This window comes from Amblyomma mixtum, chromosome 3 (assembly GCF_055824585.1).
Source record: "Amblyomma mixtum isolate Tamu chromosome 3, ASM5582458v1, whole genome shotgun sequence".
NCBI classification, from domain to species: Eukaryota; Metazoa; Arthropoda; class Arachnida; order Ixodida; family Ixodidae; genus Amblyomma; species Amblyomma mixtum.
The window spans coordinates 109,627,870-109,696,707 of record NC_143014.1 but is presented as its reverse complement, the minus strand read 5'-3'; the positions used below and the strand labels follow the sequence as shown (position 1 = coordinate 109,696,707).

Genomic DNA, 68,838 nt, shown 5'->3' with positions numbered 1-68,838 from the left:
AGGTCTTCCAGGACAGGTTTTTAGCGCGCTAGCGCTGAGGCTTCTAACCTCGAAAAAAACCTGTGGGAGTGTCTGAAGCCCGCTAGACTTGCAGAAATAAAATGGTTTTTTTATTTGTTTATGGGGTTTAACGTCCCAAAGCGACTCAGGCTATGAGAGACGCCGTAGCGGAGGGCTCCGGAAATTTCGACCACCCGGGGTTCTTTAACGTGCACTGCCATCGCACAGTACACGGGCCTCTAGAATTTCTCCTCCAAAGAAATTCAACCGCCGCGGCCGGGATCGAACCCGCGTCTTTCGGGTCAGCAGCCAAGCACCATAACCACTGAGCCATCGCGGCGGCAGTAATAAAATGGATATGGCCACGACTGCGTCGCGCCTGGATTTCGAACCCGTGCCGGCGCGAACAGATCGTCTTCGGAGGCCACTGCACGATAGCACTATGTTATCATCATTTTTTTTCAACATTGTATATATTACACTGATGCAATGTTTTATGTACGTGAACTGTGAACAGATATTAGGAAAACAGTGATCAACAACCCGATGCATTACACGACGCACCTAAGAACCAAGCACGAGAAAAGGGGCAATGAAAAGCACATGACTAGTACATCATAATGCGACACACATAATAAACAAAGCACTAGAAATAAGGCAATGAAAAGCACAGCACTAAGAGTGAGTGCCGCCCCTCCGGTTCGAACTCGGTCTGGGAATGCACGTTTTTTAGGTATACAGTGCTTCTGCTGAATTGAAACATGAATTATGGCCCTCACTTGCAGTAGGCTGGTTGGTAGGTTTATGGGGTTTAACGTCGCAAAGCGACTCAGGCTATGAGGGACGCCGTAGTGAAGGGCTACGGAAACAGTAGATTCACAACGTCAGCTCATATTGTGTGTTTTGCAGGTGCCGCCGCAATCGGTCAGCCTTCGTGCTTAACTGCCACTCACTCACGCGCTGTGCATTGGATGTCGTCGTCTTCATCAACTTACATCCATGCGCTATGGATCAACACACCGCTGTCGCAGCACCCTAAGGTGCGTTAAGGGGTCCCAAAATTTTTTATTCGCGACCACTAACGTAACGAATCGCAGATTTCGCCAATCTTTACCTGAAGGCTGACCTTGAAACCCTGCCACGAACCGAAAGCGAAATGAAACGCTACGTGCTTGCGCACATACTTAGCATTTAGCCAAGTAGGCAAAATCGGCTGTAATTTTTTGCAAACACTGGGATTAATTTCAACCACCTGAGGTTATTGGACGTGCACTGTGCGCGCTCAGTTCACGATAAATAACCCCAGGGGGTCGAAATTAACCCAGAGCCCCCGGCTGCGGCTCCTCTCTCTCTCTGCTTTTTCTTCACACCCTTCTTCATCATTAATCTAATGGCGCGGTTCAGGTCTCCATCTGTTCGTTCCCTCCAACAGAGCATCAAGTAAATGGGACACTAAGTACTCTTTGTGATGACAAGAGATTCGTTGGAGTCACTCCTACTAAAGCTTTTCGTGGTGCCAACGTGAATTTTTACGTGTGTCGTCATTGCGCGTCGTCGTTTTGAGTTAGCTTGCCCTTATCCACCTTAGCGCGCTTCGTTTTTCTTGTCCAGACGATATCTTTCTACGCTGACCAAGAACAGACTATTTAGTTTGATTCTTAGATCAAAACGAGCTTATTAATCATCAGTAATGAAGGGAGTCGCACATAAATTATAATTCCGTGTTAGATCCAGTGACACACCCTCACTAAGAACATACCAAGCAAGTTGTCGAACTAGCAAAACAGCTATGATCCTTATCCGCGGGCTTGCCACATACGAAATACATTGAGTTATTTCCTTTATTCACTTTGAAAAGTTGCAGGAGACCACAAACATTTCTCTCCAGATCCACCTCGTTCGTATCCAGAGTGTTCAGCTCACTCAGCTCCTTTTTTTTGTGGTTTTTAATTTATGTTGTCTCTAGGCTGCCTTTACTTGGTTACCACGAAAAAAACATTGAACTTCGTGAGTCCAAAATCCTCGCCCACATGTCATTGTATTCTATAATTGGCGTGCTGCTCTGAACACATTAAGAGAGGTCGCCTCTCTGCATCTCCCTTGCGATATAAGGGATCTACAATGAGATAAAGCCACTTGCTTGTATCATTGAATAATGGAATTGAGTGGGCGAGTTGGTTTTCCATCTTGACAGTGAAAGCGCTCAAAAGGACAAGGACGACAGAAAAGGAAAGACATACAAAGCGCTTACTTTCAACTGATTTTATTTCATGCGAAAAACAACTTTATACTCATAGTAATCACTTGCGCATGCTTACAAGAACATTACCACCGAGTGATAGCTGGCACGTTCTTTCAGATAACCGGCATGCCCGATGTAAGATAGGACATCTCTTTATCCGACAACAAAATTGACGGAGCGCTTACGCAATCATCGCCCGCTCGTGCTATCTCAAGAGCCTCCACAATCTCTCTCGTTATTTGACATCTACTTTTAAAAAGTACCTTAAACCTGTGAAAATCGGGACGGCAACCTTCCTTGCTTTTCTTGCTTTTCCATTTGCACTTCAGACAATGGATACTCAAGTGCCCACCTCTTTTGTTTTCCACGTTGTAACTATGCTCTCCTAACCTCTCGTTTCTGCATCTTCCCGTCTGTCCTATATAACATTTGCCACATGTCAAGGGCACCCTATATACGACGCCTTCTACGCATCTGACGAATGGCTTTTGGTGCCTGATTGTGCAAGCAGCCTTTCCCTGGTTTCCAGAAGTGCTTTTCTTGCATAGGGCGCTCAACAGGGTAAATGTAAACGTTTTGTTTACATTTACCCTGTTGCCAATTTTTCTCAGGTTATGTGATAGCCTATGCTTATATGGAATAACAGCCAATTTTCTTTTTTCAGTTGTCTTATCCTGCTCTTGCTGGGTCGTAGTTTTCCTTTTTTTCTTCCTGACCAGTCCTTCGGCCACTGATACCAGCAAATGAAGCGGATAACCCGCGTCTTGCAATCTTTCTAAACTGTATAAAAAAAGTCATGCCCTCATGTGACTGAGGAGACCCTGTTTCTGCAATCAAAAAGATTGCAAGACGCGGGTTATCCGCTTCATTTGCTGGTATCAGTGGCCGAAGGACTGGTCAGGAAGAAAAAAAGGAAAACTACGACCCAGCAAGAGCAGGATAAGACAACTGAAAAAAGAAAATTGGCTGTTATTCCATATAAGCATAGGCTATCACATAACCTGAGAAAAATTGGCAACAGGGTAAATGTAAACGTTTTGTTTTCAGCCCCGAATAAGTTGAGCGCCCTATGCAAGAAAAGCACTTCTGGAAACCAGGGAAAGGCTGCTTGCACAATCAGGCACCAAAAGCCATTCGTCAGATGCGTAGAAGGCGTCGTATATAGGGTGCCCTTGACATGTGGCAAATGTTATATAGGACAGACGGGAAGATGCATAAACGAGAGGTTAGGAGAGCATAGTTACAACGTGGAAAACAAAAGAGGTGGGCACTTGAGTATCCATTGTCTGAAGTGCAAATGGAAAAGCAAGAAAAGCAAGGAAGGTTGCCGTCCCGATTTTCACAGGTGTAAGGTACTTTTTAAAAGTAGATGTCAAATAACGAGAGAGATTGTGGAGGCTCTTGAGATAGCACGAGCGGGCGATGATTGCGTAAGCGCTCCGTCAATTTTGTTGTCGGATAAAGAGATGTCCTATCTTACATCGGGCATGCCGGTTATCTGAAAGAACGTGCCAGCTATCACTCGGTGGTAATGTTCTTGTAAGCATGCGCAAGTGATTACTATGAGTATAAAGTTGTTTTTCGCATGAAATAAAATCAGTTGAAAGTAAGCGCTTTGTATGTCTTTCCCTTTCTGTCGTCCTTGTCCTTTTGAGCGCTTTCACTGTCAAGTTGCTTGTATCGACTGCGCACAGCCTCTGCCTGCATGGCAGCGTGATTGCGCAAGATACACCAGCTGGGGTACCTCTGTACTTGACATTGTGAGGGATCTTTCGTTGCGCCCTTGTGGGTGAGGCCCAGCTTTTTCATCTATTGCTCAGGCGTTGTCGTGATGAGCGTGAAACATTGCAAAAACGTAGCGCAAAAAAAAAGACAAGGGCTCAGAAAGACGGACACACTAAGCGCTAACATCAAAAATGATTTCATACCATCGTATCACAGTAGCACCATCAGTACTTTGAGCTAGCAAAGCAGATCACCCAGATCCGCATGCTCCTTTGTCAGCAGTGTGACAGAACGGCTACTTACACAGTCATTTCCCAAGAGTGCAATCCATTCAGTCTCAGTTAATTCACGTGTCAGCCGGTTTTGCAGGCGTATGGAGTGACAATCGCGTCATTCAGCTTACATAACAACACCCACGCATGTTCTTCACGTCACGGCCATGCTCCTGAAACCTATCATTTAGACATCTGCCCGTTTTCTCTACATATCGCTTGCCACAGGATAGAGGTATCTGATACTCAGAGTTTTCAATGCAATTAACAAGGTTTTGGCCACGTTTCTTTGCACAGCTGGCCGCCTTTTTGACTTGTCACATTTTGGGGGGCAAAGGTGACTGAGCATATTTGGGGCCGAGAAAAACACTTTAAGCTTTTTAGATTATGGGACAACTTATGAAAGTATGGGATGGCAGCAAATTTTTCTTCCTTACGCGGAGCCTCCTGACTGAACCCCGATTTTTCTTGGCATACATTCTGGGTAGGCTGAGTACCTTTCCCATACTCTTGTGTCTGTTGCGGAAGGCGTTCTGAAGAAAATGTCAGTCAGCCGGCTCCGCGTAAGAAAGAAAAAGTTGCAATCATCCCATACTTTCATGAGCTGACCCATAATTAAAAAAATATAGCGTAGGGAGCGGGCGCTTAAACATTTTTCGGCCACAAATATGCTGAGTCACCTGTGCAATAAAATGTAACAGAAGTCAAAAAGGCTGCCTTCTGTGCAAACAAACATGGCGAAAATTTGGTTAATTGCATTTAAAACGTCGCGCATCAGATACCTCTTTCCTGTGACAAGCAATATGTAGAACAAACGGGCCTGAATGATAGGCTTCGGGAGCATGGCCTTGACGTGAAGATTATGTGAGGGTATGGTAATCTAGCCCACTGCCTCGAATGTCAATGCATATACCCCTTCTCAAAAAATGTGTTGTTTTAAAAGTGCACAAAAACTGGCTAACATGCGAAATAATTGAGGTTGAATGCACTTCACTTTTGCAAAAGGGCCCCGCCGCGGTGGCTCAGTGGTTACGGCGCTCGGCTGCTGACCCGAAAGACGCGGGTTCGATCCCGGCCGCGGCGGCTGAATTTCTTGAAGGCGAAATTCTAGAGGCCCGTGTGCTGTGCGATGTCAGTGCACGTTAAAGAACCCCAGGTGGTCGAAATTTCCGGAGCCCTCTACTACGGCGTCTCTCATAGCCTCAGTCGCTCTGGGACGTTAAACCCCAATAAACCAATAAACCAAACTTTTGCAAAAGGAATTGAAAGAGAGCGAAATGACGTTTGGAATGACGCTTGAAAGAGCGCGAAGGACGTTAAAATAAAAGACGGACACCACAAGCGCTGACCGCCATCTGGTAGTTTATATTAGGAAGGTAGAAAATATAGACTTCGAACGGCATGGAAACAAAACAAAGACAAGGAGAAGTGCTTAAATAGGCATGGCGGTGAGGAAATGGCACGTGCCCAGCCTGGCTGATAAGAGGCGAGAAAAAAAACCCGGCTTGTTTCTTCAGGATTTCCGGGAGACTTCCTGCGTAGTCCAGCTGAAAAACTGCTAAGGGAAGTCCGCGGAAGCTCCAGCAAAAAGCGCTTGGACGTTGATCGAGTACGCACCGCCGTGATTCCGTATGTACGGTTTTCGTCAGAAGTCTTCAGGCCGAATGTTTTTTGTTTGAGCCGCACAATGGACCCATCACGGCACCAATAAAGATCGAAGGGCCTTGAAACACTAGGAGAAGGTTTCTTCCCGTGGTAGAGAAGCTCGCTGCTGGACGTGTGCTTTGAATACTCCGCTACACGGAGCGTTCAAGGCTCATTCATTCCACTACAAATGAGCGCTGTGGCCCGAAGACTGCAGACGGAGGCTGTAGATAGTGTGTCGAACAACACTAAGAAAATAGCCCGGAAGGGTTGACGTGCGACTAGCATTGTCCGCCCTACTCGCTACACTATGGAAGCGGCTTAACGGTGATGATGCATAAGGTATAGTGAGGGACAAGAAACACAAGCAACGATTTACAGGCTGCAAGATAAATGTTGTTTACGAGATACCACTCTCTTGTGGCAATTAGTGCAAACCGCAAGGTGCATTAATGACAGGCCACACGAAGACGCCAATTCTTTGGGAGCGGCAGCAGGTTCTCACCTCGCAGCGAACTGTGCTGTTCGCAAGGTTGTTCTGCCTTCTTTAATCAAACGCGCAACGCAAACAAATATCGCCACTGCCGTGCGCGCGGGATTTGGGAAACCTTCATTGCCCATGAGAAAGAAGAAACCAGTGTGAGTACGCCGTCTGTCCCCTTTTTTTTCCGAAAGGAATGCCATTTCTTAATCACTAGTTTTCTGACGTGCACCATGACGCAAATTGTTAGCTGTTTTCTCTTTTTCGTTGTGGCTTGTATACACGTGTCTTGTTTTCTATATATATTTTGCGCGGTGCTTTTTTATGACTGCACTGGTTTTTGTTTTGTTTTACATATCTTCTGCTCATCTTTTTTCTCATTTCTTAGCAGCAGGGTGGTAACATGCTATTTTTTCATCGTCGTGCCTGGCTGTGCACTTCCCCTGGTCTTTTTTTGGTTCTCATACAGTTCAGACCCTATATTTTCGTGCTTCCTGAACTAAACTGCTACTTCATAACCAGCGCTTGGGGTGTCCGTCTTTTTTCGTCCCGTCCTTCGCAGTATTCCTAGCAAGAGATACATTTTGTTCCATGAAACACAAGCTTAAAAATGGCCTCCAGGATCAATGCAAATGACCAAGAAATTGACGCCATGGTTACCTGCCCCTAACACCATCACAGCCACGTCTCCAAAACTATATCCCGACAGTGAGATAATGCGCATTCATGACAAGAGCTTGCAGCACTCATCGCACGCTCTCAAGACGAACGAGTGTGTTCGGACTGAGGCATATCTGTTTGTCCTGCATGGGAAGAAACTTACGGTTGAAGCTGCTTCATTCACAGCGGTGTTATGACTGTTCATTATCCATTAAAGTGGCCACTAGCCCCCAAAGTCCATCATATCGAGTCTAAGATATGAAGACTACCGTATAGCAAACGATATGACATACAATTAATGTGACCGTAGTACCCGATAAGCTATCAGAACAAAGGTTCACGCAGGGTGCACGGCCACCGTGAGCCCAGTGGGCAGTTCGGAAAATGATCTGCCCAGCGAAACGGAAGGCTGCCGTATAAAGGCAGCTGGCGATGAAACCCTGCCAGGTGGTGTCAGTGTGACAGCCAAGCAACGATGTTTTCAACCTCACGCGCTGTCTCATTTAGACGTAGGTAGGAATAAAGAAGAGCCCCAAGAAAGCAACGGTGTGGCGGAGAAACACGAGTAAAAACCAGTTCAACAGCCTAGAAGATGTAAGAAAACGTTATAAGGGAACTCTTGTCAAAAGGACAGCCTTCATCTGTGACAAAGCTAAGGGAGACTCTCATAACACTTCATAATTACTTTTTTGTCCTCGCTTTTCAGCCTTGCGGTGCTGGTCAGGACGATCTTTATTTCTTTCAGCCAGATGATCTGAAATCACTCGAGCGATGTTATTTTTAACTCGGTTCTTCCTAAATCTTCAGATAGACCCAAGGTCTTCATTCGCCTTCGAATATGTAAACAGAATTTTGTGACGCACCTGCCGGATCTCCGATAGTGGCTGACGCATGGGCCGCTCCGTGCAGCTTGGGCTGAATGCGTCTATCGCAACTCACTTTTGTGATGTCAGCATTTCCGCCACCAGCTGAAGAACAACACTCGCACCGAAACGCGCGCCATTTAGAATGTATCCTAGTATATAGGGTGTTCAAATTTAGACTTCCAGTGTCTTTTTTTAGAAGCTAAGAGCAATGCATGAAAGCCGATTTCGAAGCAACTTTATGGAACCAGGCATGCGCAAAAAGGATACCGGTCATCATGTGTATCATGATTAACTAAAATCAGAAATTAAAGTTTTCAATCGCTACACTTTTAAGACGGCCGTATTTCTGTACTACTCCATTTGGTAGAATTCTCTTAGCCCTCATATGTGCCGAGATATTGACCTCCAAATTTCCAACTAAATCGCATAATTCCCAACTAAATAGAGTAATAGCGTAAACACTACCGATCGCGCGAAACTCCTTTCTGGTTTTACGCAACTGTTGCGTGCGGCGTTTTTTTATTTGTTTATATCGCTACTCGAAAAGAAAAAGAAAACGGCTAGCAGCTCACCTGTTGCTCCACGCTGCTCGCAGACGAAACGCAACACTCAGCAGCCGCGTACGCTGAGGGGACGATTTCGCAATCAAGAACAACTTTAAGTAATGCCTAACCGTTCTCAGTATGTAGTAGTTCACACTGAAATTTCTGCAACTGTGGTTGTTCTGTCGGAAGTTTCCCAATGACGCATCCTTCCTTCAATTATATTTTTCTTATCTGCATTAACGATTAGCGCTCAAACGTCAAAGTTATATCGAGATGTTGTAAACAACCCACTTCATGATGTTGTGTAAGAAATGACAAATGAAACTGAGCATTAAAAAAATGTGTGCTTATATTAAGGGAGCACCATACCTTACCATAAGCTCGCCCTGCCATAAGCTTTCCGTCCAGGTTAACTCAGTTGGTAGAGCAACTTCTCCAATGGGGTGGTTATCCCGGATTAGAACCCCGGACCAGGACGAATTTTTTCATTAACTGAAAAGTTTCTGAGAAAGCTCTACACCTTTCATTTGTAGCCGTATGGCTGCGCTTGGGCAGATTCCAATGAGTAATTACTCGCTTATTACTGCGAAGTGACCTGCAAACGCCACGCAGAAATATTTTTTTAGTATGATCAGTAGAACATTTACCAGGTTCCTCCATAAGTAGTCAGGTCATGCCTTGGAGCTATCTTGTGGATGTACTGAGTTCCGATCGTTATCTTTTTCAAGCTGCGGTTCTTTTATTTCGCTGTAATGGCGCTGCAAGCTTTCTCTTTGCCGTTTGAGAAATTTTCTCCACGATAGCAGCTTCCGAGAGACATGTTTTGAAGACTACTTTGAGATTATTTGATGCGTTCTTTGCACGAAACAGTTATGATGTCTGACCCGAAAGACGCGGGTTCGATCCCGGCCGCGGCGGCTGAATTTCTTTGGAGGAGAAATTCTAGAGGCCCGTGTACTGTGCGATGTCAGTGCACGTTAAAGATCCCCAGGTGGTCTAAATTTCCGGAGCCCACCACTACGGCGTCTCTCACAGCCTTAGTCGCTTCGGGACGTTGAACCCCATAAACTAAACTAAACTAGTTATAATGTGTTATAGAATTCACATGATTTAGCTGGACATTTTTATACACGCGTGGATGACCAAAACACCCGTTGTCTTTCCTGTTCATCCCACAACATTTCTTAAATAAATGCGGTATACATCCTGTGATTTCCCATTACTAATACGGATTGAAGAGAATGAATCGAAATATGTGTGCTGAGTAATCCGTTTGCAAATAAAATAATGAGACACTGATCTTTTATTTGTTGTAGCATATTTTGCAGGTTATTATTATTATCGTGACGCTGTTGAGTGTTAAACAGCAATAAAAAGTTACAATGGCCCAAAGTTTTCACGAGGTTTCGCGATTGCAACCGCTAAACTCGACAATGCATTAGCAGAAAGTCCATACGGAGCAGGATATTCTCGCATAACAGAATACGGCCTTTGAAGATGAGTCAATAATTTTCTCAATAAAGTCACGTTTTGCGCTTTCTGAGAGGTATGGAAACCTTGTGAGATGCCAGGTGTCTCTTTAAAATCCACATCCTATAGGCGTTTGGCATTACGTAAGCTTTCCCCTTCAGCAATCAGTTCGTTATTCTTTGTAAGATGCGAGGAAGTGGCGGTAGATTTAAACCAAGTTTTCAGCTTGGTAGTCGATAATAAAATAGAAAATATTGGCGACGAGTACATACCATCACACCATTCACTGTCACCGTCACCTTCGCGGATTAATTGAGATCACGTGGTGCTCACCACCGATACCGACGCACCTGCTGCGACGGTGCCTGGTGCTTTGCTTTTTCGTATTTCTGCGACCATGCTACGTTCGGTGTCTGCAGTCATGTTTTGTGTTGAAAGGCGGCTTGAGAATCAAGTGATATCTGTGCCGATTCGCACACACCCTGGTACTTGTCACACTTCCCGTGCTATTACAAATGCACTACCCTGAACTAAGTGTTATGTTCGTTGGATTAATAGTGCATGATGTCTTCATACCGGTTTAGTTTGTTTATGTATATTTGCCCACTTCAGTAAGAGCGTTAGTAAGGTTCCCAGTATTGTTAAATAAACTGACTGCGCTGACGCCTTTGATAATGCTCACGAAAATATGCACTACCACACTAGGCAATCCTAAAACTAGATGTAATCGCCAACCAGAAGACCAGGAACAATGGACATTTATTAATTTTCACGGGAGGCGCAACGAATGCGATGATGATTGTGTCAAGCTGAACGGAAGGGCAAGATCGTTTTTCAAACAATATTCCAACCTTCGTCGAGGTGTTCCGAAGAGGCTACATGGCAAAACCCACGTTGCATTATTCACTTCTATCACAGCACAGACCTTGATTGGGTGTAGGGGTGTGCGCGCGGTATTATCGGCATGACGGTGAGATTTCCTTAGGAGAGCGCCACTCTCCATTTTCTCGTCTCGACAACCACCGATCTCAAGGCGCTCTTGTAAGCTGTGTTGATTTGTAGCATCTGCCTTGTATTCTTGCCTTGTGTCTTTCAGCGAGCCGTAGTGAACAGTCTCAATATTTTGCTAAGGCGGCTAGCTATGCAATCTGAAGTTGTATCTCCGTTCTTTCCTCAATGGCACAGGCAGGCTCTCTTATCTTAGTTTCTGGCATTTAAGATGGTGTGGAGCAAAAAAAGAAAAAACACATGTTGAAGCAAAACCTGGAGAGCGCGAGAACTTTCGCATGCAGCATGAATGATGCACCGTGTACGTAAAGCGCTTCGACGCAGAGTTCACCGTTCTTCCCTTTTTTGCACAGACAACGCCGATTTGCATTTATCGCGATGTTCGTTCACTCGGATGCCTGACAACAAAAAAAGTGACTTCTGAAAGAGTGAAATATGTGCGAGCTTTAGTCTTCATTGCAACTATAAAATAAAAAACAACGACAGCTGAGAAACAAGAGGCAATGCTTGTAATACGGTGACATGAAGGACTTCGAATTAAACAACAGGTCTTTTTTCTTTTAGCTTCCACTGTTTTGTAACGGGCGCAAAATAAAGAGGGTGAGCCGTCGCGGTGGCTCAGTGGTTATGGAATTCGTCTGCTGACCTGAAAGACGCAGGTTCAGTACCTGCCGCGGCGGTCGCATTTCGAATGAAGCGAAATGCGAAAGACCCGTGTACTATGTCAGTGCACATTAAAGAACCCCAGGCGGTAGAAATCAGCTGGAATCCTCCACTACGGCGTCCCTCATAGCCTGGGTCCCTTTTGGGCGTTTAACTCCACGAACCAAACCAACCAAAAAGAGGGTAAGCAAGCTTGGCTACGCAGTTGGTGTCAGTTCCCTCCGTAACGTGGCAAACGTTCAAAACACATAGAACAATATGCGTTTCAAACTTGCAGGGGCAATGTTCGTCCTGAAGTTGAAGGAGAACAAAGTGCCCCAATTAGCTTGATTAAGCGGGCGTATCGCAAGAGTGCAATCTCATCGCGCAGAGATGGCTTTTCTCACATTGCGACGCAAATAGCCTAATGCGCGATTAGAACTTCTAGTTATCGTTTCAATGTTGGCCTGCCAAGTTAGTGTCGAGGGTATAATTATGCACGCCTAAGTATCTATATGATGAAATGGAAGCAAGTGTAACGACGATAAGTGAGTGCAAAGATGGACTAGTAGTCTGTCTGCAAATAGTGATTAGTTTAATTTATTATCAGGAAGCATAGGAGCTTCGTTGGAGCGAAAACCCGATGACCGCCGTCGTTAAACCTTCCACCTGCCGAACGTCCCTGTTCCCCCCTCCGCCCTCTCCACTTGTGGAATTGGCATCACCACGACATGACGTCACCAGACCAGGTCCGTCTGTGTGAAGCCTCCACCTGCCAACCACCTGCCAAGTGTTGTTTATTGCCATTGTGAAATAAATGTAGAGCACTGATTATTTAACTTTTGAGGACAAAGTGTTTCACAGTGATATTGCAGCAAACTGAGGGGTAAATATGGCACACTTAGTTTTAACTTTAGGAAAAAGAAAATTATAGCTTCCAGAAAATCGTGCGTCATTCCTATTACTGGCGTCACCAATTGATAATGTTTCAGCCGAAATATTGCGATTCATTAATCAGCGCATGACGAGCGATTGCTTGAAAGCAAAAAGGTAGTCATTTTTGAGAAAGGCATCAACAGCTTCCAAAGCTCTCGCATTGACAACACATAATGGAAATGGGTCTCACTGTGTTTCATTTCCCATTTGGGACGACAGTGAACAATAATATTAAATCAGAATGCGAGGCCACTTTATCTCTGTCGGTGTTACTTCTGCGATAAACTCTACACAATAATCAGCGTACACATGTATAGGAGACGATATACGATTAGGGAAGTCGTTACTAAGGATTACAAAATGCAGTCTGTCTAGACCTCCACCTTCAATTAAGGAATACATGTAGCCGTTAACAGTGACATATGGATAGCGATTACTAAGAAAACATTGAACCCCCTTTGCCTCATTTTTTGCGCCATGCATACGCATTGGAACGCTGCTAGGTGTTCCCGTAACACGACATTCGGAAAATTCATCACGTGGAATGCTGTCGGCCAGGACGTTTTGCCAAAAGAACCAAAGTTGTCGGGCTGAACGCCGTGAGCCAAGTGCAGCCCTCACTTTACTAAGAGTATATGCATCTCAAAACGGCGGGGTCGGCCAACGAGAAGTGGCTTCTGCTGGTGCTTCTGGTGCTGCTGCTGCTAAGAATACGTTCTTTCGTTTGCGGAGTAATTGGCAAAGGACCATCCGAGAGGTTTCTGTGGCTGAGGTTGCCTCATCTGCAGCCGGGTCGTACTTGCAGTAAAGCTCCTAAAGCGCTGCTATTTTCACGTGCTGAATGAAAAGCGCCGGTTTTATTTCATGTACATCATGCAATGTGAACGAGCTTCATTAGATATTCATTGCATAAAAACTTGACGAACCTTCCATGATACCCCAGGTTAAACGGATAAGCGGTTAAATGGATATATGATATTGGCTGGAAAAGCAATGTGGGGTGGGAACAGACCAATAGTGGTTACAGTAGAGAAATTTCGGCTGCCCTTCATCTTCCCCAGAGCAAAGTTTAAACCCTGCTACTCGAGTAGCAGCTCTGAGCACGTATCTTACCAACATGACAGCTGGTGGTGCTATATGTTCGCACTGGCGAGCAGTCGGCGTGGCTGATGTCTCGGTTTCGAGTAACATGGCGCGTGCAGCTTGCACGTTTACTCGCTGCCAGGTTACGCTTTTGGCGCAGCTGTTGCCTTGGACGCGGGCGTTATCGGCTATGACGTGTATGATGTCCTTTCCTACAGGGAAGCAGACCACAAGGCCGAGCTGCCGCCGCGACCGATTCAGGAAGGTGCATCTCAAGTACGCCGCTCGACGCTAAGCGGCACGTGCGCTGAACAGATATCCTGGAAGAGGGACAACTTTTCAGCGCCGGCGGTGTCAAGGAGGCGAGGGCGGTGAGCAGCGGCTTGCGGAAAACTGCAGTGCCCGAAATGGCCATGTGCTTGATGTGCGCTTCCTTGTGCTCGGGGGCGTATTAGCGGCTGGAAGTAATGAAAAGCGTTTATCCTTCGCTCACTCTGGAACACTGGAAACCTGAGGCATATTGCTTCAGTAAGCTTACAGATTCCTAGTATCTGCTCATGAGGACGAACAGGGGAGCGAATAGCCTACGCGTTTGCTCTATCAACAAGGGTGCAAACAAGGATGCCCTTGTTTGCGTGTGCGCAGTCAGTGCCCTTTGTCGATAATAAGTGACTGACTCGCCCAACAACGCGCTCGGTTATGCTCTATATCGCCCTCACCCTACCCTCCTCCTGAGAGCACGCGTTTGAGCCAATGATTGCCTCAGCAGCAGGAGCACGACTCGAGGAGGCGACTAGAAAAGATGACTGACAAGCTACTTTCCTTGTGCAAGCAAAGTCGGTGATCCATTTCCTGGCAAGTGACTTTACGCACTTCCTTTAATAGTTTTCTTCGCTTTTCGATTTGAACTGCTCCTCCAGATGAAGTTATAAGCAAATTATTGAGCTTTCTGAAGAAATTGAGTGAGCGTTTAGGAGTTCGTTATAAATATATTGTGCGGCTTTTGAATCTCTTATAAATGCTAACTGAACGTGCACTTGAGAAAGCACATCTAATTACAGAGAAGAACAGGACACTCCGGGCCGACCGCAGTGATTCTGACGGAGTCAAGGAAGTGCTTTTAAGTCTACATTCTTGGTAGGCGCATTTGTGTTGCTGGTTTTGGGTTTTTTCGCGGCTTTACAGATACCTCAACCAAACATGGGAATGCAGAAATCTGTAAACAACCCGTGACGTAAACCCGTAAATATGTCGCTTTGCATTCTGGGCGCATCTGGTAAGATCCGTTTTCTTTTTTTTTATTTATTTATGAGTCTGGTGCTTTTTTTTTGTCAATGTGCTTCCGTTGACCGCTATGTTGCACGTTCCACACCGTGCCCCGCTCGAAACCGGTTGCTGTATACGATGCACTAAACGGTAAGTATATGCTATTGCTACCGGTTAATGCCACCCGTTGGCGTTTCACTGATTTTTTGTGCTATATCTTTCCGACTTCCTCTATGCTCTCAGAAAGGACAGACGCACTAGGAGCAAGCTTCCTGCCCGGGTTCTACTCAAGACGATGCAGGACGGACGGCCTAGTCAAGGCGCCTTTCACGGGCAGCCCCTGTGTAAACAGTAAATACTTCCGTGAATGACAGCTCATTAGTGCACTAAGAGCGAACCCGAAGTTATGGTTTCCACTTCTGGATAAAACATGCATTAATGATGACGTCAAGAACGCTTCATGTTGTATTCCAGTAAGCGTATCAGCCATCGGAATAGTATCGTTTCACCTCTCATATCTACTTCGAGCTTTAATACTGACAAATAACTAACCAAACTGCTTCTCACTTTTCGTCCCTCGGTAATGGCGCACAGAGGTTTCAGTAAACTTAGTCACAACATATAATAAGGGAGATGTGTTGCCGCATTGTTTGATGAATGCATCCGCTCCTTAAGCAGTATATGGCTCGTCTTCACTACTTATTTTCTTCGGAAATTGCGCCTTCACACCAGCAGCAAGGTGCCAAGACTGCCAGAGGGCTAACTTAATGAACTAGATGGAAGATCCGACCACTGATTATCCAGTTTTTTTTTGCGGCCATTGTATGATAAATTATCATCATGACTACATCTGGAGGCCTCTATGAGCATGTTCAAATAGAAGTGCGAATAAGTTACCGTAAAAACCCACAGAAAAACGAGTCAGTACTCGAAGAAAGAAAGAGTGAAATGAAGAAGGCACATTTTTAGTTTGTTCATTAGGCTCATAATTTTGAACTCAGGTCGCGTGATACATTAAACTGCGTCGAGGTTGATTTGGATTTCTTACTGAACTAGAAGCAGCGGCTGCTTATGAATCGTAGGACTCTGTTAAAGTTAGATAACTTAAATTTTATTACATGAAGGAGATTAGTGGATATGGCGAAAATCTGTTGAACCCAATGTTGCGGGCTCGATCACGATTGCGGCAGCTGCGCCTCGATGAAGGCGAAGTTCAAAAGTGGTACTCATACCTAGATCATAGAGTGCGCGTCGAAGTACCCCGGGTAGTCGAAATCAGTTTGGTACCTTCAACTATGGCGTACCTCGTAGCCCACAATATCGATTTTCCGCGTAAAATTGTTTAATAAATATAATTACTTATATTTTCATCTCAGCGATCAGTTGAAACGGAGTGCTAGCGCGACAAACCTTAACAAAAACTGCTCCCGGGCGTAAACTCTGTAGTTTGTAATCAAACCACGTTAAACACCTGTAACTAACGAGAGGCAACACACTACTCTAGAAGAATGAGGGGAGAAGAAGCACGAGCCTGAAGTTAATAAGGGAGTAATTACTCATTGGCATCCACCCGAGCGCAGCCATACGGCTACAAAGGAAAGCTATACAGCTTTCTCAGAAACTTCGTAGTTAAAGAAAAATTCGTCCTGGTCCGGGGTTCGAACCCAGGACCACCGCTACACCGGAGCAGTCGCTCTACCAATTGAGCTAACCAGGACGGCAAGCTTATGGTAGGACGAGAGCGAATTGATCAATAACTCGAAGTGGGAAAGTTTCTGAGAAAGCTGTATAGCTTTCCTTTGTAGCCGTATGGCTGCGCTCGGGTGGATGCCAATGAGTAATTACTCCCTTATTACAAATCTACTCCACCTTGGGGGATTCCCCTAAACATTTGACCGAGCCTGAAGTTGCACCACCGTCACCGTGATAAGGACGGCGATTATAATTTTCGTTTCTTTATTTGTGAAATCACCATTATGCACGTGGCGGCGTGTTCTGTCTGTATTCTTGCATCCGCATAGAGTTGCTCTCAGACAAACACAGACAGAAAATGTTCCAGACAGCACTAAACGGGTTATCGGGCCTCGGATCTTATCCACCTGCTAGCATAACGCTCGTGCGAGCAGCGACGTTTCACCGCATCTTTTGGTGGCCCGGGAAAGAAAATAAGAGGGCTATTTCTGGAGTCATGGCTGCAGATTTCTCCATTGTATTTCACTTGGAAGAATTTTCGTTTAGTGTAATACAGCTCGCAGTTTCGGCAACCAGAAATATTAACTCGCTGACACATTAAGCGTATCGAGCAGACAATATCTGTTACAGCGACAGCTGTGTGACATCGTACGCCATAAGGAAAATCCCAGCGTTCATCTGGCGCCAAAATCTAATGTTTTTCAATTGGGTCATAGCAGTAAGGGGGCCGAGGACCGGATACAAAATAACAAAAAAAAACTTGAAAAATGCTCAAGCTTCATAGCGTTATTGGGTCCCCTTCACATCGTCTACTCAACACTCACACAACGACGCGATGCCTAATTAGCATACTCATAATTGCTCTCTAAGACAGTTCGCGAAGTCAAAGACCACGCCGCATGCACTAGGTACACCTTTATTCAACATGAAACAACGAGCCTTCGAGGCCTACGGGTAGCGTGCATGTCCTGCAATCCGAAGGTTTTGGTTTCGATTCACGCGGAAATCCACATTAACCTAAGTTTATTTTCAACTAAATTACATTACAGGAACCTTCCTAAGAAAAGTGGCATTGAGTCGAACATTCTTTGACCCGTTTCTTTATTTCACCAATTCTTTGCTTCCAGAGGAATTTTTCGCTCACGGTCAGCGACACGGACGACGACGCCGGCTTTTCTGCGTCATGGGACCCTTAACGGTATCGCGTTAATTCATCGCACTCGGTAACACAATGTGAGCGCTACGGTGTCTCTATCATCTTTGTTTGCCTTCAATTAGCAGTTCACGAAACGAACAGCTTTTTACTTATCTCTACTGCTTCTCAGCTCTGCACCCAGGGCAGCCATTTCTTTGTTTTCCCAGCACATAAAGAGATCTCTCGTCTTTTTATTGTAAAAGACTCATGCGAGCCAGCTTGCTTCTCATAGCCCTGTCAGGGGAATTCACAATCCACAAATCCGTACCGCGCTCGAGGAATAGCGCATGGGAGATAACCGCGCGGCTGCAAAAGGCAATATATTTGGCGACGACGTGGCTGGCGTGTGCCGCGAGCGTGGCACGCGTGACCCGCTAACGAACCACGAGCGCGCTTTAATCTAGCCTCGTCGGAATTCAAGGGCGCGCTACGCGTCACGGCAGGATACGTGCGCTGGCTTCAGTTCTCGAGCCACGTGCGTGTGTTGACATCGGCACATGACGACGCTCCTGGGCGCTCGTCTAATTTTCTATTTCCTCTGCGCGTACGTGCGTGCGAGCCCGTGGTCACGTTCGCATGTGTGCGCACTACGCGATTTCCTTAGCTTATACATCACATTTGCTCACGCTCAGTTCGTCCGCTGTGCCCTCGCAGTTGTTACATGAGCTTAGCCATTGACTTGCACGCCTTCGCAACATTACACAAGACAGACAGAGCGGAACGCATCCTCATACCTTGTCCTGAACAATACTGTCCCCAAAGGCTGCTCACTATTTTCATACATCGTGTCAGAAAGCCGTACACGGCATCCAACGTAAAGAGGCAGACCAAAAGCGGCTGACTGACAGTGTGAACAGTGAAAGAAACCGGTTGCTCCGGACATGAATCACATAATACCAGTGAGGGGACCTCCATAAAACACTCCAATTTCGTTAAGACTTCTCGTAACTAACGACTGCGATTTCATACCGGTTTAGGCGTTCTGCTGCTTTGCTACACGATCGAGGTCTGACTACACGCGCGCCGGCCGTAGCTATATGTTAAACAGAGGCCAAACATCCGTACGCGTGGTTTGAGGAGTGTAGACAAGAATCTCTTGGGTAATTAAAAAGAAATAAATTAGATACAATTTGTAAACTAACGCGTCGCTCACCCTCCGCGTACTGCTTTGCGACATACAAGCATTCTTTTTGCTTTTTACTTGCCCTTCCATTTTCAAAAACCAGACGGGACCATCTACTCACAAAGCGGTAACTCACGCGGTATATACTCACGAAAGGTGACGGGACGTTTGTTTCGCAATTTGTCGTTATCGGTAGATCATGTAGCTCGACCAGGACACTAATCTCCAAAGCTTTTCCAGTGAAGTGACGAGGTCACTATTTCCAAATCTCACAGCGGTCGAATGGTGGCCTATCTGAAGTTCTTTAGGCCTATTTATATGCGATAGATAGGTCTACAGGCCTATGAAGTTGAGATAGTTAGACATGCCTATAACTAAGGATGGGCCCTGCTATCGCGTACCTCGCAGGCTAGCGCAGGTACTTGAAGTACCGGCGCTACCGGTGCTTAAAGTACTGGTACTTAAAGTAAAGTGCGTACCGGTACATGTGCACGCAGTTTAGCACCTGCGACGCCTGCAGTACAGAACGTATACGCGATGCACCCAATCGTTGCCCAATCAGACGTTGCAACGTAGGGTTCCTTTCTTAATCTTTTATTAATTATGGCACAATTGCTAGTAAACGTTTTCTTCTGCTCTCGGGCGAACAGGCCAGCCATTGGTGAAACAGCATTTTTAAAGCAGTGAATGGCATGCTAATGACACGAAGGTTTTCTGTAGGGTTGAAACGCATAAAGTACGTGACAGGGTAGCTTAGGGTTGCTTTAATAGCTAGGGCAGTGAGAAGCGTATATATATGCTGCTACCCTCAGATTTAAAAAATCGCTGCAACAACGGATGCGAAGAAATGAAACGAAATGTAGGGTATCAGGTCCTTTCCACACGCAGTGGTAAAATCTGCATTCCCGAAACAGCCGTACACTACTCTTAGGGACTGTTTACTTGTGCCGGCTCTAAAACAACCTCTTGAGCAACTTTTCGCCTAGCCTGCTCCTGCACAGCGCCTCTCCACAAGCTTACCAGACAGCAAAGGCATCCAGTACATCACAGCGACATTACATGGACGTAAGTTGTGACTCTGATCGCTTATTCGACGTATACGCACCGTATTTAGAGAGAGTTGTTTTCAGGTAAGCATTCTTGTTCCCGCTCACTTTAATTTTTAACAAAGTCGTAAATGATGCAAGATATAGCGCTACGCTTAAACGGAACGTGCAAAAAGCGGAGTGTGCCTGAATGTTCCTGACGAGACTGTGCCACTAGTGACAGCACGAAAATTTCATACATTACCACATGACTGCACAGCACATACAAAAATAAAACATGTCTTAACAATGAAAGTATCTTTTTGTACATTTCTAATCTTAACACAGAAGGAAGTGAAAAACGTTGTTTTTTTTTCCCTTTTCACTTTTGCGCTTTAGCGAGCACCTATAGGCCTCATGGGCAGCTGCTCCAGCCATCCGAGGTTTTCCGAAGCGGGTGCTGCTACAACTACGAAGTGAAAAAAAAAAAAAGCATCGGAAATTCCCCTGCGCGAGCGTGTCTGCCTGCCAGCTTGCTTTTTTTGTGCCCCATTTCCTTCCTTATAAAACCTTCAGTCATGTCCTGTTGTGGGCTGCGCTCGAACAGCTGGGTGTGCCGGCAAAAAGGAAATGTTTCCTTGCGGTGTCCTTCTGTCCCTTGCCTGAACGTACTTGTGCAGCAGCCGGTTAACACCTCCGATCGGTGCTCCATCTGGTGCGCAAATAACTGAGGACGTATTGTTGTATAAAATTCATATTGTTAGTGATTTCTTATTATCTAGAGAATTGTTATATTTTTCCGCACCATACCTTTGCTTCTCTCTCACTTTCCACTATGCAAATAGCAATCATTATAACTCCAGCGCGTTTCATGTGTTAGGTGTTTCCCAAGCTGAAACGAAGCTGTGTATCATTTATCTCCACGCTCTGTATAAAAGCACAGCGCTTCGGCTCCCTGCTAAACTGGTAACCGTCTCAAAATGCTATCGATTTTATGGCCTTGTGATTTTACCTTAAGTTAAGGGCAAATCATTGATAGCTTTGTGAACTTCTTGGTTCCTTAAAAAGCGCTTTTCTCGAATTGCAGGTGAGAAGGTAATAATGTATTTGATAACGCAATTAAGCACCATACTGATTATTTGCATTCTGTAAACAACAGCGCTACACGTACACGGACACAGAGAAGGCACAAGAAGAAGCTCTCGCCAAAGCTAAACTTTTTGATTCAGAATGCTACATAATGAATACACGTACAGCAAGGCAAAGATACCTCCCTATCACCCTATCACCAGCCGAACGTGTTGGCCGCTGAGCCACAGCTGCAATTATTCCACCAACGGTGGGGACCGTACCGTCAACCTCTGCGCGTCGCTTCCGGTAGTGCATGCACTAAGCTGTGACTTTTTTCTATTTTACTGTCATCAACGCCGTGCGTACACTTGTAGAGGTGGTCGAGCTTTGAAGGTGGCCACCATTGTGGCTGATGTGCGATCGTATAGATGCATTCACAAGGAAAGTGGTCGCGTTATGCACGAGACTCGTAACCACATTCCCTTGGGTCTTGATGATTTCCATACCGTCTCCTTGGTTCCGTTGGAATGCTGTACGTTCTTTTTTATTTGACTTCATTTCTTGACCCGCTCTCTGTAACCACGGTTGTTCTGAGCGCGTCACAGTGATGCCGCTTACACGTAGCTGCATCGTGGTTCTAAGCCCGCAGCGCTGCTACAAATTCCCCGGTTTGTTGCGGGCTTCGTCCTTTCCCCTCCTTCCTCGCTGATAGGGCGCTCGCGTCGGTACTGGGGCCTTCCCTTTGGTGCGCGTCCGTGGCGCGTGCAGCCGGTCACTCGTGGCGAGGCTCGCGGGCCAGCACGTGCGTCTTTCCTGTTTTCCTGTTTTTCGCCACAACGACTGCAGCCCGCGGCATTAATTGAGACGGAACCTGCGCCAAGGCACGCGCCCTTGGCGAGCCGTGATGCACGCTGCAGACTAATGTGTATCGTGCGGCAAATTTAAATGGCTCTGGCCAATGGTGTTTTCCCCAAAAAAAAATTATTCAGGAAAGGTGGCCATTTTGTTTTGTTTATTTCGTTTGGTCCAAACGCAGAGGCTGCAGCTGATGCCAACCGACGCGCACTCTCTGCGTACGAAGTATCGATTAACACGTGCACGCGACTCTTGCTTGCTTTTGTCGCGAACGCAGCGAGGGAGTAGCACTCAAAAAGTCAGTTGCGTGACCCTGTAGATCTACTCTCTTTGCATATATAAAAGCCGTGTCTATATTGTTTCCGTGAGCTGCTTGTTCTAACGAAGTAGAAGAAGAAACTGAACGGTGTTAAAGCTTCGTTTATATATGCGAGCTTTAAAACTATAGTCTTCCCGTTCACACGGTGAAGAGCCCGCTGAATAAATCCGGCATACGAAACCACCAATGTGTTACATTTTCAGCAGCGACTTACGGGCACCCGAGTTGCAGCTTTCTGTAGCGCGTTAGTTGCCGCTATCGTGATTTGTGAAGCAACAGTGCAGTACTGGCGGGAAACCTTTCAAAGCCCAATAAGTGGAATTATATGGACACAAAAAAAAAGCTACTGTGAGCCTTGCAACAGCTCATGTGTTTTTGGTGGAAGACTAGAAAAATTTCAATCTTCACGCAGAGAAGAGCTTGTTATAGGTTATCCTCTTTCCCCCGGTTCTTCAAGATTGTATGAATTTTTGAAGCAGCGCATGTAGTGTTCTTTATTGGCGTAGTTTTCGCATTTATGCAATGGACTGATTGGGTTGGTGCTGAAGAGAGAGCGTTAACGGTGTTTTGAAATTTTTACGGTGTGTAAATTCCTTAACATCTTTCGGCTAATATTCCGCATAGTGTTTACTACTGCGCCTATGTTCTTTTCACGTCAACTCTGTATATTGTATGTTGGTGTGTAGGTCGCGTGATTACGTAAATAAAATATGAAGGCATTGTGGTGAAAAAAGGTTCGTACACTAATCACTTTGTACCCTACGGGCTCGACTTTCATTCATGATATTGCAGCTGCTTTGTTATCGGAGTCGCGCGAAATCATGGCCGTATGGCGCATGCTGGTACGGGCGCCAACATTAGATATTTAATAGACAGAGCAATGGAGTCGGACAAACCATCCTGAAGTGACCTGCAAAATGTACAGTAGGCGTGTATTTTTCCCTCCGTAGTTGCCCTCCTTCGATGCAATAAAACTTTACCAGGAAAACAGATGTTTGTTTCGTAAAATTGGCACCTCTGTTAAATGCAAAACGGTTGCCGGCTGACGAAATCCGGGACTGTTTTCCCATTTTGCTTCATTTACTGTGCACGCCCTGCTAAGAACGGCATCGCTAAATCGCAGCAGCGCTTCCTTGTTTTGCTCCCGTCATGCATGCGAGTGGGTTTTTTTTTTTTTTTGCCATGTTGCGTACTCTTCAAGGATTTTTTCCTTGCCGAAAGAATGCAGATTCTCCTATGTTTGCGAGCAGAACCGACCCATCCTATTTGCAAAGGCGGACCTAACTCGGCAATGACGTCAACGCGGGTATCGCCCCCTCGGAGAACTGGTATACATTTCACGCAGGCTGCCACTCCACAAGGCTCGCCCAAATGGCTCCACATCGGCGCGTAAGCTTATCTCGGATCAGAAGATGTGTGACCGGGGTGGTGTTTACCGCTGATCACCTTCGTTTCAGCTAAGGAAGGATAAACCCTAACGGCGCAATTACGAAAGCAACGCTTGCAGGCTACTGCTGGTTTTTTCGGAATATGTGGTACTTGCGCAGCTTTGTCCTCTTGCTTCTGGCACTACGCACTGTTGGATGGCAGGTTTGGGGTCGCTTCTGCTTGACGGAACCGCGGTCAAGTCGACGCTCGCTCCCACCACCAGGATAGGAGGGCCGTGCAGTGAAGGAGGTTGGTGATTGGCGAACGATTACGAGTGGGTTTATTTACATTATTTTACATCGCCAAGTGAACACGGGAGAGTACATCGGCCACATTCAATGCCGAGTTATATAGGGCTCTCATTCCCTGAAGTCCCTAGGTTGAGGATGGCCCCGCCCAGGAGGGAGTGGCGTGAACGTTCACGTTCGCGCCCAATCTCACACTTTCTCTCACTTGCGGACACGCCCCCGTCACATGTTTGAGCTTGAGAGTGAGGAGAGTCCGACGAGGTCGCGTAGGCTGCGGGAAGTCAGTACGTGTTGTTCCATGGCCAACGCGAGGTCGATACGTGTTGCTGAAACCTGTGCTTTCTAACACCCGACCCATAATGCAGGCACGCAGGAGGGGAAAGACCGGGAGCAAGACCTTTGTCTCCAGACATGATCGCGGCAACTGTGGAAGACAATGCTCGCCTGCTCGCTGTGGTGACTCGGCACGTGAGGCGACACCGGAAATTGGGCGTTTTTGTGTCCAAACTTCAACCTGTCGTTCTTTTGCGTCCCGCACTCCGACAGGGCAAAGCTGGGTAATTGGTACCAAACAACAATGAATTGAAATTGAATGTTTATTTCTCCACATCTGCGTCCTTTCCGTGTGGTCCATACGGCAGGTTGGCTGCTTCCAGACGGGTCTTGCTGACACCGACCTCAACAGCACCCTAGTTTGAAAAGAAGATCAAACAGGTACTGGGTGTGCCGCCGAGTCGAAAACACAGCACAGGTACGCAACCAGGGTTTTCTTCGGGGGGGGGGTAGGCGCAGTTAAAGACAATTTGTAGCATAAGGACGGATGAGAGGGGGTGCTGGGAGGCGTGTGCTTATATTGAGCACTTACTTTATTTATTTATTTATTCATTTATTTTTGTTGCGAGAGGGGAAGGGGGAGGGAGGGGATTGCATAAGTCCTCTCGCCTGGCTATGTTCACAGGTCGATTCACAGGACAGAGGAGACCGAGGACGAAAAAGTCAAGTGACGAGTGGCGCGCCGGTCTTCCGGCAGCTGCTCGCATGCAAACGGCGTACCGCGAAAGCATTCGACGCAGCAATGGAAGGACAACCCTCGAAACCACCGCCCTCCGACATCGTCGTGAGGAAGGTGGTTCGAGAGCGGTCAACATGGAGGTCGTGAAGAAACAACACAAGCGACGACTCTCTGCCATGACTCTTGCGCTGGCTTGCGATGAAGACGACGACATGTTGCCGGGATCAGAGTGATACCGTCAGCAGCAATGATCGCGTAGGAGGAACCAGGCCTTCGCGTAAATGACGCTGTTGTTACAAAGAAGGGGGTAGTGTTCGACTAGTGCAAGGAAATGATTAACAGCGTCGACGGGTGGCCTGGTTGTAGAGAAACGTAGTGTACAACAGAGGCACTGCACAGCAAACACGGCACCAGCAGCACAAAAATTGGGAGGACGCTCAAGCTTCTTAAGTGTAGACGCGATAGCGCAATTTCTTTCTTTCCTAATTTTTAAAATAACTATAACATCAGTACACATCCCTAACACACTTTACTGTCATACACACAACGCGTTCACTTGGTGCCTCTCTAACACGCTTGAGCCAATGACCATGGTCTCTCGATTTCTGGCAGGCTGATCGTATGTAATCTGTTACTCGCCACTAAAATTTATTATGCACTCCAAATTATTCATTGCACAAGAATCTATATATATTATATATATATATATATATATATTCTATAATCTATATATCTATATAGCGTTTTCACAGTTTTCGCCACTTTTGAGTGGGATTCGTCTTTTGAATCTATGAGGCGTGATAACCTTCTTCGGTCTTTAAGCGCTGGTGGCCTTGGTTTAGTCCATCTGTATGTCCGGCAGATAGTTTCACGTTTAATGCTTTTCAGCGACACTACACACCCACTAGTGCGTGCATTCTTGCAAGTCAATTTAGTTCACATTTTCCCAACCTCACTGTGTCTTCTAATGTTTGTGATCGCCCGTGTGGGGCTTCATGCATGAGGTTTATTTGGCTGTTCATTTCCTACTTCTTCGTTTCTCCCCTGAGTTCCTATTTTCAGTGCCAAGGAAATGGTTGTACAGGGATTTAATTTTATGCTCCTCACTCCGCCCATGGACCCCACTGTGTATTTGGTTTTACCGAGACATGACGTACTCAAAAGAGTATGCAAAATCACCCTCTCGCCGTTTACCAAGACATTTTTCTTAAAACTTCATAGAGCGACATTGCCCGTTAAAACACGGTTAGAAAAGAAAGGGCATTTTTGTGTCCACTGTAAATTGCCATCTTTGTGATGTTCCAGAAATGATTGAGCATGTTTTGTCGATTGCAAAGCTGCAATACTGTTGTGGGATATCTTGCAACGGCCATTGAAAAAAAAATGCTTCCTTTGACACCACATTCTGCACGATATCTCACTGCACTGCCATTTGTTCATGAACCCTTAGACATATTCTTTATGACTGGGCTACAGGGCCGCTGGGAAATGTGCATGATGGACCGACATTGCGAATCTGTTGATTCTTCAAAAGTCCACTTCAGCAGAATGATTGTTCGTCTGAAGGATTTGTATGTCCAGATCGAGTTTGAACCTGAGTGGTTCAAGTGCTGTGCTCTTCATTGCCTTTTTCCAGTGCATAGTTGCTTAGGTGGGACGTATTACGTAGTAGTGACGTGCCCTGTGTTCCGTGTTTTCTCGTGCTGGTGTAGGTGTATCCTGTTATGCATTTTGTTGATTTGCGATTGTTTTCTTCATGTTTCGTACATAGTTCATGTACTTAGAATATTACTTGCCTGTAATAAATACCCTGTTTAATAAAAAATATACCTTTGTAGTATATGCGTTGCTTGTCCGCTTGGCACGCCGAGGGCGTGGGTTCGAACCCTAATGCCGGCGACTTTCCTTTTTTATTTGAAACTTCCGGGAATATTTCGGTCACGTTTCTGAGGCCTTCCTGTCACTCCTAGGTCACGGCGACGGCTCTTCGACCGAACGAGCTGCAAACTCTATAGCGTAAAACAGCTCCAAAGGCGCAATGAGTCTTGCAAGCGAATGCCCTCCCCCCTTTCTCTAGAAAAAAAAAACGATACTATTAGTGCTTTACCCGAGAGTTTTGCCCTCTTTAAATGCCTAGCAGGCAGCCGCCAGAATTGAAGAGCGAAAAGGCGCCTGTCCTTTCCCGCTCTCACCGTCGGTGGTCAAGGCGCGATGAGCACATAACGATAACGCTGAGTCACATGGTGCACCACTCGCTCCTGGAATCTGCAACTTTTTTCGTCATGTGGACAGGTCGAACGAAATCGGAGCGGATGAAACGTACCGCCGCGGGGTTATTCCGAAGCAATAAGCGGAAAGCGCGGAAGGACTAATTTCTGCTGGTGGGAAAAAAACGGTTTCTCTCCGCTAGCCAATAGGAACACAAGGAGGAAGTAGCGCTCGTCCTCTCGCCCGCGCGGATGGATCAAGTGTGAGCGGAGCATAGTTTCAGCGGCTGCGAATTTCGCTGGCTGTTGTCTTTTTGCCAGGGATTTCTTCGGAAGGAGGTCGGGTGGAGGGGAATGCTTATATATCAGCACCGTGTTTATGAACACAGAGGGCGCTCACGGACGCCGATGGCGGCTGGGGATAAGAGCGGGGGTTACGGCCCCCAAGAATACATGTAAACTAAGGTTTTGAAAAGCAGTTTTCTAATTCAACAGTGCACCTATGATCGTATCCCATCGTGAAGGAAAGCCGAGTGAATCCTAGAATTGGACATACAAGGAAGTATAAGGAGTCATTTCAAAGGCGATGTAATTTTGAAACACCACGATACGCGCGCTTAGGAGGGCTGGGGAAACGCGGCGGAAGCGCGCCCTATAGAAACACATGCAAACAAAACTTTCCGAAACATCACGGGGCTGCATAAGGGTCCCGTTCTGCAGAAAAGTCGCCATCGGCGTTTCTGCCGTCATTGTTGTCACCGCAAAATCTGGATTGGTCTAAAAGGTGCCAGAAGTCGAGCGGCGGATTTGAAAAGTGAATAAATGATCAGAAAACTGGTGATTAGATGCTCGCTACATGGCTCAAATGTCATAATGACATGGAAATATATAAAGTAAACAAATTGCGACGAAAAGAAAATGGCGGCAGTCGGAAACCGAATCCCTGACCTTTGGGTTGTCAGTCAGGCACTCTACCGCACGCCACGCAGGCACGTTGGTCCGGCATCGTTACAGCGATGGTTTATATGTATGGCGTGTGATCTTTCACATAGTGTTCGCGATTGTGAGAGAGGAAATAGTGTCCCTGTCTGCGTGGGCAAGAGGAACCGCTGTCGCGTCATACTCTTAGAAGTAAGCCGAAACGCTTCTTTGAGAATTAGACGATATTCAAGGATTCGGATGTATGAAGCTTGTAGATTAAGCATACCAATTTGTTTTATTCTAGCATTCGAAGTGATGGCGTAACCGCCGATTAAAATCACGGCTATCATCAGCCTTCTTCTCACAGCATCGAAGGAGTGCGTAGAAACTAGACAATGTCGTTATTACGGCGGTTCAGATTTCCATTTCCTTGGCCCACATCTTGCTGTGCGTTGTCAAATGCCACCAAACAACATATCGCGGCCTTTTAACTTCGGTGGCGCTGGTTTTCTTCCTTCGAACAAACGTTTCTGAGAGGGAAATGTGACGCCGCTGTAGATGACACCATCGTTGGTGTCCCTACCTGCCGCCGTGCGCTGCAGAGATGCCTGAACGTTGGTGTTAGTGGCCATTTATTCATGCCAAATAAAATAAAAATGGAAGCAAACGATGTTCCTAGCCGTTCCATCGAAACCTAAAGCACCTGAGCTGAAGCTAGCAGGAATAAGAGGAGAAGGAAAGGACAGAAAGAGGGAAAGAAAGGAAGGAGCGATAGTAAGAAATGATAAGGGTAGGGCGGCAATATACACTATGTGCAAATACAAGATATTTAAATAAGCTGACCGCCACTGCAGCTATATTCAGCGATTACGTCATTCTTTTAAAAGCTAGCTCAAAAGAGACCTCGCATGCTTTACGTGCAGCTTTCAAATATCCGACCCCTTTAACACCGTAGAATTGTAAAACCTCTCCAGTTGCCCTTTAAGTCTCCCTGCAGTATTTTTTTTTTCGTTTAAAATGAGTAGCCATGGAGGCAGCTGTTCGTTTACAGTTGGCAAGTACTTTAAAGAACAGTGTGACAAAGTATGCTACTTCACCTCGACGCTATTATTTTAAAACGCCGCAATAAATTTGTTTTGTGAAACCGGGCATACCCCCACAGGGCGCACTACCCGCTGGGTGTTTCTCCGAATAGCGCAAGCTTCTTCTGTAGCCCGACATGAAGCTCCGTGCGCTGCATTTGCTCTATAATACAGTCGTTCAAACTAGACTCCCTAGAGAGCTCTACACAAAAAGCAGTTCACAAACGGCGTGATAAGCGAATGAAAGCGAGCACCGTAGCAGACGGTGTCACCGCCGTCTGCTACTGTGCACGGTTTGTTTACCGTGCAGTTCAATTCATGACTATCTTCAATGTAAACCTATCTAGGGAATATAGTTTGAACTGTAGTATTTTCGAAGAAATGCAGCGCACGCGGCAGCATTGAGCACTACACGAGAACCTTGTCGGACTCGGAGAAACTGCGCAGTGTGAAGCTATGCATTGACGGCGCTGTCCATCCGGACCAATTTTCTATGCCCGGAACCGCATGGGATGCCCACCGCACTGACGCAGGAGCACTCCCACCTACAAACATGGCAAATATTATAGTCTATTTGATTTTTCTCCAAGCCGTTTCACTGCACCATCCAGGCGTACAAATACCTCGATGCGTACAACGAATTTGAGTCCGGTGAGTGCCGCTATACGCGTGGTCTCTATACGAAAGTGCATTAGCTTAATTGCAGGTCTTGTTCAGGGCTTCTAAATCTGAACGTTAGCAAGTAGCAACGTGCTCATCGCATGCACGAAAATTAGTCCTTCGCAAAAGCCGACTGGCACTCCTCACTGTGCATAGGTTGGGTTGTGCAGTCTGACGGGCCAAGTGCGAACGGTCCACTGCAGATGCAAAGCTGGGTACCTGCATTTACTGTACGTCACTGCACAGTTGAAATATTGACGCCTGAAGAATAAGAGAGAAGATCGTTTGTTTCCAGCACCATTATTGGACCGCGCTCCTGCACGGTACACCTACCCGGTGGAACGAGGCTGACATCAGCACGCACTTATCGTTACATATTAAAAGCACATCAGCTTTTAAATGACGCTTCATACTTTCACATTCTGATATAGGATGAACTCGGCTTTTGTTCACGAATGGACGACCTCGTAGGTTCACTGTAAAATAAAAAAACTACATTGAAAACCTTTTTATTACTATAGGGCGCAACCCTAGAGTATTTATTCCCAGTCGTCCCAGGCGGTGACAGGAGCACCACAGCATCTTGCTTACTTCCCATATCGGTGCTGGTCCATACCAGCAAGTATGGGAAACCTCAACCTTAATTAAACATTTAAACAACATAAATGCAACTTTTTCTAAAGTAGTAAAGTAACCTTTCAAGAAAACGCAGGCCAGCTATTCGTGGAGGTACCCAACATATTCAACGCTTAGCAAGGACGAACAACGAGGGTCACATTTTAGGTCCGCAATACATCAAAACCAATACATGCAACCCGCTCACCTCCGTGATACCATGGAGGATACCGTGGAGACTCGCCCCATGAGTGGTAGTGATGAACGGGTAATAAGCAAAGTTTTTTAACAAAATAAGGGGGCTCTGCATGCGATCTGTAGCAGGCACAATCTAGAAGGTGTGATTGCAAAGTGCTGTTAGTTAAAGAGCAGCTTTACTGCAAGAACTGTGGGTAAATCTCTGGGACACAATACCTCAAAGATGTGTGTAATGTCGTCTTACAGTTATAATTTAGACATTATAAAAAAAATTAAAACAATATTAGAACAAGGTTAACTTTCAATTTCAAACTAATGTGTACGATACAACATATAATATTATTTGTTAATTTTTGACATTATAACAATACATTTAGGACACAATATTAGCACACTGTTCACTTTGAATGCAAACTAATGTTTCCGATAAACATATAGCGTAATTTGTTCATATTTATTATTAAAACAAGGTTTCAGTGTTACATAAAACATTACAGCAACTTACACAACAATTTTTAGCATTGTTTAATGTTCGCTGCTAGACTAACTAATTCCAACGACAGCGAGTGCATGCGGCAATAACGAATTGCGAGCAGAATCACAATGAAACAGGACTCGATTGAAATTGTGCCACCCCACCCATCTGTCCATGGATAACAAAGCATCACTTCACCACACACACGCCGTAATAAGGTCGACAATTACAGAAACACTCACGCAAAAAACTTTTCGCGCTTGAAGTGTGCCCCTTCATTATGTGTGCTCAGCAATGTGTGTGTTGACAAATACAAGTCTAGCTTTCTTGAGCATCACTTTTGATTGTGAGGCAACTGTGCAATATTGTAAGATCCTGTTATGAACATATTGATGGGAATTGTCTAACCTTCCAATGCGTCGCAAAATCTTGCTTTTGATGTTTGTCCTGCGCTCGCACCGCGTAGTTAGGACTGACGGGGTAAACCATATGGGTGCGTTTTTGACAATACATAAAAAGAAAACTACAAACGTCCCGAGGAGGGATCTGCGGATATATCGTTATGTTGCAATATTACGATATTGGAAAAAAACGTTTTCTAAAAGAACTTCTTGTTGAAAAAATGCGCTTCGCCAGAATTTCTGTGCATGAGCGCCCGGATATCAGGACATCACAGTCCAGTAAAATAATCTTATTGGAAATATAGGCTTAGTGCATGATAATAACTGCACTGTCATAGCCCTGTAAGCGCTCCACTGCAGCAGGAAAGCCTCCTTTTCCCATGATGTCTAAGTATTGCTGACATCAGAAAAATCTGCCAGTGACACTCAGTGGCTCTTCCATTTCGTATGCGTGAAAATGTCCGTGTAAAAACGCTCTTAGGGTATATTTTTAAAAGAAAACTATACGCCCAAAACTATACGCTCTGTTGCGAAGCGCTCGCAACAGAGTTAACGACGTGGTTCTGCTCGTGCCGATCCTTCTTGCGATACAGTTGCGCGGCCACAGCAGCATGTCATCGATTTGGTGCAAAACACCAATAGGCTAGCTTTACAGCTAGTACTTGGCCTCACTTCAGGGACACATTCCGTTTCGCATACAGTATACTACTCAATATCTGGAGGAGCGGCCAACTATGTTGGTGCATTTTTCAAAGAACATGGTCAACGCAGGAATTCTGTTGTGTCGTTCAGGCTCTACCATTAATGTCCCGATATGTTGTAGCACCAAAATACAGGCGGAACGTGTGTATGTAAACAAACTTCCTAGAATTTCTGCCTGCACTGGACCGAAAAAGTGCGCCAGTGTCTGCAAAGCATTCCGCTCCTCTACTAGAGTATACTAGTACACTCTACCTCTACCAAGCTGCCTCCTGGAAGCATATTTGGGTCCCGTAAGTACTGCACACGCTATGATGATGATGATGTCGCCGACGTACCCTTTGCAGCGGGGGCACCTGATAAAACAGGGCACGTCCTTGACAGCGTCCTCCTCCGTCTGACCTGCTCAATTTTCTAGTTGGTGAACCCACCCGCGGGAAGGTTTGCAATTACGACATTCGACGCCATATGACATGTGCAAAAACCACCGTATACCAATCGCTGCAAAACTAGCTGACTTGTGGCGTATTTGGTATATCGTTCAGCAGTTTACTTTTGCACTTTCACATGCTCGCACAAAATATTTCTACGCAAGGGGATTTCTTAGCTGCCACAGCTTTATTTTCCTTCATTTAACTCTGTAATGCTTAGCCTTCTGTGCATGGGCGTCCGTTGTATGTAATATGCGGGGCAGCCGTAAGCAAACGCCTGGAATCTAAACATGTACGCAAGCGATTGCATTCTTGCGCAAACGCTTGAAAAAGCCCCAACCTATAAAAATTATAGGGCGCGTCACGGCCGCAAGCGGCCGACCGCAGATGTTCGTCTCTTTATGGTCTCTTTGTTAAGGCTGAAGGCCGTTGGGCTGCCCTGGTCGCATAACGACGTGGTGCTGCCATCTATTGCCTACATTCAGGCTCACATGCTTCCTGGCGTTTTCTGTAGTCGCCGCGAAGAGGTGCTGGTGGCCAAAAGGTGTTTTACGCGGTCTGGAGACAGCCGTACGAAAATATCATAGCGCTAAATTTTTGCCTGGCGTAGCCAGTGGTGGTGGCATTTCTTGGTACAATGGACTGCGCGCGCAAATGCGGGATTTTTTTTAGGAATGGGTGGCAACTTGGGCCTTGCAAATTGATAGTACTGCGGGTGCACTGCACGACTAAATGAGTTTCTAACATGGAGAAAGGAAAAGATAGGAGAGGACCCAGCTATCCAGGCTGGCTTTACCAAAATTCTTGCGGAAGTCGCATGCCTTCTTCGCAAATGAGCACATTCCCAGTGCTCAATCAAGCACGCACGTAGGCACCGAGCTCGACATACTGTGCAGTCCGTTGGATACAGCTTAAGTCTGCAGTGACCGCTAAACTGAATTCCTCGGTGGCAAAAATTAGTCTGCAGCTAAAGCTTTTCTTGCTACCTAAACAAGAAGCCAACCACCAGACGAAATTATAAGCTCTAGAATTCTGATGACTTATTTGATATAGTCAAACGTCAAAAACTGATTTTGTTTACTGTTCTGATTGGTCAGCGGATTAAAACAGGATGCCGCGAAACATGACCCATTGTTAACAACTGCTGTTTTTTTTTTTTTTTTTCAATTGTATCCTATTATAGCAGCACGCGCAGGGACGTTTCGACGCAGGCGGGCACTTTGTTGACCTAAAATGCGTTGAGGCGGAGGCCTTTAGCACGGTGTTGCTGCTTGTGTCACTGATGTGTGGTTAAGATGTTAATTAGGTACCCAATTGTTTTTGAATCTTAAATGCTGGAGACACTGGAGGGCATTTGTGAGGCATCCGTCTGATTCGACGCCTTTCTGCAAACACTCTCCAGCGTCCTAGACAAGGAGAACTATACTATATGCGTTAGCATTGACTGGTTTCTAGCCATCCAGAGAGCTGCTGCGGAGCCTCCGGAGTGGCTCTCGAGACTAGAGCCGCTGTGCAATTTGCGTGAATTTTAATCTGACGAAGCCAGATTCATGCTGGCTGACCACGACAGTGCCGTTTGTATGTACATAGCGTTTAGTGTGCTTTGTTGATTGTCTGTTTTTTTTTTAATGTTATGTGTCAAAGTCAGGCAATAAAGAAAAAAAAAGCAGGAAGTAGTGCAGCCATTAGTACGCTCGGCTGCGGAACGGAAGGAGGGTGGTTCGAATCCCATCGTGCACGAAGATTATTTTTTCTGGTCTGACTAGAAAAGCGTGACACCTCTGCTGACAACCTCCTGTCGAGAACGATGAGGCATTAAAGGTTTTCGCCTTAACAATGTGGGACTGCTTGGTTCAGCCGCTGCTCACGCAGCGCGAGCGCGATAAGCTGCCCGTAACGGTAGGAGTGCGCCTTAAAGGAGCGTCAAAGAAAGCTGCCCCACCGGAATGGCGGAACTCACATTTGAAGATTCCAAAAAGTGCTGGACCTCTCCTGAATGTTTCATTCCTCCATGGTTTTTAAAAAGAATTGGTGAGAAATGGAGTACGTGAATCGAAAACTGTTTGGAAGTACACTTTGCGAACTCCAAAGAACTTTCTCATTGAAAGCATGAGCAGTGTATAGTACAGCGACAATATGCGACCGTGCCATCTAGGCAGCATATGAAAGTCCCGCATGCCTAAAAGCTGGCCCAAGTGCTAGGGTAAGTGTGTTCAGGCCAATGTGTTAGCTCCTTGAAATCGCTGGTTGAGCATAAACGAGACATCATAGCCCATAACCCACTCTCTAGCAACCTCGCTTTTTCTTGGAGGGGGGGAGGGGGGGAGGGGGGAGGGGGGAGGGGGGAGGGGGGGAGGGGGGGGGGGTGCTGTTACATCAATCAATACCCTGTGCTGTTCGGAGAACTCACACTAACGAACACCTGCAAACTCCTGTGGTGGTCTTAAAAGTAAGTTCCCAGGAAAGCGTAAAATTTTCTTTTATGTATCAACTCAATCAGCCGTTTTACCAGTAAAACTATGCCTTACAGCAGCCGGAATGGCCACCGTACTCGGTAAACACGTGTGTAAATCTGAAAGTACGAACTCTTTTGCTTTACAAAGTTTCAGAGAAAGAAGTTTCGCCTTTGTTCAAGTAAAATGAAAAAAAAAACGTAGCTTTCTGCTCACAAGCTTGCCGATTCTATTACTACGCGTTTCCCTTTCATTTTCTTGTAGGCATTTAACTGCACTACACATATCATGCTAACTCTAGATGAATCTCCATTTCTTCGGGAAAAATGTTTCATTTTTGTTTCTCGCCGAATGTTGAAAGCGTTCATTCTGTTTCTCATAACTCCTATCACCACATTTCGCGAGCACATGCACCCGAAGCTTCCTTTCAGAACGCACAAAAATTTAAGGTAGACGTCTTTTGCTTTTACATAATCGAAACTGATCAAGAAACACCACATTTGAAGGCCTGATGGGGTAGTGCAAAAGATCCGTACAGGTACGGACATAAGTAAACGAAGCACGCTGTTTACCTCCTAGCATTTTTCACGAGATCTATAATGGAAACTGGGAGCTCTGGCATGTCAAGGCTGGTAGCGGACGCGAGTGCGCTTGCTCATGGACAAATATTTCTTCACGTCCGACATGGAAGGCGTGATCGCAATTAGTACGGAATAGCGTGCTCCATTTACTTATATCCGCATCTGTACAAAGGGGAAGGCGTAAGATCAGCAACGCTTCGAAAAGAACGGTGCACGACGTGCGATAACGGAAACCAAAGAGAAGCACAAGTCTCGTACTGGCCATAGGACGACCTTGTTCTTATTCTTGGCGTTCATATTCTTGTTATTGGCTGTTCTATGCAGCTGCTGGATACAAATTGCTCGATTCATGTTTCTGGGAAAAGGGGGTCTACTTAGTCCATATTCATAAGCCAGTTATGCAGGAAATCTTGCAGCACAGTAGAAAAGTATGCAATTTGTGTGTTCCCGTTTCATTCTAGCCAGACTGTGTCCGCTCCGATCAGATATATACTTTCACAGCAGGAATACAGGGAAACAGCCTTACAATACCTTAACTTCCCGGCTACATATTTCCTTTCGCTTTCTTGAAAGGCCGTATACTAACATAGTTCTCTAGCTGCACCTGTTCGCAACAGCTTTATGAATATGTAAGGACTTTTTTTTGCGTTCATAAGTGGCTAACTTCCTTCGTTTAGTGTGGCTTACTTGGTACAATGGCCTTGCTCAAGGCAATGATTACTCCTGGAGAGGGACATTCGGGAGAATAAATACTAGGCAGTATTTGGGACAGCAGTGAAAGGCAACGAAGTTCCACAAACATTTTTATTCAACAACGGTAGTGAGCAGTATAACATAAACATAACAACAAGAAGTGGAAAATAATACACTTTCCCGCCGTAACACAGCCGGAAGTTCGAACTAACAGTGATGAACTCTACATGGCCACAGAGTAAATATGGCAACTGCGGTCACAACTATGTACAAACTAAATACACTAGCGCCTTCACACTGGCAGGTATTATTCTTGAGCATTAAGTAAATTGTCCGCCTTTTATACTTCCATCTTCCTCGCCTACAAAGTGGTGCGCAAGGGACTGTCGACGAGCCAGAAAAAATGAATAGCAATGAGTTTGTTTCGGAAGTTTTGCTTGAACAGAAGCTTGCGAAGTGCAATCGGAATTTTTACTATAATATTAAGCACACAATTACATGACAGGTGGGTAGATATCCGGCTGCGCTAACTAGAGGATTCTAAGGAGGAAAAAGTATGGAAATTAGGGGCTGGTTATGATATACATATCAAGGAAGCCAACAGTCTCCAAAACCATCCAGCATAAGAGAATGTCACGATGTCGTTGTTTTTTTTTTTTCGTTTAACATCGTTATAGGAAAGCCATGCGGCCACAGGGGCAAATTATACAGCCATTTCAAATATTATTAGTTGAAGAAGACTTTTCCCTGGCCCAGGGTATTTAGCGGTGCACCGGCGAGTACATCAGGAAACGAGCATTTTCAGTAGCTTAGAAGGATCCAAAATACCCCCAAGCTCTTTCATATTTGTAAAACGCTCTTAAAAGGGCAGCAAAACTTTTTCAACCTCAATTTCTCAGTAAAATGCGTATATCGCTTTTGTAGCGTCAGTCGATTCAGTTAAAAATGCTAGCTGCTTTTGCGATCGACATTTGCGATCGACGTGAAGAAAAATAAAATTTCCGGCGAGTGACTCTCTACCCTTGTCCCCCTGGGCCTTGGCCTTGACAACCATGACGCCGCTGTCGACGTTGCTTCTGCTGTTCAGAAGAGTTGATGTTCATGTGATCTGGCGATACAACAATGTGGAACTCAGCTCCTTTCCGGTCACTGCCACAACTTTCATCAAGTGGCGGCACTTGGCCTGATTGAGCCACAGCTTTAAAGCATGCGTTCTTCTGTGTATCTATTGGGCTGCACGATGCTTTGTGATGTGCTCGCAGATGGGCTCTAAAACTGCTGTTTTTTTTTTCACTTCGGTTTGAATAGCCGCCACAGATTTTGTAGCAACGTATACACGCCTATCCAACCTGAGCCACAAGCCCTGCAACATGAGTGCTCCAAGTAGAAATCAGGAGACGTCAATGCCCTAGTTTACGGGGAGATCTGCTAGGAACAGTAATACTCGAAAGGCAGGGAAAGTCGATTTCTCATATGCAACTTTGTTCATTTACAAATAAGCAGGTTGCAGGTCTGACCACATAAAGTGCAGCTTGCTTTAGCTATAACCATGCAGAACAGTATTTCATGTGTCAGCACAGGAATGGGAGTCATTTCCATTTTTTGCTGCACAAACACGTATCGGGCATGTATCATCTGGCAGAAAACGCTGCCAGGTGATAAGAAGCCCATACTATGCGTATCTGATATTCTTTTGCAAATTTTTTTTGCGCTGAATTTGGAAAACTGTGTCCCAGTGTTGTACAACGTTCCGCGAAGGCCAAAGTAAACGCTGCAGCCAGGAAATCTAGGGAGAGGCAATCTGATGATAACACTGAAAAAGAGTGACCAGAGGCTACACACATGGGGAAGGCGACACCGGCACCGCTTCAACGCGCATTTCGACTAAAAAAGCGACCTCTAAATCACAACGAACCGCTATTGACGCTAGTCTGCACAAAGACAAACAATGACACACCTGGCGAGCAATGCTTTCGCAAAGTTCCTTCAGAACACAGCCAGCACCTACCGTCAGCTTATTTCCCGTCCCTAGTGAGTTTTTTACACGCGCGGCCAAGCCCTCAGACACCCAACACAACTAGCGTACGAACGCCACACGCGCACACCTAGCCACGAATGCAGGTCTCAGGCCGGCGAATGGTAAATACAATGAGGCAGCGTCGGAGCGCAGCTCCATAGCTCAGAGGTAGCTGGACTGTCCTGGCGCGATGTTGCCGTTAGAGCCCATGTCAGCCTTGGGCTTGTAGAGCATCTCCGGGTGCAGCTTGTCGCTCTTGTCCTCCATGTAGGGGACGGTGCTCTTACTGTCGTGCAGTTGCGGCCGTCGTTTGGGCATGAGCACCAGCTTCTCGATTCGCCCCGTGGGTGCCTCGCAGGCCACGAACAGGATGTAGCTGAGCAGGTAGCTGCCCACCAGCGCACCGAAGTACTGGGTCACCTGCCATGCGTACAAGCACAGAATGCGAAAACGTCACTCAGTGAAGGTACATGCAGGCGACAAAGACGCGGAGCCCTGCTAAAGGGAACCGGACTACTTCATTTTCACCTGGGCGTTTTCATCCCAGGAAGGAAGTATTTTTTTCCCTTCTGGTTGTATGTGACAAAAAGAATGCTGGATAGGAGGATTTGAGTTGATTTGACGAGTAAATCAATTTGTCGCGCCTGGTGGACTTAGTGCCGAGAGGGCCTTAAGTTGCCGACGGGGCACTATGGTTGTCCATGGTAATTTAAGCCCCGGCGACGAATGTCCGCTGTCTGAAAACTTGTGAAATTACGTAGTGGTCACTATTTATGTCATATATAAGGGATCAAGCAGAATACAAGGCAATCAAAGACGTAACGTGCACGCTGAGCTCGCTCCTACAAACTGAGTCCGTGGAACCAAACGCACGAACACAATCTCATTCCCCTTCCCCAGCACTTGAGGCGAGCAACAAGTAGCGCACGTTTTCGGGAATTAAAGTATGTCCAAGTGAAAGGCTCTTTTTCCAGAGCCGTACAATGGCCTAACTACATTTTTGTCAACCCACCGCCAGCATGTTTTAGTTTTAGAGGTGACTGAGGCTGATTTACTTCGCTTATCATAAGCAGCTGAAATTGCTCTAGGTCACTAGGGAAGGAACACGACGCGGACACTGCGTCGGATTGCACCAAGCGGTTAAGTGCGCGCGTTTCCACCACTCACCATTGTGTAGTGCGAGAAGAATATCCTCTCTCTAGTGATGTTCAGCCGGATGTAGTAGTACGGCACGTGCAGCAGGTACACGCCGAACGAGAGCCGACTGAAAGGCACCCAAGCGCTCCACGACAGCCACGTGTTGATGTAGCCTGCAAGGCAAAGGTAGGCAGGCCATCTGTTATTGCTCTCGGGTTCTCATGCCCGGCGACAAAAACACGCGGACCGCTGACCGGAAGAGCGACTCCACAGTGCTTGTTTATGCCCCAACTGGGGCTTTTTGAAGGTGCGCCGAGAGCTCCGTGATTCTCGTTTCCTTCGGCTTTTCAACTCTCGAAGTGTGACAAGAGAGCTGGTTAGCAATCAGAAACCTATAAGCCTGAGTCCTACAATCTACCACAAGTGAACGAACCTTGATTCACCTGCCTGTATACGTCGTAGTTTTTTTTATTCAAGTATGTACCTTCACAAAGGCTGTCAATGAAAACACCGCTGTAGTTTCGTTCTGTCTTTCTGATTTTCTTGTGTTTAAATACATACATGCGCACTCTGAAGTTGCACAGTGGTTCGTTCTTTGGGGGCTACAGGTTTCTCTCAGTAAGGAAGCGGCGGAAAGGACAACTATCTGCTTCACACGCATGTTCGCGCTGCGCGACAGAGTGTACTTGGTCCGGACGATTGCAATTATTCTGTTGACGCTGCGTCTGAGGTTACTCCGCCCTGCCGACAGAAGTGTGACTGGACTTTCCATTGGTCAATATTTTACCGAACCTGAGAATTTCTTACATCCCTCAAAACTAATCGAGGACCGCAGTCGAACAGTATAGGTTTCGTACCGATCCAATAAGACTGGGCGACAGACGAATGATTTCAATATCGCAATAGCTGTGATCCGCGAACGACGATAACACGCTCTACCACCGGCGCAGCAAGGGATGATCTATACTGCGGGGAAAACAGACCGCATGAAGCGCACTCCAAGAATGGCGGCGAGCTGTGTTTGAAGTGCTCACCTATCGCAGCATTAAAAGTCGAAGACATTCTGGTTTGCCAATCTGTTTCGTTTACGGCACGCCGGTCGCAGTTTCGTTCGGCGCAGTGAAGAATACACACTGCAACATTTTTTACGCCAGCCAACCAGCTTGAAGAGGTGGGAAAGCTATCTCATGCCCACTGTTGCCGAAGAAGATGAGCGAGTGCGCCCTTCGAGAGCACTCACCGCCTCGGCCGGTGGAGCAGGCGAAGGTGAGCCAGGCGAGCCACACGGACCACAGGAGCCGCTCGGAGAAGGCGAACGACAGCTTGGCCCACTCAGCGGGGTGCTCGCCCCGGTTCCAGTCGTACATGATGAGGATCGAGGTGAGGCCGCACGCGGCGCTCATGAGCCACAGGCCCGCCTGGAGCATCTGCAAGCGAAGAACCCACCGAAGCTGATCAGACGCAGGTATCAACGCGGCCATCCGGTCCGTGGGTCCTTCCTCCCCGTCGCCCCACCCATTTCTGTCTCGTTCTTTTGTTCTCTTCCCCTCAGCGTATAAAGCGCAAATCAGAATAAAAAGCAGTCTGCTTCCTTTGAACAAAGTTTTGCTCCACAGCATGCGTAGTCACTCCTGAGCGCGTTCCGGTATGTTTCCGAAAGTGGCGGTCAGTGAACGGGAGTGAGGCCGACAACAGACAAAAATGAGTGTTCTCTGCATTGTGAGGGCTAAACAAAAGAATAACAGAGACAATGATTTTTTTCTTTAAGTAGCACCTGATCTGAGAGGCAAGAGAGCAGGCATTGGCCACTCACCTTACTAAGCTTCACCGTTGGATATTTGTACAGGAACAGCTGCGTGATCGCTCCGAAGAAGAAGGCAACGCCATGGTAGGACGGGTGGGTGTAAAATTTGTTCAGCGTTCCGGTCATTATCCTATAATGAGGAAACAAAGAAAACAGGCTTAGTCAGCTTCACGTAGATTCGCACACAGTCTTCTTTTTAATATGCGCTCTTTTGTGCAATACCCAACATAGACGTTTTGCCAGTGCCCAAATAAAAGCTCATCCAATTGAGATTGAGCAGTAAACCTATTCCTTGGGGTCTATTTGAGTGATTATGGCACGCACGAAACGCCGGGCAAGCGCGTTCTTGTTGGGACGTCCCTCTACTCTGACAGTAAACAAAATTGCGCGTTTGCAAGTGCACTTAAACCTCTGTCCTATATACCTCTCGAAAACAATAATGACAGCGAAAGCTTTTCCGGTCTCACTTCTACATGTTCCTTCCATTATCTAAGGGAGTGATTTGTTCTAAGTCAGAAACACCAAAAATTACGAATGTGGTCATATGTAACGGAGCCGAGCAGAAAAAGCAGGTGAAAAATCGCCATGAAAGGATGTCGAAAACAAGAGGGTAAGGCTATATAACTTCTCCAGGGTAGCGCTTTCCTCCTTTTTCGGTTTTAATGTCACTGAACGTAACGGTGCAGAGTAGCCTATCAGCACTGACGATAGTGGAGGTTCGGTGTATTATGAACAGAAAGCGATCTCACGTGAAGTTGTCCGCCATCGGGAGAACGAAGGGAGTGTAGATGGTGTTGGCCACTTGCCAAGCGGAGATAGAGCACGCTATGAGAGACAGCACTCCAAATATGATGATGCTGGTCCATATTTTTCTGTAAGGAAAGAAGATTTCATGTCAGGAATTATCTGAGGAAGACAAGCTCTGTAAAAAGGCATCTTTGTCGGCTCTTCTCTGGTATATTTGAGCTATATTTAACCAGAAACTGACACGACTGGCATATTGCTTAATTTGCTGTAAGTTGCTGCTTTTTCGCACAGGAACAATCTTTCCTGCTCAAGCGAGGCAACTGGAAGGCGAGAAAACCGCATTTGCACTCACAAAAATAAAACATGCGCTAAACAATGAAACTACTCCCTCAAAAGCGACATAACCAAAAATAACGGCGAAGAAGCCAGGTCCGGTCATTTGTTCTTTTATGTAACAATTAATGTAGCTAATGAATGCACTTATTTTTAGCTTAACGATAACCTTCACCATTTCGCTAATCGCAAGTGTTCTGTGGTATATTAACCCAAGATCTTGCCCTCCCCTGCCTTATTCATGGATTCACATGATTGTCATCAACGTAGCCTTGCCAAGCTAATAATTATTTGTGTGTGTGTGTGTGTTTCAAAGCAACAAACACAGATGATAAAAATGGTCATTTCTGATATTTAAGGAAAAGGGACATTCATCACCGATGCCGCTGCTTAAATACTCACTTTTGAACAGGAAATAAATTACAAAGCTGATCACGATAGCTAGTGGGGTTTACGAAAGGATATGAAAAAGGATTGTTACACCGCATGACTTTTTTCTCTAGAGTGTTAGATGTACCCCTTAGCGACTATCTGTATTTTTTAAACCGCTCATACATCGCCTATGTCTTGTGAACAACCGATCTAAGTCCACGTACTGCACGGTTTGAAAAGTTCTGTTGGAAATACACCATCGCGTAGTACTTACTTCTTGAAAAACTGGATGATAACAACGGAGATCACGAACAGCTGGAAGTCCGTCGACATGTACCACAGGTGGCCGAACATTCCCTGAGAGAAATGATTTGAATAAAAATATTAGCTCTAGTGACAGAAACATGCCTCATCTTCTAAGCAAACCGAAGAGACCGAGAAATCGACGCTCCATCGGCACCAGTGAAATTGAGGCGAAAACATGATATGGAAGGAGACGGAAGAGAGGCAGTTATGCATCGATCATCTCTATGAGTAGAATCAAAACATGCGCGTCTTTATTTTCTCTGGTTTAAATCCGGTTATTCCCTCTGAAATTCATGAAATTGACTTTTCTCATTGTTGTTACGGACGCTACAAATTCCACTCTGGATTCCTTTGTTTCATGCACTGTTGTCTTAGTTTATATATGCATTTCAGTGAGCCACTCTTCTCTCCCAGTTCTTTTGCTGATTACATGCACTGTGCACAAATAAATACACATACACACATGCACGCACAGATGTGCACATAACCTGTATGCATCCGTTCTGTCGGGCTGGGATGCGACGCGAGCAACTTTTGAGCAGTTCGAATCTGTGGTGTGTTTCTGATCAGTAACTACCCACACGAAATAAGCCAACAGCCACTGGAACCAAGAAATTCATAGGAGAATAGGAATTTTTCTAGGGTGGTGTTCATCAGGGGGAAGTTGGTTCCGTCATCGTTAGCGTAGAAAATAATTAAATACGAGGCAAAAGAAAAGACAGCGAAGCCGCCAGTGGCATCCGAACTCAGGACCTTCGCAAAGCCGCATGCAGTTGCTTGTAATGCAGTGTTCTACCAACTAGTTGCTCAGCGTGGATGTCGCACAGGCCTTCAAGCCGGAACATTATCCAAGGCAGTCGCTCACGATGGTCAACCTTGAAAGGCGCAAGAGTGCGAGTCCTGGTTCTCAACCTTTGTTTGTGTTGCATTCTGTTGACGTTAGCATTAAAAACGCACACACCTACAGTTGCACTCATACACTCTCCTAGCACTAAATGGAATACGGCTTGAAGGTACCAGCTTATGCGTTTGTACAAATTCTGTACTACACTTACGATGTGCAGGTTTCCAGTGAAGTTCCTGATTTGAAGCAGCAGGGCCCAAAATTGGGTGCGAACCTCTCTGTAGAATAACTCGTAGAGCGTAGGCGTTGTAGGGCCGCGGAACACTAGCGGCGCGAGGAACATGCACATAATGCAGAAGGCGATGGGAATGGTTCCCCTGAAAATGAAAACGTGAAAATGAAATTCAAGAGCCATGTTCTTGCGTTTGCTACTCGCCAGTTAAAAAAAAAAAAAGCACCCAGGACTCAACCTACCAAGGCAACTATTAAAAGATGGACACTTTTTACTGGCGTCGCTTTTTTTGATAAATCTACAAGCTGTCCAGTACTCGCACGTTAACGATTCCGCAGCTCTATATGTGTCTGATTTTGCCTGCCGTCAGTTCCAGTTGCTAAGACAACGAGCGAGTCTGAGAAAGGGAACAATTATTATTGAGTTCTGAACCATATCAAATGCACACGATAGTTCGAGGCAGGTCCTTGTATTATGCACTCCCAGATTCTATTGTGTTTTGGCTTGTGACGCCGATTAATGTATACCAAGGTGCCTCCTTTTTTTTAGGCGTTCTCAGTGTGACAACTCATTTCATCGTGATTTCATCGTGGTTTAGCTCGTTTTAGATATCACGACTGCGTCTAAATAGCTTTTCTGTGAAATAGTGGCACTTCCCATGGCGCTGTAGTATATTGTTTACCCATAAAGCAGGCGGCGGATATCCCGAGCGTTTTGCCAAGCATCGCTTTCCTCTAGGTCAGGAGACGATGATCGAGCCACTGCGCTCACCAAAGAGCAATTTTAACTTTTCGGCACCCTGTTATTGACGATCGCAAGGAGGCATTACTTCAAGCATGCGTTCGAAACGAAGCACGACATGAGCATTCTTACCGAATGTATCTCCTGATGATGGCTACAATGGTACCCCAAAGAGCATTTGAGCGCTCCCGCAGCAAGTTGTACGTCAGGAGGTAGCCGCTGTTCGCGAAGGGCCAAAAAGGGAAAAATAAATTAAATCACACCATAAGTGAAGAATGAGATAGCTCTTCGACAGATTTTTACATATATTTTAAGTAGAACAAACCTATTAGAGAGTCATGAGTTATAGTACCTAAATATAATTATGCAAAAATGTCTTGGATATGCTGACCTGCAGTCACGTTATATTTCTCAGACGTACGAAAACGTCTGTACGGAAAGTAACCCAGCACATCTAGTATTACTGGTACTCGTACTTCTGCTTGAAACCATCTTATTTTGCCATCCGCTAGAGAGGCAGCAAACTGTGCTTGCGTGTTCGATCAATCTGGATTTCTTCACTCCTTCGGTAGTAAGACACGATGAAATGAGGTGAGGAGCAACTAACGAGTCGCATTGAAAATTTCGAAGTGGCTTGATTAGCGCATTTCCATCAACTACTTTTTGCAGCCTGTAAATTCGTCCTCAAAAACTGTTCAAGTCACTCACAAAGCTATTGGGAACGACTCCCTAAATTATACGCGGGTGCAATTTTATTACTGCGCTAATGATGAAACAGACCTCACTATCTACGACTACGATTCAGAAATAAAAACGAGCTCTGTCCAGAGAAAGTTGCCGTCAGAAGAAGCCGCGGCAAAGTTGGAGCAACAAAACGTCATGCTGGTACTTTTCTTTGATCGTTAGTTTATGTTGCGTCTTCTCCTTTACCGAAGATATCACAGACAACTAAATAAATGACAGGCAAGGAGACAAGAAAGCTGGTGGGCTTCACAAAAGAGCACTTTGCAGTATGCTTCGAGAAGTGGGAGGGACATTCGGCTAAATGCGTAAGCTTCCAATGTAAATAGTTTGAAGTGGAGTGAGGAATCAGTGCCTTCGGCTGCCAACTTTTTTAAAGAAAAAAAAAGCCGGATACTTTAGATACCATAACTTGCGCACATTATAATAGCACGTACTTACTCCAACGGCAATAAAAAATGAAAACTGGGTCACATATATATTACAGCCCACAACATTTTCACTACATAAAAAAAAACCAAGAGCATACTGGACGAAAACATAATGTAGTGAGGCCATGGCACTTTTGTTCCTTTCGTCATTTGCGCAAAGTGCCGAACAGAACGCTCTTTCTTCTCGAGTGCTGTCGCGTTGTATGTTGTGACGTTCACTGTGGAAGCTGAATGAAATTCCGAATTACACAACCAAGAAGAAGAGAAAAATTCGCTTCACTTTGAAAGAAAATTAAGGTAGCCTTACGCGAGGAACAAGAAGGTATCAACGCTGAGATAACCAGCCATGACGAAGCAGAATGTGATGTCATCTCCATAGTGCAGAGCGTTGACAAGGCGAGCTGCAATAGAAGAGCAGATAATTTTCAATCACAATAAAAACGGATGCTAGTAACACCGTTGCCAAGTAACCAGCGCTATTCTTGCAATTTCTAGTGCACCCTTTTCAAATCTTCCTTCTTTCAGACTGTACTACAAGTCTGCTCCGGAGCAATGTCGCTTGCTTTCTTTTTTTTCTTTTTTTTTTTTTGGGGGGGGGGGGGGGGTCATGTCATGTATAACGCTAGAGCACATGAAATCTAGTGCAGGGTAAGACGCTGGATGAACGTGCTACACTTTCACACCTCGGTTTTCTTTTTGGTAAAGCCCCGAACGTCTAATACCTGAACCTTTATGTTTTCTGCCTTGTACGGGGTGTTTCATCTAAGAAATTAAAATTTTTAAAATTAAGCTTTTTGAGTTAGATGTGCTTTTTTTTCGGCATAGCATTGTCAGCGGTGTAGTACATCAGAATACCGCTAAGACGTGCTAACTAGCAGGTTGGTTGACTAATACTGAAAAGTTAGCTTTTTAACTAGGACCGTTAAGCTCCTCTGTTATTGAGAGGCTTGTAGCCCACCATAATTATTATCCATATCAGTTTTTAGAAGTTTGAAAACATGGTTCCCGTCGGCTCTACGTCCTAACACATTTTCGCTGTTTCAAGGAGTTACGTGCACTGGAGAGGTTGCTGCCTGCAAGAATCTCGAAAGCACCTGCATTTTGGCGCGATGTATCAAATTTTGTTGAGCCACAGCGCCGATGGTAATCGCGTTTTCGAAATTCCAAAAACTGATATGGATATTACTTACGGGGGGCTACACGGCTCTAAATAATTGAGGAGCCGAACGGTAATAGTTAAAAAGTTAACGATTCAATATTAGTTAACCAGCCTACTAGTTTGCATGTTTCAGCTGTATTCTGATGTGCTACACCGCTGACAATGCTAAGCCGAAAACAGCGCTCTTCTAACTCAAAACCCTATTTTTAAAAATTGTGGAAAGTCTGAGCTGAAACACCTTGTGTACGAGCGTTCAGTTTTCACCCCTGCTTGGATTAGATTACCTAATTTTTTTTAGCGCCTCGCCAATCGCGTTCCGTGCCACTTTTGCGCGCTTCTTTTTCTGTGATTTGCCAACCCGTGCCAACCAAGGGCGTCGCATTCATACCGACAGTGCTCACCCATGTTGGCGAAGTTGAAAGTGCTGTACGAGTGGCCGAGGACCACCCAGCCGATACTGAAGAAGCGCATGCCGTGCAGGAACCGCAGCTTGTACGCGTCGGACTGCTTGTCGTCGGTCACCTTCACCAGCATCTTGGAGTTCGCCACGATGGAGAAGCTCGACAGGAGGGTCAGGGCCGTTCCTGAAATGAACGAACGGGTCAGGGCGCCGTCTATGCTTCTTGCGATGACGGACGCCACGAACACGGAAGCTTATTATATGGCTGCTCCAGCAGTTTTCATTTTGCGCGCCTGACAATGTAACAAAAGACGAGCATCACTCAACTGGCTCGTTATGCCGCAACTTCCCTTGTTGTGGAGAGTCGAACTAATTTTTTTAAAATGATCCCTCTTTTTAGGAGGAATGCATTCGGACAAACTAAAGCGAGTGTAGCTCACAGTGTATTACAAACACGCGATGTGAGCCTGGGAATGTTTAGGAGAAGTCTTCATAAAGCCATAATTAGGCTTTATGAAGGCTACAAAAATTATATTCATCTAGAAATTATTATGGGGACTGATTCATCACTTCGGCGTCAGAAGTAGAAAACAAAGAGTGGTAGTAATTTCCTGTCAACATTAAGGCGCATTGAATTTCAAACTTCGCAGTTTTGGCCATCACAGTCTTGCCCTTTCTATTCACTCGTCTGCAGTATTCAAATGCCCCAAAGCGTCCACTTGCAGAGAAGTGGACTCGTGCAAATCGGTACTCGTGCAAATACCTCTTGGCTCGTCCCGACGTCGCTTGTTTAAGTAGAGGTCGATTGCTGTGCTTGCCGCTATGATGAAAGCGAGCACGCCCAGGAAACCACTGTAAGGAAGCAAAGCGATGAGCATGAAGGCACAAAAAAATATAGCTGCTACAGATTTTATTGGTAACAGCAATGGGATGGCCTTCATTTGATTGGCATGCATTATTTCTTGCAAAAAACATAGAAATAACCACTGCTGAATTTCACAGCAATTCTACTTAGTTCAGTTTTTATTGGATCCTCATTAAAATTGCAGTATCATAGATAAATAACGAAAAGCTTGACAATCTGAGCGCCTCTCTATAGATTCTTCGTGCTCTTATTTTGCGCAAGAAAATCAAGCGCAAATAAACGTTCACAGGGAGTGAAGGGGAGACATGTCGTTTTACCGTTAGGAGAGCTGCTTAAAAGTTGGTTGAAAGAGAATATAATGAATAGTAAGAAAAGTAAACTGGCATATATTGAAAGTTCTTGAGGTGCTATTTGCAAAATAAGGTAAATGTGCAGCTACCGCCAGCTGGTTTCAAGAGTTTCCCTACGCGTGAAGCCTGTTTTTGCTTCCCATCATGGCGCGTTCGAACGACTTCTGAACGAACCCCTACTCTGCCATAGCGCTCACCACTCTTCGCCTGGCAGCATTTGTTGTCAGTAAACACTAGTTTAAAAAACTACCCGATATGTTTACGACTCAAAGCGACCATAGGCTAATGGGTGCAGCGCAGTAAAACGCTGAAGATCACTTCCACCAAGTTGGGGCTGCTTTTCGTTGCCTGTCTTTTTGATTTTTGGTGAATTTTGAGGCGCTGCTTGATGTGGGTCGAGATCTTAATATAATACACGTGCATTTTCTACTGCACTTGCTTCAAAATGCGGCTGCTGTAAGCAGGTACTGAACCCGTGACCTTGTGCTCAGGGGAAGAACGCGTTGCCGTTGGAACACCGCGGCATGTCACCGCACTTTTGGCTTTCCCTTCTCCGTGTCCATCACGTGTTTCTCCGCCTTTGTCACCTTTGTATAAAGTTTCAGAGAAGCACTAGCGTTAGCGTATACGATTAAGGGGGAAAACACAGAATCACGGCTTTTTATTCACCTGCAGCCTATTTTATTCTCCCCATAACGAAAGAACGAGTGCTCGCATAAAGCAGCTAAAGCCGTCGCGGGTGCGACCTGACGCCGCAAAGTGCATGCAGACGTCAGGGCAACGCGTCTCGGCTGCGACTGACTGCCGGACCGCGTGAGAACTTCCTTCTTCGGCGATAAACTGACGGCAAGCACGCGCGCGAGCACACGCGCCCTTGCCGATCAGCAGCACCCCCACCAGTCCGTGGAATATTCGTCTCAAGAAACGATAAATAGTGAAGAACGCCGCAGCCTTGGCCAAACAGAAGAAAGCTGCACACAAGCCTTATTGTGCAGTTCCTCATGTCTAACCGACGTCGATCTTTCTTTGGTTGTCTATGTGAACTTTTTTTCTCTTTTCTCTTTCGGTTGCTGTACCCTCGCATGAATTACACCTGGCGTGAGAATCAGTTCCGTTGCCAAATGCGCGCCGCTGAAAAGAAAACCGCCGACTGTGACGGAGCAGCGGGCGCAACACTCGGCCGCGCAATCTGAATGGGCGGGGGGACGAAGGGGGCATTTCCAGACGCCCAGCGGCGCCTCGAGCAGGCCCCCCTCTTTTTCTCACGTAACCAGCCCCGCCCGTCATCGCGGCCGACCGCATGCGTTGTCGCTATTCGTCCACACTGACGTCAAAATTTGGCTAGATGCCCACAGCAGAACGCTCTGACGTCATCAATATCGGAATTCGCTTGTTTTGACATTCTCAGTGCCGCTTTTCTAGCTTCGCTCACGGAATGAATATACATGTTCCCCGTTTCACAGTAGCTGCGCGCGCTGGGGTGAAAACTGCCCCCTCATGACCGGTCGCAGCATCGAGAAGTCCGCCCCTATTGCAACATTTCTGCCGCGCGTCGATTCATTGCCGACTAGTTCCCTAATCATGCTTGGGAACGGTTCTCTCGATGTCGAAAGTGTCACGCAAGTAAACAGCTATGCTCGTGTCCTAGGCCTAACTACACAAAAAATAAACAATCTTGTCTATCGTTCAAAGCCCGTATCCCCCTCACTCAGGCACTATAAGCTTTAAACCAGAAGTTAGCCTTTAAGGACCGAGGCCCATCTTATGCCACCGAATGCTCATTTGTCAAAAGATGCGACCGTTTCAAACAGGTTCTTATTTATCCCGGCGAACCGTGCGACAGCGGCAACAACGAGCGGCCGAGGTCAACAGCGACATGCGGTGAGGGAGTCATGGGGTCGCCTGCACATTGCGTCGCATGCGCAAGAAGGTCGTTATACAAAAATCGTCGCCGAAGCCGCACCCTCGTCATTTTCACGCAACTGCGTCATCGCGGACTGTCCAGCGCATTAGCTGCGAGGGAGCGGCGCCTGACAGTGATATGCCTAGCAAACGTGGGACCGAGGACGGTAGCAAGGCGCGGATCGTGTCAGCCGGTCAAGGGCGCGCTGCTCAAAAGCAAAAATAGGAGGAAGTTGTTGCGTCATGCCGTGCATGACAGGCAGCTTGATACCGAGGTACCAGTTCTCAAGCGCACGGCATTCCCCAGCAGCCCGGCGCGTGTTTTCGGTTTATTTTGTGAGACACGTCATACTCGTCTTGAACGCGGCGCAAGTTGCCAGTGGCCAGTCCCGAAGGACCTGCGTACACCGTGATCCTTTACAAGTTGTCACAAGGAATTCTTGGGAAGAGAAGACTTCTTTCTCTTCTTTCATTTCAGGGAGCACATTACAGTGTTCGTTATGATGCAGCGAAGTTTGACGTCATAAAGACAAGAAACTGAGTTGTAGACAAATGTACAGGTAGAAGCAACATGAGAGGGAACACGGGAGTGCGTGAGCTCCCCGCTTCGCGAAGCGCTGTCGATCGCCGACAGCCGACGAGAACGGGCGGCAGCAGGGACATGCTTACTGGGGTATGCGCCTTTGTCGCCAATTCTCGCCCCCTTTCGGCGAAAGCGGTCCGCGAAGTGCAGCGGCCACGCGCTCCCGTGTTCCCTCTCATACTGCTTCTACCTGCACGACCTCATCCTTCTATACAACCTCCCAATGTATTTGCATGATATTCATCGCATCTTCGCTGCATTTAGCCTGCATGCCAAGCCGCACCATAAAGGGAGTGTACATTCCTTCGCTGTAAATGAAATTGAAAATACTTATTCAGATAATATTGTGGTAGCTTTAAACCCTTCTTGAAGTGACAAATGGCACGTTGTTGCTTTTTTTTTTTCTTTTTTCGGCCTGAGCTCGACCTATGGTCCAGTAATTTCCATTGCGAGGCTAGTTGGTCCATTCTCAGAGTTCTCTTTAGCGCACACAAAGGCGCCACAGTAAAGGACGAGAAGGACAGGACAGGGCTGTACTTGCAGCTTTAGTATTTGAAAAAAAAAATCAGGTTACTTATATACTCAAAAAGGGGATATATATATAAACGGGGTGTATAATTCAACAGCTTTTTTTCCGAATAAAACAGTTGCAAGTAGCGCCCTGTCCTGTCCTCCTCGTCCTTTACTGTGTCGTCTTTGTGTGCGCTAAAAAGAACTAGACCTATGTTACTCTGTGTTGAACCTTCCAGGACAAGGAGACTGAATAGCTGAATGGCTACCAAGACCAACGCTGAAGCTGTTTGCTTACGTGTATGAACTGCGTGCCGAGAACCAGTGACATGATTTGTGCTTTAATTGAGGCACAGAGTCCTCACAACGCAGTGTGTGAGGAAGGGTGTGCGCCTAATTTCCCAGAAGATAAGAGGGCATATACATAAATCACAATGTTCTTTCATTGATTTTTCCTGCAACGAAGGCAGCTCCAGGTATCTGGGCTCCAGAGAGCACCTTATTTACACAGGGACTCCCAGCAACGCGCTAAGTCATTTCTACATTCTTGATTTTCTGTGCAACCGAAGTTTCTCACAAGTCAGTAATAACGAGCGCCCAAATAATTAGTGAATAATATCACTGCATATATTACGTATTTTGAACTAGAGGCCCGATCAGTGTCTAAAACACGTGCGAGGTAATCACTCTTGCGCCTACAACAGGCAATGGCAGTTGCGCTGTTCACACTTGACCAGCACGCCGACGGGAAATACATTAGGACTTTACCTCTCTACGCTTACAGTTGCTATCGAGCCAAGTGAAATGAAAAGAATAAGAAGCAGTTCCTTTCGAGCAAGACCTCTTGTCTAACAAAATGCTCTCGCCGAGGCAAGTTGCCCGCGGAGCGTGCACGCGGCCAGTTCACACGACCAGCTCGTCGGGGCACGTGTAATGTTTCCCGTGGTTTTCCGAGCCATGCTGGGAAGCCCACGAATGCCGCTAATCCTTCGTGAGACCTTCGCAGACTTACATGATCACTGCTTGCGTGGTGTCGATCTCGGGGGGCAGGTTGGTTACGCAGTCCGTCACTTTGACCTTGGTATTCCCGGCAGTAATCACTGCAAAAGAGCAATCCTCACGTGCTGAAGGAACATTCTCGCTTGCGCCTCTCTTGCCCCTCTCTTGCGCGCTTTTGGCAGGAAGCGGCCCCGCTTCGGAGGCGAACTTTACAAGCGTGAGAACGGCCACTATTGCCAGCTATACACGAAGGCGGCGCTTTGAGCAATGTGGGAGCATTTGCAATCGCAACAAATGATAGATGGTTGCATGTCTTCAGCAGAGTTTATTAGGCCTACCGGTTTATACTGCTTTTAGCTCTGTATCCTTTTTTGTTACTTTTTATAAGCGCTCTCTACGAACACGTTCGGTGACAAAGTAAATTTATATTCATTGCAACCACAGCCCTGGGCACGCAAGCCTGTGAAAGGCCCGATAAAATGCGGTGGCGCGCAAAGATAAACTAGATAGAAGACAACAGGCGGAAAAATTGTCGCTTACAAACACCGGCGATGGCTTCAATGTCCTCTGGTTTGCACTCCTGTACTATGCAAAGCCCAATTTTGACACCATGAACGATTTCGCTGTTCTGGAACCTAGAAAAGGTCGGCGTCTGAAAGAAAAATGAAAAAAGAAAGAAGCATGTCAAGTGCTAGTTCTTAGGCATCATCTCATGGTTGGATAGCAAAGGCGCTCTAGGTGAATTCTGTTCCATTTAGATAGTTCTCACTCCTAGTCGAAAGGTCTATAGGTCCACAGCTCCACCGCCATTTATAGGATCGGATTATAGCGACGGAAAAGAGTTTATTGGCAAAGATCATTGCAGTACGCCGGCTTCGCACTTTGAAGGGTTGTGACAAACCTCATGTGGAGTGGACGTGGAAAACCGTTCGGGTATTGCGATCGCAATTAATAGTTAGGCTTCTAATAAGCGAAAATGTCGTGTTGTTCAAAGTAAAAACAAAAAAAAGCCCACTGAGGGCCGATATTTTAAAGCGACCACTGCTACAATTCTACTCCAATCATTTCCTTATGAAGTGCTTCATAGACGCGAAAACTGCCGAACCTGCGCTGTAGCAAGGAATTCGTCGCTCGGTGCGACGGATGGTAACTACAGACGGAATAAGATGGAATGAAACAAACCGTTATAGTGTATAGGCCCTAAAATGAATTTTCTGTAGTAATAAGGTATAAAGGAGCAGCTTTAGTCTTTTTTTTTTTTTTTCACGCGTACTACTCTTTTGCAGCGTCAAGAAAAGATTGCAGGCTTGTTCGTCGCTGTAGCGCAGAGCTTCCTTCGAAAAACCATCCCGGATCTGGCCACAGCCCCCTCCCCCCCTCCTCAGTTTCTCTCAGGAGCTCCTTTTTATCTCTTATATAGCATCTCGCAACACGGGGACTCTTCGAGAAAGACACCGAGAAAATAACCGCAAGGGCGCGTCCACAGATGGGCGTCGTGCAAACAATCGAGGCTCCTCTCGAGAAGCCCGTTTCAGTCTATGCGCGCAATTTGTCCTTTGCGCCGGGATTTCAAGGAACCGTTTTTGAATGAACGAACGAGTACCGGGAAGCGGCGCGGTAGTTCGTCCGCGGTAAAACACATTTCGAACGCATACTTTCGCACCGGGTATTTCTCGCCACTATTTGGCATTTTGCTCCGTTCCTTTCCTCTCTGATACGGCGCCAAGGTCGGAAACCGATACCGACCTCCTCCTCACTCGAGCAGACGAACTCGGCCACGTCAGCGGTGGAGGTCGGTCGGTTACGGTCCGCTAGCGCAGGGCCGCTTTCACGGAGCGGGGAGCATAAAGTAATAAATATAATACTCATAAACTGAGTTGGCGACGTGTACCGTAGGAAGGGCGTAATGGGCTTCCGCCGGTGCTGAGATTAAGCGGGGAAAGTAGGCGGCTAGCCTCTGTCAGATGCGGAGTTAAGTGAAAGATCAATGCAGTGTTCTCGCGTCATGACGGCTGAGTAAGCGGCGTAGTAATCCCGCATGGACATACATCGACTAACGTTCGCCATAAGCAGCTTAAAAGTGACACACTTGTGACTAGATGCCAGCTAAGCTCCAGCAAAATTAAAAACTAAACATCTCTTTGTGACAAAAGCTGTAGAGCAGTAAGCGGTCGCTGCATCACAGATTGCCCATTTCAGCCAGCCGCATGTGTTCTAACTATAGAAAGTCACATCAGAGAACATAAAACATATATATATATATATTCCTGAAAAACATGCCGTGAAAAGGACAACTCGGGACGTGGGTGTCGCTTAGCAATTTTTAAAGCAGTGGTTGGGCAGCTCCTGCTTGGCGAAATGATTAACGGAGTCAGAAGTGCAGCGGATCGGATGCCAGTCCTAGCTATCCTACCGATAGATCACCTTTGTTTTATTCCCCTGGGCCTATACTTTGGACGACGAAGTAGGCAGCAAGTATAGGCTACAACGCGACTCTAAGCCCACCATCTTTAAGTTCCTACAATGTATTTGCAGTTCTGAGCTCCCCTGAAATAATCATATATTGCAATAAGAAAGTACTTACTCACTGGCATCTACCCAAGCGTACTCATACGGCTACAAAGGAAAGCTACATAGCTTCCGCATAAACTTTATAACGGCTTCCACGTGGAAGCTGTATAGATTTCATTTGTAGCCGCATGACTGCGCTTGGGTGGATGCCAATGAGTAATTACTGCCTTATTACAAATCTACTCTACCTTGGGGGATTCCCCTAAACATCTGAGCAATCACATATTCTGTAAAATAAGTATGCGTTCTGACCTCCGCATCAATTGAGCATGCGCTCACCGGAAGCGGAGTTTTCTGATTCACTTCACTTATTATGCGCTCATTTTCGTCGTGTCTTTTCATTCTGTTTGTCCCTTCTTGCCGTGCGCCGTGTTCTATGAAGACATGTCAACAAGATCTGCGTTCTACTCTTCTAAATTAGTTAACCTGCATGCGCGTAAGGTGACGGTTCGCGGCCAGCCAGCGCCTGTGCACTAGCGAGTCACGAATTCCGACGAAGCGATAGCTAAGCGCCGGTGACCGATCACAAATCATTCTCGCGCGCGAAGGCATGCGTAATGCCTTGGGAATCAGGTCCTTGGTTTTGTCACTGAATTAATCATCAAGTGGGAGTAGTCTGCGCCCCCTCACACAGTCCGGTAACAGCGCCGGGTGCCAAGCTTCGTACCTACCACCATGAGGGCGTATATCACATTGGCTATCTGTCACAGCAATAATCACGGCGTCCAGCGCCTACTATGTTTCATTGCTTCTCTTATGCGAGTCGCGGTTCGTGGATCTACGCACGCTCTCACCTTTCCGTTCTATAGCAAGCGAGGAGCCTGTACCTGGAAGGAAGAGGTCAGCGTTTCCTTTCCAAGCGAGGCTGCCCGCTTTCGGCTGGCTTTTCTTCGCGGAAGCAAATTTTGACACCTTTTTCACTCGCAGCACAAAATCGTTTCACCGCCATCGAAAGAATCCAGCTGAAGGCTTCTCGCAGTTATGAAAGAAGGAACAGAATTGATTACCTACAGTCACGAGCCCACTTGTCGAGAGAGCGTGAACGATCTGCCCCTGAGTACCCAGTTGAAGTTAGAAGTTGCGTAGATAGGGCTCGAAACGAGGCCTTACTGGCCATGCGCTGTAGCGCAGACAGTGCTATGCTTTTCGTGCTCACGGAATAGCATGCGCTCAGGAATAGTATGCTGCTGAATATTTCGCGCTCAGGAATAGTATGCTGCGGGTCACACCTAATGTTGTACAAAGATTACATGATTACATGACCAGGCCTACTCTCACTTTCCCGTTCGAAGTGCACTCAGGCTGTAGGTGGAACCTCCTCCCCGAAGACTTGAGCTTCGCAAAGACTGCTCGGTTTTACCGCCCGGGACCAGAGTGAAACAACCAGCTACGTACCCTGCGGTGCGAGAGACGCAGGGCGTCGTCCACGTGTTCGAAGAAGGACATGTCCCCATCCACCTTGATGTGCACGTTGCAATACTGGGCGCGCACCTTCTCTCCGCCGTACTCGTCGCGCACCACCGTCTCGATGCACTGGTCGTAGGCGCCCAGGTCGGACAGAGACCCCTGGAACAGGCCAGTGGGGTACTTGCCCGAGGCATCGATCACTGCAAGAGGAAGGCGCCGGGTTACGACCGCTGCATTTTCTAACCGAGGTAGTTTGTACTTCCAGCATAAGTTAGACTGAACGGAAATACAAGACCGTGAGACTTGCTCCGGCAAGTGCTCGCAGAGAGCGGCAACCGACCGGCGTTCGTAGTTTGTACTTCCAGCATAAGTTAGACTGAACGGAAATACAAGACCGTGAGACTTGCTCCGGCAAGTGCTCGCAGAGAGCGGCAACCGACCGGCGTTCGGACAAGGGTGCATACAACAAGACTACAAGAAGCACTCCGGCGGAATCGGATTCGTGGTGAAAATAGCGCAAAGAACGAGGACCTCTAACGAGGGCAACAGAACGAAATATGGCACAACACGAGCACTCGCATCGTGTCGTACTTGTTCGTATTGTCGTTGTCCTTCGTGCTACATTCATCATGATCACGCTCCTTCTTTCGCCGCGATCTGCGCTAGAACTGAGGGTGAAACTTGCAGCCTCTTCTAAAACTTAGCCGTTTAATGGCTGAACAAAATTAGGCTATCAATTTGAAGAATAATTGAATGACCGCATATGAGCACGGGCGTGCTTCAAAAGAATAGCCTAGTAGAGAATGTTAAATTATCTTGATAAGTTGACGGACCTGCAGAACGTCCATAGCTACCATTGCTGTCAAAAGAAAAAAAAAAGCCTTGCCCGGAACTGAGACATATATCCTGTCCCATTCGGCAAGGCAGTTGTCATCACGAAGAAGAAAGATGACACAGTCGGAGATGGGCCCGTATTTTTACCGCACACACACAGTCGTCAATTTATGGAACGCACCTTTGGCCGAGAAACTTTTTTTTTTTTTTCGAAGGGGGGAGGGGGGGGTGATGTCCACCTGCAAAAAAACCGTGCTTCCGCACAATATTTCGTACTTAGCGATGCGGAACTGCCTGCCATTTTTTTTTTTTCAGCAGGGGTATGAGTTGGTAGAAAGTAAACCATTCGGTTCTTGAAACTGGCTGTGCGGCGGCGGCATTGGAAACTCCGCCGGCAGCTCATAAACTGGTTCCGCCAAACCCTGCCTACCAAACAAGGCCACCGATATCAAAAGCCCCAGATTACCGCGGGGAGGCATGACGGCGTTTCTTTTCTTGCTTTCAGACCGGTCGTCTGTCTGTGCGGTCGTCCTCCAGCCACCTTCTGTCTTGTTTGTTTTCACAGAGTACTGCATAACCTCGCGACACGCGTTGCAACGGCGTTGTCCTGAAATGGCAAAGCCGGCCTAATAGCTATCGGGGGAGGTGAACAGACGGCAAGTCGTTTGCGTCAGGCACACACCCTGAAGGCGGCTGGTTTTTTCAAAGGGGTGAATGAAACGACAGCGGTAAGCCTGTCGGCGGACTCCGAGAGCGCCCTGCGTGTAAGCAGAGTAGGCACGAATTCGTGTCTTAATTCTCTATGCTTTATCAAACGCAAACAGGGATACAGTTATGAGTGCCTGCATTACATATTCAGCCAGCGTCTCTATCGCAATGTGAAGCGAACTACCCTTCATCACGAAGGTGCACTGACTTGGACATCCCGCGAGCAAGTTATCCCTAACTCGTCCGTGAAGGGAATAAAAGTCAACATTGCGCACTTTGCTGCACGCCTCGAAAACAATCGTGGAACTGTGAAGTGGCGTGGCTTGCGAGACGCGTCACGAAAAAAAAAAAAAATAAAGATCCCAGCTAATCAATGCGCCCTGTTCGAATTATCTGGGCCTTCGGCACGTGGCACGTTCGCTAACAGAGACACGTCGCGAGGACCCCCCGCCGTCGCCAGCGCTACGGAAGCCCTTTTCTGAAGGGCAAATAAATTTTCCCTTTCTTTGGGACCTCATACAAGAAGAGCAAAGATCGAACTTGTCAAGGTCGTGCGAACTCCGTTAGCTAAGCGTTCACAGCAATTTCCGGTGAGCGTGGTCTGCGCACTTATCTTGAGGGACCTGCTTCCCAGCGCCACGACGCCTTTCTTGCACGCGCAACGGTAACGCGAAAGAAGCAAAGCCACCTCTTCCACGCCTCCTCCTTCGCGGGCTCTCGCGGAGCCATTTGTGCCACCACCAGAAGGCAGCTGTTTTCCGCGCGCGTTGACTGCAGCGCGTGGCATCTTCGTCTATCGCCGTGTCTCGGGGGTTGTCGGCCATGCAGTCAGTTATCCGAAGCGAGAAAAACATGCCAGAACAAAGCGGAGTTCTTGTTTGCGCCCCTCCCTCTCATCGCTGCTGCTATTCGGGCGAGAGGGGAGCGAGCGTCATGGCGGGAGGCCGTTGCGCAATGCTTTGTCTCCCCTGCTGCGCCGGCGTGACTGCTTGGCTCGTAAATATTTCACGGAAAGGTAAGTTTAACGAACGCCTCCACCCTATTGTTCTCCACTCACCAAGAGCCCATAAATGTTTCATTCCGCGCTTCTCGGGTCAGACGCTATTCGAGTCGTGTGTTCCTTTCACGTTTACTTGGCTTCCGATAAACAACTACAACGCAACCCGGGGACAGGACCGGCGCCATGACCGAGAGCGTAACCTGACCGCTAATGTCCGCTCGTAATTCTTCGCGCAGTTTGTTGCCCCGTGGAATAAATATTTAACTGACGCTCGCTGTATGTGTGTGCTTATGTATATACACAGACATCTTCCAAGAGTTGGCGTCAAGAGGAGCGAAAGTGTCGAGAATAAAGAAGCTGCTTTTCTTTCCAGCGCTTCTTTTGTCTTACGGGTTTATTTTCGCACCCAAAGCGTGCCCTCGAAGAACACTGAACCGCGGCAATTATGCGAGGCACTTGGCGAACATACGTCACTGGCTTTTCTAATCAGGCAAGGATCATTACAACGTCTCCAGCTGCGTCACCGCCCTCAGACTGGCAGTATCTTTGAAACCTTCAGATGGAGGAAAAGGCTTTTTTTTTTTCTTTTTTTTCCCAGTGGAGGCAACGTGGCATCATTAAAATGCTGCATTATGCCGACGTTTCTGACAGCCTAATGACGAGAGATTGCGGGTGCTACTTGACGTGACTAATCGGTGCTCGTGGACGAAGGCATGGCGCCAACGGGATTAAACGCCTCAGAGCGCTGTGAATGCTGAGCCACATGGCAGTAGTGCACTGATGGATGATAGAACCATGGTCTGTAGTCTCATGGGAGCCGTATTCGGGCTTTGTTTTCAATTCTTAAACAAAAATTCGCAGCGTCTGCACACTTGGCTCAGGTCAGTGCCGCAGTAGGATGTTTCTACAACAGTCACCCACTTTACCAATAAAATGCCAAGAGAAATGTTTCACACTTCTCCTACGTTGTCATTGTTAAACGGTAAGGAAAGTGTTTGCCCATTTATTCGTTGTTTTAACCAACAGAATAGCTGAACGCATTATTTGCCTACGCTGTGAAAGAAAATAGGACACAAAGACCGAAGCTGATGTCCCGGTGTATAAATAATTAGTACGGGTAAGCGTATATCCGAAATTTTCGAATAGCGAATCGAGCATCTGTTATTAGATGCGCTGAACGAATTAAGTAGTGAATGTTCAAAATTTTTCGCAACGAATCGAATCCGTTCTTTTTGGAATAGTTTTTGAATAGTTCGCACAAAGTTGGAATAGAGCATGCTATAGTTGTTGTTGTTTTTTCGAAAAGCAGTGCTCACACCGATGCCGTACAGCATGCTGTCACGACCTGTGTATGCGGGAACGAGGTTCAGTGCCGTCACGCGGTCCATTTGGGTGTCGGCATTCATAATTATCTGGCGTATGGCCTGCAATATTGGGCAACGCGACACGGTTCAGCTGCAGGTAGAGCAAACCCTGCGTTCGTGCGCGATATCGGACTCTCGTCCCTCTCACCTGCTGATATTTGGTGCATTAGTATACTGACTTTATGCTGCGTGTCCCTCTGGTGAAAATTCATGTTTGAACCTTTCGACAGCTACAGCTTTAATTTCATCACTTAGAGCGCCTTCCCTAGGGCTTCACTGTTTCGCATGAATAATCATTTTGTACGAATATTCGATTCGTATTCCATTCAATTCTTTCCGTATTCGATTCGCATTCGACTCACTTTTTCGCTACTCTATTCATACTCAATTCGGTAGCAAAGCTAGCCTATCGTCTTCGATTCGGCTTCGAAAAAGTACTATTCGCGCACCACTAAATAAATCATTTACCCATATCCGCATATACGTATAGAGGAATCTTAGAAGTCCAGTGAAGTGCAGTGCCATAACGAGTCGGAACCAAAGTGAGCTGTGCGCTTAACTGCTGGATACGCGAATACACCTACGCTTAAACTGAGCGCCCCCAAGTGTCACCTCTGCATGTTCCTCCCGTCTTGTGGCACGAACTTTCACGCTGGTAAAAACATTCATCGCGCTGCCAGCTCGAGCACCACATGCACGGATCCATTGGTTGGCTGCGCAGGGCACAAGCTAACGCTTGAACGAGCTTTCCTCAGCGGTAAGCAGCAAGCTGTTCCATTTTTGTGAGTTGTAGAGACGTACTGAGGTCATCCGGATTAATTTGGACCACTTGAGAGTTGCTTAAAAGGCACTGAAAACTCAGCACATGCTCGCTGCCCAGTTTCGCGCTCAGTCAGCGCAGCGAAACCCAACTGGTGGCCCCGGTTTAAGCATCAGATCACCGCAGTCGTTGCGCCGCCGCGGAAGGTATGCCCTTCGCTCCTATGCCGCACGAAGTTGCTCTGTGCAAGCTAGCGCCGCATCCGGCTTCCGATCCAGTGTTGTTTCTTTCCCTTCCTGTCCGCCCAAGCTGTCGGGCAAAACTTGCAACCGTAACCTGTGCACCTTCGCGAGTAGTTGAACACTGAAAAACGCTCTTCCGCCCTTGCGGAGTCAACCGCATACTCCAGTGTAGCGCGAACGCTTTACGTTGCACGCTACTGACGTCGGTTCCTTTCTTTTTTAATCAGCCTACTCCCAATTTAGCCCAGCCAGCACAGCAGGAGTGCCACGCCGCTGCCGTCTCCAGCGCACGCCGTATCCGCGTTGCGTCACGTGCGTACACGATTCGCATCGTGTAGCAAGTGCTGACAGAGGGGGAGACTTCAAGGCCGTTAATTAAAGCGACCTTCGACGGCACATTTGCTTTTGGAACGAGCGAACCCATTTTCATCTCAATACGGGCCCGATGCGTGTCAGCCGCCGCTTCCTCACAATGCGTCTCCCCTTCTGGAAGCACATCCCGCGTGGCCACTCCATTTGCATTCTGCATTTCTTCTTCAACATAGCCCCCCCTTCTTCTTTCATGCACCCCTGGACCTTTCCTCTGTGGCAGCGCGTCCGCGGCCATTGTTTCTGGGGCGCCCCGAGGAGCTCGGCAGCTTCCGCTCGCTCGAGGACAAGCTTCCGTGTTTTCAACGCCCGGCAACCTTCACCGCTGCCCTCGTTCGAGAAATGGGCTTTCGCCTCTGAGCGATCATCGGGTCCGATGCGTCGGCCGCGTTTCTCAGGCGGCACGCGACCGGCCCGCGTTCAAGGCTGCAGTGTGTGGCGCCGGCGCGCCGAGTTATGCCTCCGGCGGCCCGCAAGGCTGCCCGGCGGGCGCGTTTAGAGGCATCGTCGATAACAGGTTAGACGCTTCCACCGGGCGACGCTCCGCGGCCGCGCTCTGCAACCTCGCGAGCAGCGAGTCCCTCTCCAAAACCCCGGTCTCCTCGCGCACAGAGCTGCAGCTCGAACTAGACCAACTCGTTTCCATCCGTGCGCCAGAGTGGCGCAAACTTTACCCATTTATGGAGGAGGCAAGGGTACGGCACGTCTGAAAGCACGACACCTTCCAGGCACGGCTAGAGGATGCTACGCGAGCAGCATAAAGTCGTGCACCATCCTTGAAGAAAAAGATAAGCGCATCTCCTTAAATAAGTGCGGCAGCATGCGTAGAGCAAAAGAGCTTCGCAAAGTAGCTGCTCGTCAGTGAGCATTTTTTAGCAGTGCCGAGGGGAATTTCTCTGGGCTTACATGCCGAGTCAACGGAACGCTAGCAAACATTAGCAGCGAACCAGCGGCCTTAGCCGACCAAAATGTAAGACACCGATGTCTCGAAAGCCGTCTTTACTGCTGTCCTTGGACTACCTGTTCGCGGAGCGTGAACGACGTGAGACAAACAGACCATTTTGGCCGTCTCATAGTGAATGAATGTGGCTGTACATTGCCCTGCTTCTTGGACGGTTATTACGGAGACCACTTTGTGCGGAGCAGCGTCATGGCTCAGCGGAGATAAGCACGCTTGCTACTGCTGCGGTTCATGCTTTCGGCAGGAGACGCTATTAATGTCGCCTATATATCGGCTAACCAAGACAAAACAAAGAAAAAGTAATGATCATGGTTGCCCACTAATATGAAGATGATTTATGAGTAACGAAACAGTAGCGCAAATTTTAGCTACATATGTGTTCCACCACATATTGCAGATACCGCGGTCTGTCCTCAAACCGGCAGTCATTAGCCTCGAGAGATCGATGAGACGACTCTCAAAGTGTTAAGGCTGGCATCATTAAGGCCTGTTCAGTTCCAGTACTGACTGTTTACTTGTGAAACTACAGCTACTTGGCGGCTCAATTTTTCTCTGCCTATGAACTACCCTTCACGCACTTCCAGGCATCCATGGCAATTCAGTGCGGCGTCTGCCTACAGTGTAACCCACATACATTTGGAAATTATTCACCGCAGATCTCGCCTGCTTGAAATCCCCCGGACTTGTAATCAGCGCGTCACAGAGCACATCTGCCCTACGCTTTTCTGGGAACCATTTGTAGCAGGCCTCCATCTACTGTAGAAGTACAGCTGCGCCGTTCGGGGCTATAGTTGGTTCGGTCGATTTCATGCGGCACGGCCAAATGTGTGTCCTGTCATTCTCTCTACGCCGTCCGTGTCTAATCGTTCGAGCTGGCCCTCCCAAATAGACCTCATCTCTTCTGCACTGTCAACCAACGGCGTCACGGGCCAGCTTTGCTAAAAAAAGCACATTTCAGCGTACCTTTTGAATAACAACCGCTTTCTTAGAAACATTTGGCGGCACGGCAAAACCTTTGGAGCATTCCAACGGTGGCTCACGTCCCCGCATCGTCGGCTCTCGTTCCTACCACGTAGCTATCAACTGTGCGTAGCTATTATGCACAATTCGGAGATGAAAATAAGCTGACGCGCTTGAGTGAGGCACATTAGACTTCAGCGCCCTTGGTATACGGCTAGCAACTGAGTCGAGAATTTCGGACAGAACGACCGTATTCGGTCACTAAATCTATGTGTGTCCCCGCTCCAAGCCTTGAAGCCTGAAGCTTACTCTCTCTCTCCTTCTCATGGCTGCAAAATCAAGTCGCAAGTCGGCTCTGCTGGTTTTAAAAACTTGGTCAAGAATATCACATCTTCTTCCGCTCCTGAATTTCATTTTGGAGCTATTACGACACGAGATGTTTTTATTCACGCGCTTTACATCAAGAGCGGCACTCGTACACGCTAAGAAATACCGTCTCGAACTGTGGAAGGTGTTCGTTTCCTTTTCTTTTTTCTCTTTGCGCCACACACGCAAAAAAAGAGAAGAAACACACCAGACTCAGATATTGGCATCAGCCGAGCCAAGGGTTCAGAGCGTATCATTAACTTGCTTCCGCTTTTGTTAACCAGGCTACTGCCCGATATTCCGATATTCTGTAAGAGAAACTTTCACCAAACTGGAACAAATGATAAGACCTCTCAGCGGCGGAATCGATGAACAAAATCAGATGTCCTTCATTTGGTGACTTCACTGCCTTCCGCCTCCGGACCTCGATATTTCAGCGGTTGAGAGATTGCGCTTCTCGCAGCGGTATTGCTCAGGCACCCATAACACCGATGCAAATCAGCACGAAGGGCACATCCGGCTCGCTTCCGCTCGTAAGAGAAAAGGTGCGGCTTGAACCAGCCAGCGACCTTGCACTGCGTCCATCTGCGTGCGTTTAGTAGGTTCCAGTGCGCAATGTGGCCCCGAGAACCGTAGATAGCAAAGGCTTCGAAACGAATTTTCCAACCTTATCAACATTACACTAGTGGCTTTCTACCTGGGCTGTTTCTACCCGCCTTGCGGAGTGGCTGGCGCTATAATTTGTTAGTTATGAAGCCGGGATTTGTTCTCGCTGCGTTTGTGAGATTTAACGCACCCCTGCGCGCTTGGGTTGTGAGGGACGCCGTACTGGAGGGTTCGAGATAAATTTCGACCACTGGCGCATCTTTTTAACGTGGGCTGACATCGAACAGCGCACATGCGTTTTTATGTATTTCGCCTCCGTCGACAGGCTTGTGTTTGCTTCGCAAGAAGGGAATGTTGTGAAGCGAAGGTTAAGAGCTTCTCACGCGCACCCGAAAAGGATTGTTGAACTTAATGGCGTTACCCGTTCCAAAGTGTCATTTTTATGCCGGCAAGATGCTGCCCATTTACGAACTTCTCTGTATACGTTGAAAATTGTAAGCGAGGCTTATTTTATTATCTTCTTTCATTACAGGCAACCGACTTGTTTGCTCTGTGGTTACAAGAATGTGAAAAATTAGCCTCTCACTTCTTTATCGTGGTTGCGACAGAGGACGTAGCAATTCTCAATCCCAGAAAGAATCACATGGGAGACAGGTTTGCAATGCAGCGCGCCGAAGAAGCGTGCAGTACTGAGGGTTTTTTAATTCCTCAGTCGCCATTCAATGCGCAGTTTTTTCATTAAGATGCGAAGGTATGGCGCAGAATAAATTAACGTTGTGTCGATATAACGGCCAACAGCGCTTTGCTGTTTTGTATTCGAGTATACCATCTCACCACAACCAGTAAAAGATGAGCTACGAGTAGAAGTCCGACTGACATTTTCCAAGGCGGGTCTGCTTACATTTTCCTGATCACTATGCGCCTGCTGCTTCTGTGCGTCCCTTGCCGTGCGTCTCTTACCTTCCTTCTGCTTCGTGTAAGTGGACAGTTGATGTGCAGCAAACGCCTTATTTACTATTTAACGCGTACAAGCCACGCGAAGGATCTCTCCTTTTGTCTCCCACGTTGTGAACAATACTTCACACGTGCAGCATTTGGTGCGCCGTTTACGAGAGCGTGAGGCTTCCGTGCGAGCAATATTTAAGAAAGAGACATTGAAACATCCTGTAAAAGTGGTGCGGTACAATTACGCGCGCGTATAGCTCGCTTCTGTTGCACTGCACCGCTTCAAGGGTGTCGTTCTTGCCGTACTGCGAAACGGGGTCAGGGGCAGCGGCGATTGCGTCGCAAGTGGAGAAAGGGAAGAACGAACATATAAGAGGAGTGTGAAGTGACAAACGATACACGATAGCCTGTGTGCAAAAACGGCGCCTTCTTCGTCCCGTTCACGCGGAGAGAAAGACGTTCGCTCTCGCGCCATCCAGAGATCGCCGCGTCGAAGCTCGTCTGTGTCGTTGTTATCCGGTCTGAGCGGCAAGATCAAGACGCAGTGAACCTGGCAAGGAAGCTGCGGCCTCCGTCGGGAGACGCAGCCGCTCCGAACAACGGCCGAAAACTCACCCGTGATACCTCGGCCGCGCCAGCCGCAGAAGTTTGTGATCAACTGCCCCTCCTACATCTTTGCTTGGCCCAGACCGCGGCGCGTGTTTGTTCAGTGGGGCGCGAAGGCCGCGCGTTGCAGGTGACGCCGGAAGGCTCCGCTCCGGGCGCCCTTGCGCACCTTGCACCCGTTTTCTGCGTGCAGCGGTTAACCTCCGCTATTGCCTTTGCTAGCGCCAGCGCTCGGGCAATGTAAACGGCACTCGTCAATCTCTCTACCTTCGGATATTGTGTAACGCCCGCTGGTGAACACGCCGCGGCACGTGGGGATTCTCCGCCGCCAGTGTTTTCCCTGCAGGCGGGCTTCCCTGGACTGTCTACGCGGCGCGCGTTCTGCAGACGACAGCGCGAGAGATTAATCGACAACGCGCTGGGATTCCATGCTGCCCCGGCGGTTGGCATACGACGTCATGTCTCGTGGCGACAACAAGATATCGGGGCAATCCATCTCACGCCGGGTCTTCTACGCGTGTGGTCGAATGAACGAGAAAACGACAGATCGAGCGCAATTCGCGTCAGCTGCAGCTAAGGCTCGCAGGTGTTTTAGATGCAGTGATTTCAATCGTGAGGCGCAGACGGATACTCAATACCATGGGTACTTGGTTTTAAAGACAATCAGACTGTTTGTCTTGCTGCTTATGATTTTTTGTTCTGTGTTCCTGAACTACTTGGCCACGTATGCCGGCTCAGTAATGTTACCCTGCTCGGCAATTTCGAAATCTGTCTTGTGACTGAATGTCATTTGCTAAAGCGGATCCTGTCAAATAGCTCATGTGCCAAAGGACAGAGTAGGCGCGTCCTTTTCACACATGGGCTACAACGCAGGTTGCGGCCGCTTCCATCAGCTCATCAAAGTTTTGTAATGTGTACTATGCTGACTATATTTCAAGGTAAAAAAAAAAATGGCACTTCTTTTGAAATCCTCCCGAGCCCCGGAAGGGTCAAGCAATCTGTACAGTTTCACTCCCAAGCAGGGCTGCAGCGCAAAAGAAAACGAGGATCATCGGTACTCACTTCGTAGCGTCCAAGACTCGAAGTTTCGCAGCGCGTGGACGAACTTGAGCAGCTTGATGGCACAGGGCGGCGAAATTTTGGCCGACAGAAACCGTTCGGACATGCTGTCGTAGGATTCATCGATGCGCTCTCGGACCATCTTACGCATGCGCTCCAGCATGTTCGGCTGCGGCGCCTGCGTTGTCGTGGCCTCGAGGATGTCGGCGAGCGTCACTAGTTCTTCGTCGGTGGCGTTCTGCGCGACGGCAGTCAGTGGAGCACCGGCGAGCAGGACAGCAGCCCCGAAGAGGAGCGCCACGATTCGGCCCAGCGCCCGCATGGCGTAACTCGGGGGTGAAGCCGCGCGACAGTCAGAGCGCAACGCAAGGCTGGCGTGTGACGCTGTGCTTCCGATCGAGGAGCCGTCGGGAGTGTGAGTGGCGCGGGAGCAGCCTCCTCCGGGGAGTCGTCTGGGCTTCTCTGTGCGGGAAGGGATGGCACCGCGGTCTCTAAAAGCTCGCGCCCCCTCGGGCCTCAGGTGTCTGGGCGTGTGAGTTGCACGAGGCTCTGGTCGCCGTATGGAAATCAGCCTTGGACGCGGGGGGCCTTTGTGGCCGTGATGGGGACACCCCCTTCCCCTCCCCCTCACCCAATGCCGGCGGAGAGAGGGTGTCCGCGTGTCTTTACGTCAATGGCCTCACGAGTGGCCTCTCGGCGCTGGCGAGTGCGTGCACGAGATCGGCGCGGTGAGGGCGGATCAAAAGAGAAAAAAAAAAAAATGGGAGGAGGGAGTGTGCTCGCCGCCTCCTCGTTCTCTCCAACGCGTGGCTTGCGGTAATTGCCGCTGCTGCTGGTCGACAGCCTTCGACTGGAGTTCCCGTCCACTTGCGAGCGGTGCGAAAACAGTTCGCGTGAAAAGTGAGCGATAAAGAAAAGGGCAAGCAGACGCGAAGGCTTCTAACTTCCACGCGATTGTTATGGACGTGCGACTGAACGGAAAGCCAAACGATGACGTCGGACTGCATCTATTTGCAGGTTGACGCAGCTCTCGAGTCTTTCCCATAGTGTAGAAAGGATGCTTGAAACGCGGGTCGTGGGAAGCTCGAGATGTCGGGTCGGCGTTAATCATTCGCATCACAGCCCACCTTGGCCGCATTCGTATTCCTCTTTTATGGCTTCCTTCCTTTCTTTTCTTTCGTTGTTTCCTTATTTCTTTCTTTCTTTTCTCTTTTTTTTCACCGCGATTTCATGACATGAGACTGCTCGCCTGGCTTAAACTCGGCTGGGCATGTCTTTTTTTTTTTTCGTTATTATATTTGCTTTCGTTTTCTTTCCTATGCGGGTGTTCTAGGCAGAGCGCAATTTCGGGTCCATTTCAACTCCACCTGTCCGATTTGCTCC

The 68,838-nt window shown here is 47.3% G+C and overlaps 1 protein-coding gene and 1 long non-coding RNA gene across 2 annotated transcripts; one reads left to right on the top strand and one right to left on the bottom strand.

The window, feature by feature from the left end:
- Positions 1 to 6,420: 6,420 nt before the first annotated feature.
- On the top strand, positions 6,421 to 16,343 carry LOC149351348 (uncharacterized). The gene is made up of 2 exons (XR_016290579.1): positions 6,421 to 6,522; positions 13,793 to 16,343. It is a non-coding gene; the product is annotated as an uncharacterized LOC149351348 (long non-coding RNA).
- A 19,978-nt stretch (positions 16,344 to 36,321) lies between these two features.
- Positions 36,322 to 68,037, bottom strand: LOC149351347 (nose resistant to fluoxetine protein 6-like). The gene is made up of 15 exons (XM_089580696.1): positions 67,459 to 68,037; positions 56,664 to 56,875; positions 53,238 to 53,349; positions 52,711 to 52,798; positions 48,252 to 48,340; positions 47,490 to 47,672; positions 46,237 to 46,330; positions 44,890 to 44,976; positions 43,996 to 44,161; positions 42,909 to 42,991; positions 41,932 to 42,054; positions 41,192 to 41,312; positions 40,619 to 40,805; positions 39,409 to 39,551; positions 36,322 to 38,661 (listed from the first exon to the last, which is right to left on the bottom strand). Exons 1-15 carry the CDS (start codon positions 67,775 to 67,777, stop codon positions 38,404 to 38,406), a joined length of 2,265 nt encoding a protein of 754 aa, XP_089436822.1. The 5' UTR covers positions 67,778 to 68,037; the 3' UTR covers positions 36,322 to 38,403.
- Positions 68,038 to 68,838: the final 801 nt, after the last annotated feature.

Excerpts from the sequence above, each read along its gene's own strand:
- LOC149351347 (XM_089580696.1), bottom strand. The coding sequence starts at position 67,777 with ATGCGGGCGCTGGGCCGAATCGTGGCGCTCCTCTTCGGGGCTGCTGTC. Across the intron at positions 53,350-56,663 it reads TGCGTCTCTCGCACCGCAGG|ACGCCGACCTTTTCTAGGTT; the intron begins GTACGTAGCTGG and ends TTTTTCTTTCAG. Across the intron at positions 44,977-46,236 it reads GATACCTTCTTGTTCCTCGC|CGGCTACCTCCTGACGTACA; the intron begins GTAAGGCTACCT and ends CTTCGCGAACAG.